Below are 71,214 nucleotides of genomic sequence, written 5' to 3'. Positions count from 1 at the left end.
ACACCATCGCAATCATTGAAGACTTGATTCATCAAGGACTGAATACTGGGGTACCCCTCCTGGTGAGACACTGCTTAACCAATACATACTTCACCTGGAATGGAACTTTCTACAAGCAAACTGAGGGCACCCCAATGGGCTCCCCCCTATCTCCGGTTGTAACCAACATTTTTGTAATGCGAGCGTAAATGGGCAGGTCGGATGTGACGATCCGAGAGGGAGGAGTCAGGGTCACGTGGGAGAGGGAGGAGTCAGGGTCACGTGGGGGAGAAGTTATAGCGGGGAGACAAGAAGACATCGGGGGCAGTCGAGGGAGTGAAGAGGGAAGACCACGTTGGGTGGTCGCCGTGCCTCAGCCTGGTGGCTGAGGGGCTCATGACGGCACCAGCCAGCGGGGTGAGGAGAGGGGGCAGGGGAGAGAGCAGAGTGCGCGGGGAGCACAGGGCGTGCAGGGGTTGCACGGAGCAGCCGAGTAGCTGCAGACTAGCGGAGGCTAGCAGAGGGTGCGATGTTGCACAGGCAGCAGAGTAGCTGCAGACTAGCGGAGGCAGCACAGGGCGTGCGAGGTTGCACGGAGCAGCCGAGTAGCTGCAGACTAGCGGAGGCTAGCAGAGGGTGCGAGGTTGCACAGGGCAGCAGAGTGGTTGACTATTGGGTTTGGGATTGTTATTAATTGTGCGTACCTGTTTGGAAATTGGTAAAAATTCGGGGGGGACCCAAAAATTTGGTTGTATGGGTGTTTATGCACACGAGATTGCGTGTGTATTTATAGGTACTTGCGCTTTTTAAGAGAGAGGGCGCGCGGTGAGGGCGCGCGATGAGGGTGCGCGATGACGCCGTTGTGGGTGGCTCAGATGTTAAGGGTGATGGGGCCGTAAATTGGCGCCAAGTGGCGTCGCTCATTCGGTTGATTGCATGCGGCCAGGGGTTGCTTTGCGAGTTGGTGTGTGTAAGCAATGTGTTTTGGTAAAATATTGGTTAAAATTTCCCCGATATGACTGCTGTGCGCAGCAAGCTGGGGCTGTGCGTCTATCATTTGCGGGGTTGTTACAACGTGACGGGGGATGTGTCTTGTGACCCACAGCAAAGGGCAGCTGGGGCGCACGCACGGGGAAAACTGGCGACGTGCTCGCACGTTGGCCCGCCATTTTGCACGCACGCGGGGTATTGCGACGATGCGCTTTGCGCAAGGGGCCGCCATTTTGAGTGCGCGCGAGATATTGCGAGAACGCGCTTGGCGAAGGGAGCCGCCTATTTGAGCGCGTGGGAAAAACCTCGGTGGGGCAAATATTCAATCTGTATATGCCTGCCATTGTTGATTGGGTGATGCACGAGTTGTGGTCACATCGGCCTATGGCTGATGGCTGACCTGACAGCCCGGAGGCGAAACCTCCGTGGTATGTCTCAAACTAATGGGCCGTGTGCTCATATGGCTCGGGGAGTCATGGTTCAGTTGTGCGGTGGCAGACTGAACCTGGTGTGCCGGGGGCTCACGGGATTTGGAGTAGAGGTTCCGTTACGTGCCAGCGATCGGGGTGACCTGGCTAGCATGGAGCGGGGATTCTCTTTGTGGGTCCTCCAGCTGGAAGGGCCGCGGACTTGTTCCGCTCTGGGTTAGGGCGTTATTGAATCTATAAGAGAACATTGCCCCGTGGGGGGGGGTCGATGGGGTCTGGCATTGCCGGGGGATGAACCTTCCCTGGGCTATAAAGTGTCAGACTATAAGATGCTGGTGTGTGTCCATCGCTGATGGGATAGTAAGGGAGGAGCATGGCCGAGTTGCTGCTCATCCCCGAAATTGCACTAGCCGAGAGTATGGTCAGTGGATGTTGCTGTGGTTTGACGACCACGGTGAGGGTCAGGGCGAGTTAAACGTTACCGCTGGGGAGCGTGGCTCTCTCCACGCGAGGGTGTGTGACTGGGGGTTTTGTTGAGAGTGACCGTGGGTACATGCTGTGTACGTGCGATGTCTGTGCTGGTCCTCAAGGGAGGACTGCTGGTGGGCAAGAGCAGGAATTTTTGTTGTTGTTGTCACGTGTAAATAATATTGTTGTTAAAATGTAAATACTGGGGCATCCATCGCGTCTATTTTGGGTATTTATTGGGGTTTTCTTAAGCGGGCCGGAATTACATCATCTCCACTACCCTGGGGCCGGGTGGCTGTCATGTACGACATGCGGATGTGCGTTGTTGTGCTGTGCCTCAGGGGATTGGACTCTCCTTCTCGTCACAGAACTTCGGCGCCTGCCACACTGGGTGTTACCTGGTGTGCTAACTGGATGAGGACTTAAAGGAGCAATTGAGCGCCCGTTCGTCATTCCTGCTCTTCCACTTGCTCTTTGACGTTGGACTTGAGCCGAGCGGATGGAACTGCAACATGGACACGCTCTAAGACACCACATTCCTGGGTTGTGCGCGTCGGCCGTTCTTGCGTGTCGGTTGCTGTTGATGTGCATTGTTCCATTCTTATTCTTGTTGTTGTTGCGCGGAGGACAGGCCGGTGTTCTGTTCCGGATCCTGATCCCTCCCCTTTCGTTACTTGTGTTGTTATTGTTATAATCTCCGTTGTGTCTGGGGGACTCCTGATTGTGATGCCTTCGCTCGCATTATTTTGTTCTGTTTCAGCCGAGGACGGCTGGACATTTCTCTATGGGGGAGGGTGGTGTAATGCGAGCGTAAATGGGCAGGTCGGATGTGACGATCCGAGAGGGAGGAGTCAGGGTCACGTGGGAGAGGGAGGAGTCAGGGTCACATAGGGGAGAAGTTATAGCGGGGAGACAGGAAGACATCGGGGGCAGTCGAGGGAGTGAAGAGGGGAGACCACGTTGGGTGGTCGCCGTGCCTCAGCCTAGTGGCTGAGGGGCTCATGACGGCGCCAGCCAGCGGGGTGAGGAGAGGGGGCAGGGGAGAGAGCAGAGTGCGCGGGGAGCACAGGGCGTGCAGGGGTTGCACGGAGCAGCCGAGTAGCTGCAGACTAGCGGAGGCTAGCAGAGGGTGCGAGGTTGCACAGGCAGCAGAGTAGCTGCAGACTAGCGGAGGCTAGCACAGGGCGTGCAAGGTTGCACGGAGCAGCCGAGTAGCTGCAGACTAGCGGAGGCTAGCAGAGGGTGCGAGGTTGCACAGGCAGCAGAGTGGCTGCATAGAGAGTGCACGGGGCGCAAGGGGAGACGACGCTGGACCGAGGAGAAGGCCAGCGGGGTGAGCGGAAGACGAACACAAATAAAGGACCGACGGAGATCAACATCGTGTGACGAAGTCCTTTATTACGTTTTCATGGAGAAATTTGAGACTGACGCCATCCAGACTGCCACTCTACACCCGACCTTATGGAAGAGGTACGTAGATGACACTTTTGTCATCTGGCCACATGGCCGGCCTGCTCTAGACCAATTTCTCGACCACATCAATTCCAAACACCCAGCCATCAGATTCACCATGGAAGTCGAATAAGATGGCAAGCTACCCTTTTTGGATGTCCTAATTAAAAGGAGCCCTGATGGTTCAATGAGCCATTCTGTCTACAGGAAAGCCACCCATACGGATGCCTACCTAAAACCGGATTCCCACCACCATCCATCCCAGAAGAACTCCCTCATCAAGACTCTATACCATAGAGCCCAATGCATCTCCGACCAGGAACACATTGCCAGTGAACTCAAAAACGTACGCCAAGCTCTTAAGGCTAATGGTTACTCCGACTACACAATCCGCAAAGCCATCACTCCAACGATCAAGAAGGATCCTGTTGAGGAGCCTTTCAAAACCATCACCTTACCCTACATTGCTGGGGTCACAAAAAAGATCTCCAAAATCCTGATTAAACACAAGATTCAGGTCCGATTCAACACAGTACATAAAATCCGTGATCTGGTCCCGTCTGTAAAAGACGTGGTTCCAGACATTCAGTACCCTGGCATCTACAAACTAAGTTTCCTCTGTGGTAGCAGTTACATTGGAGAAACCAAACGACGTGTCTCGGACCGCATCCGTGAACATAAAGCAGACCTGAAACACGGTAGGACAAACACCTCAGCCGTGGCAGATCACCGTTACAATTCAGCGAGCTCACATGACATTGACTTCTCCAAGACAGAGGTTCTCTGCAAGCCATCTGGCTACCATGAGAGATTCGTTCATGAGGCGATCCACATATACAAACACAGAGACAATTTCAACCGAGAAGATGGATTTTGGCTCAGCAATCATTGGAAGGACGTAATAAACCATTTCGGATCTTAACTGATTGTGTTCACGTTTACGGTGACTTTCAGACCGCGTTCCACTCACTGGCATTGTATTCTCCGCAGGGAATGGATTCTTTGCTCCGCTGCAAGTTTCCTCCCACCACTCACCCATTGACACGACGGTCAATGGTACAGTGTATAGTGGCAGATAGTGAGGCATTTGTATGCTTGGTGCAGTGTGCAGAGTAATGTATGGTGTCGTAATTGTATAGTAATATATAGCAGTGTGATACACATTAGGGTGGGTAGAATAATACAGTGTTATATTAAAATGGATAAGGCAGCAACTGCAGCAGCAGCAACTGCAGCAGCAGCAGCAACTGCAGCAGCAGCAGCAACTGCAGCAGCAACAAACTGCAGCTCCCTTTGATGCTGTTAATCCTGCATAATGCACATGCATATGTAGTACTAATCACATTCCTGCATTTCCCATAAATATGCTAAATTCCTCTTGATATGCAAATTCCTTTGTCAAGGCGCCCAGCTTATATATATGCTCCAAGCTCGTGTGCTGTTTCATTCAGACTCTGTCGCCTCGACGGACCTGGTTTTCACCTGAGGACGGCTGCTTGCGTTGTGGCCGAAACGTCGTGAGAATTATTTTATTGTTTTATTTTTTCTTATTTTATTACTTCCCTTCTACGTGACTTTACCGAAAGAACCAAGAAGATGAATCCCTGCAGTCACGAAAGCTTTAAATCGAAATTTACTGGGTTTGTTTTCTCTTTAATTTGTACCTAATGATAATTGCTTGTGTTGCAATCGAAACGTCGTATGCTATAATTTAATTTATTTATTTTTTCTACGTGACTTTACCGAAATAACCAAAGAGTTTCTTATTTCTTGGTTCTTTCGGTAGTCACGTAGAATTGAAATAATAAAATAATAAAAATAAAACATAAAATAATTCTAACGACGTTTCGGCCACAACGCAAGTAGCCGTCCTCAGGTAGAGAACAGGTCTGTCGAGGAGACAGAGTCTGAATGACAAGCCCCAGGCTTGGAGCGACTAAGCTGGGATGAAGGGGCGAAGAGCGCCTTGACAAAAGAATTTGCATATCAAGAGGAATTTATATTAATGGGAATGCAGATATGTGATTAGTAATACTTGTGAAATGCGTAGGAGGTTTGGCGAGGGGTTTAAAGTCATTATTCCCATGCATTATGCAGGATTAGCAGCATCAAAGGGAGGGGATAGGGGTAGCATTAATAAAGGGAAGGTGTGTTAATAGTATGTAGCTGCAGTAACTAAACCACCACGTAAACTAAAGTATAAACTACATAGTATCATCAGTATACTAAATATACTCTACAATAAGCTGAGTTACTAACAGTAAGTAATACATTACAATTCTATGTCGCAAAAAATATAATATGCTACCATCTAAGCTGTATTCTCTTACATCACACGAGTCTACACCGTACTATATACTGCCATAGACAAACCCAACATTAAATTATATACTGTATTACTATACACCACCCTATACCTTATACATTGTAATATTACACTATTATTCTACCCACCCTAATGTATATCACACTGCTGTATATTCACTATACAATTACGATACAATATATTACTTTGTACATTGTATTAAGCGTTACAATTTTATACTATCTTCTTGGTTCTTTCGGTAAAGTCACGTAGAAGGGAAGTAATAAAATAAAAATAAAACCTAATAAAATAATTCTCACGTTTTGGCCACAACGCAAGCAGCCGTCCTCAGACCTGGTTTTCACCTGAGGACGGCTGCTTGCGTTGTGGCCGAAACGTCGTGAGAGTTAATTTATTGTTTTATTTTTATTATTGTATTACTTCCCTTCTACGTGACTTTACCGAAAGAACCAAGAAGATGAATCCCTGCAGTCACGAAAGCTTTAAGTGTTAGTGTGAGAGCGTGTGAGAGAGTGTTAGAGAGTGTGAGAGTGTGAGAGCGTGTGTTAGAGAGAGTGAGAGTGTTAGAGAGTGCGAGGGAGCGCGAGAGAGAGCGCGAGAGAGTGTTTTTCGGCCTCCCCATGCCGTGTCGGTCAAGGTGGTTTGTCGACCATACTTCACCACGCGGGTCAGCGCGGCTTAGATAAGAGGGCGCCGAGAAGCGATTCTGATACGACTCGCCACTGACGTTAGCCGTGACCGGGAATCAGACTCACGTCACTGAAGTTCCTAAGTGCAGTGCCCTAACCAGTGCGCCACTGCTCCTCCCAAACAATTACATCATTACACGTAAACCAGGGGTCCTCAAACTACGGCCCGCGGGCCACATGCGGCCCGCCGAGGACATTTATCCGGCCCATGGTCACTAATTGGGCTGGAGGGGCTGCCTGCTGTTTTCCCGTGCTGGTCAGTGAAAGACAGCCGAGGAGTAGGAAACCCAATTTAAATGACAGTAAGGGCATTTATATTCTGATTGCTATTCAGTTGTATGAGGTTATATGTTGTATGTTGTGTAAGCCCCGGTTCATACTGTTGCGATCTCTGAGCAGTGCGAGTTCAGCCATATGCTTGTATGGCTGAACTTGCATTAGATTCGGAAGAAAAAAGGCACATGTGCCTTCTTTTTTCCTGCAGTGGAATCGGATCGCATGGGTCTTCTCCCCCATGCGATCAGATTCCTATGCGAGTTCGCAGATCGCACTGCGATCTGTGAACAAAACTGCAGGTGTAATTAACTTTTTAATGGTACCCGCACCAGTGGGAGCCTGGGGTAAAAGCGGAGTTCCCCCAATCAGACTGCATTGATGGGAAGTGCAGTCTGTATGTCTCTGTGTGGGCAAAGTTATTGCTGGTATATTGTTTTTGTAGCGCTGCATATATATTGGTATTTTACTAATAGCAATTTTGACTCCCTAGGAAACAATGTCAAGAAAGAGAAATAATGACTCGGAGTGTAGGATATTCAAAGAACAGTGGACTTATGATTACTTTTTCATGCAGTACAAGGAAAGAGCTGTGTGTCTGATATGCCAGAATATAGTGTCTGTGTTCAAAGAATACAATTTACGTCGACACTATGAAACTCAACATCAAGATAAATATGATTGTTTGGTCGGAGAAGTGAGAAAAGATAAAATATTAAAACTGAAAAATACATTAACAACTCGGCAAAATAATTTTGTGAAGCAGAAGCAGCTAAATATTTCATCACTGCGAGCAAGTTTTCAAGTTGCCAAGCTAATAGCGTGCACTGGCAGACCATTCGTGGAGGGAGAATTTGTTAAAGAATGCCTTCTTTCTGTTGCCAAAGAGATGTGTCCAGAGAAGGCCGATTTATTTAGTACAGTGAGTCTTTCAGGACCTACAATTACACGGAGGATTGAAGAAATGGGAGACAATTTGCATCAGCATTTGCAAAACTCCACAAAAAAACTTTCCTATTTTTCCTTGGCACTCGACGAAAGCAATGATGTTCGTGATTCTGCACAACTTCTAATTTTTATTCGTGGGACGAATGACTATTTCGAAGTCACAGAAGAGCTTGCTGCACTGCAAAGCATCAAAGGAACAACTACAGGAGAGGATATCTATGAAAAGGTTTGCCAAACTGTGAATGGTTTGGAGCTGAACTGGGCTAAACTAGCCAGTGTGACAACTGATGGTGCTCCTAGCATGGTGGGGTCTAAGAAAGGAGTAATTGCTCGCATTAACCAAGAGATGGACAAACATAACCATTCTCATCCAATAGCCATACCCTGCCTCATCCACCAACAAGCGCTGTGTAGTAAATCACTGAAGTAGGACTCTGTTATGAAAATTGTGGTATCTTGTGTTAACTTCATTAGAGCTCATGCACTAAACCACAGACAATTTCAGGAATTTCTGTCTGAGCTAAATGTTGACTATGAAGATGTTCTGTACCACACAGAAGTCCGTTGGCTGAGTCGAGGGAGAGTTTTGAAACGTTTCTATGACTTACTTCCACAGATTACAGCTTTTCTGCTTTCAAAAAACAAAGAAGTACCAGAGCTCAATGATGCAGAATGGAAATGGCACCTTGCCTTTCTGACAGATGTAACAGAGCTACTCAACAGTTTCAATGTGCAACTTCAAGGAAAGGGGAAGCTCATCTGTGATATGCAATCACATGTCAAAGCATTTGAAGTAAAATTAGGCCTCCTCATCAAACAAGTGAAAGAGGAAAACTTCTGCCATCTCCCCACAACTCAAAATCTGTTAGCGGAAAAACCATTGGTTGCATTCCCAAACAAAACATGTGTGGATTCACTGGAAATATTGCAAAAGGAGTTCCAATTTAGATTTAAAGAGCTTCATCTCCATGAACAGGACATACAGCTTTTCCATAACCCATTTTCTATTGACATTGAAAATGTGGATACAATTTGCCAAATGGAACTGGCTGAACTGCAGAATTGTGACTCTCTGAAAGACGCATTCAAGTCAAGCAGCCTTCATAATTTCTATGCATCTCTCCCCTCTGAGACATATCCTCATCTCAGGAACCATGCACTCAAAATGGCAACCATCTTTGGCAGCACTTATGTCTGTGAACAGACTTTTTCCAGAATGAAACATTTGAAATCTCCAACCAGATCTAGACTAACGGATGCACACTTGCATCACTTGTTACGACTAGCAGTGACAAATATGGAACCGGACATTGACCATCTCATTAGCCAAAAGCAGGCCCATAGTTCCTATTGAAATACTGGCAAGTTTGTTGATTTAACTTTACTTGTTCATTTTAAATATTGTATTTGTTCCCGTTTTGTTTCTTCACTTCAAAATAAGATATATGCAGTGTGCATAGGAATTTGTTCATAGTTTTTTTTAACTATAGTCCGGCCCTCCAACGGTCTGAGGGACAGTGAACTGGCCCCCTGTTTAAAAAGTTTGAGGACCCCTGACGTAAACTCTCCTGCGTCTCAAAGTTGGGATGTGTTCACGCATGAGCTCTGATCCGTCTGTCGATCCGATGTGGCTCAGAGATGTTAACTACCTCGCCCGATATGCAGGAGGTCGTGGGTTCGATACCGACCCTGACGATGCCTGTTTATTTGAAGCTTGCGTGTCAGAGCTCTCCTCGTGGTCGCATGGATTTTTCTTCGGCTCCTTCGGTTTTTCCCGCCACATTTAGAATCAACATCACGCGTTTCGAGCATTTGGCCTTTAAGCCCCACTTCGTTGAACGATCATTTGTGATGAGATACATCGCTCAGTGGGCTCCTTAGCAGGTAAAATAATAAAAACATAGTTTTAGTTTAGTTACAGCTCGTGGCCCTTACCTGATGAAATAAAAGTCGAGTTAATATCACGGCATTCCTGATCCGTGTCTGCTGTCGAATTGCGTTGCTGCTATGGGGGGGGGGGGGGGGTGACACGCAAGTCAGTTGCTATGCTGCTGCACGTGACTGTAACCCAGCAGCGATGTGTGGAGACAGCAGCCAGGGTTGGTGGATCACCGCTCAGACGTTGTTGTGAAACTCCCCTCCGGGTGGTCGTCGAGGAGCCGTACCCCCTGGCTCTGCCAGCAGAATGCAGTCCGGAGCATGTGGGCTGATATGTCGGGATACAGTGTTTCTCCCTCGCACGCATGCGTTGCGGTTTCCTCGCACGTGTGGTATAATAGACACCGATTGGCTGAGAACATCTGAATACGTGGAGGACTGCAGAGCAATGGTTGTCAGCGCCAGCTCACCACCTGGCAGCCTTCCGGCTTAGTCTGTGGCTTCCGACTCAGCGATTGTGAGAAGCGATGTTGCATGACCGACGCTGCATATATATATATATAAAAAACGAATCATTAGCTAGTCTTGGTTCTTTCGGTAAAGTCACGTAGAAGGGAAATAATAAAAATACAGCATAAAATAAAATTCTCACGTTTCGGCCACAACGCAAGCAGCCGTCCTCAGGTGAAGAACAGGGCTGTCGGAAAGACAGCGTCCTAATGAACACGGCTAAGCTTGGCAGCGTATTTTTAAGCTGGGTCGGAGGAGAATCTTATGTTTTATTTTTATTATTTCCCTTCTACGTGACTTTACCGAACCAAGAATATGAATCAATGCAGTCACGAAAGCTTTAAATAGAAATTTAATCATTAGCTGTTCTTTTTTTGATTATTATTAGAACGCGTAACGGATTCCATGAGTAAGCATGGTTTTGCTTCCTTGTTCAAAAATACAATTTTGGGGGGATTAGGGGGGGGCGTAAGGGGTGGGGGAGAACAACGTCGTTTATCAGAGGAGGGGCACCCGGCTCGTCACGATAAGAGGGCGAGCGCTTCCTACGGTGGTCGGGTCGCGTTTATTTTGGGGCCCGGAAACATTTCCTGGACAAAAAACCCCCCTAAAATCCTGAATTCAGGTGAAATAGGAACACGTGGGTTGGGGGGGGAGTTGTTGGGGGGGAGGGGAGGGGTAAAGTGGGAATGTTTTTATATTCACGGACAAATAACTGTACGGTAGTCACCACCAACACTCGTATCGACATGAAAATGCCTCTTTAGTTTCCGCAGGAGGGCCTCGCTGAGCCTGTGCCTCCACCACAGTGAAGACAGAAGCAGAGGAAGAACATGTGTTTGGTACTGGAGGAATCCGATAAGCTATAAAGCTCTTTTTCGCAGATGTCCAGTCGGGGCGGGTACGAGCGTTACAACACAAACACGATAGGAGTGTAAAGCATCGGTAAAATTGAACAAATCACTGAAAAATATCCAAATGAAACGTTTTTTTTTATCTTACCGGGTAAAACCGACCGTGGTGTTCACTTACTCCTCAGAAGCAACCTGGCCACAAATGATAGCTCAACAAAGCGGCTCATCATGTGGACATCTAAAGCAGTAAAATAATCAAAATAATGTCAGTGCACGTCCCAGTGAGGTTGGTGTGGACCCGCGGATCCCATCGGCGAGAGGTTTGGATTCGTTGAGTGGGGAAAGCGGAGAAGCCCTCAGAAAAACTCAGGTGACGCTTCAAATTCGGTAGATGGATTCAAGAATCAATTGGTGTGCTGCCATGGTGGTGGTGGAGGGCTGACGGTGGTGATGGGTGGTTAGCGGTAGTGGAGTGGTGGTGGTGGGTGGCGATGGTGGTTATTAGTAAGGATGATGCTGATGGTGGTTGTGGTGAGGGTGCTGGGGGGTGACCATGATGGAGATGGTGGCAATCTTGATTAGAAGTTTTCGTGACTGCAGGGATCCATACTCTTTGGTTCTTTCGGTAAAGTCACGTGGGTAGAAAATAAAATAAATCACGTTTCGGACGCTTGTGTTGCGCCCGAAGCGTCGTGATTTATTTGTATTTTATACCTACGTGACTTTACCGAAAGAACCAAAGAGAGATGATGGCGGTTGCTGTTGTTGTTGGTAGTGGTGGTGACGTCAGAATAACCACGTGGTGACAAGGAGGGAAATCGTGGCTCCACGGAGTCTTGGTCAGACCGGGCCGGGTCACAGACGCGACGCACATCGTTGTTGACCTCCACGTGACCTCTTGACCCATATAATAATGGGAGGTGTGGACCGGTGGAAGTGTGCCATGAACCCAGCGACCTGAATTTGATTCGCGCCTGCGGATATCACCATTAATGACGAGCTACATCTGAACCGATGGTCTCCCAAGCCTCTTTTAGCCGCACGAGTGGATGGATCCAAGGGGGGGGGATATCGCCCTCACCCCCAACACTGCCTCCTTGAGACCCAGGATATTTGTTCTATTGATATTCATCATCGGAGAAAATGCATCTACTGACGGATGCTTGTGTTGCGCCCGAAACGTGATTTATTTTTATTTTATTTTATACCTTCGTGACTTTACCGAAAGAATCAAAGAGTATGGATTCCTGCAGTCACGAAAGCTTCAAATCAAGATCTACGGAGATGTTTTTTTCAATGTAGGTGCCCTGTTTAACCCGCACAGACCAGCGTGGTGAAGTATGGTCAAGCAACACCCCCCCCCCCCCCACTCAACAACTCCCACGGCGTAGGGAGGCCTTCATCCAGCAGTGGACTCATCACGGCTGATGATGCTAATGGTACTAATAATGATGATTCACAGATGTATGAGTTACATTCATTGAAAAAATAACACGCGGAGAGTGATGGTTAAATGATCAGCGAACTGCAATTACGGGGTTGCTGGATAGGTTCGATTCCCGCCCGAACAGCAGCAGCAGCAATGATGATGAAGATGATGGTTATGATTATGATGTTGATGGTAACAATAACTGATCATTCATGTTCATTTAAAACGAACCTCAGTAAATACATCTTCATCGCCACGACAACAACGCGGCTGTGTTGTTGTTGGGGGCGCGACGTAACTCACGGACGCGACGCTGAAAAAACATTGCGGGAATACGTCGCGATTTCATTCTCGCTCAGCGCCACGGATTGTTTGCAAAAGCAAATATCAGCTGGACTCCACTCCCCGCGTGTCTCCACACACACACACAGTATGTATATGCTGTCAAACAAAACACAAAGATCCGCCCCCACCCCACCCCCCGTATAGTTTGGAACAGACTGTTGGGGCAAGTGCTGTTAGCGAGTCGCTCCTGTGAAGGCCGGCACTGTGGCACACGAGGGGGTGGGTGGCCAACACCACGCCCGGCCGCCTTTGTCTCCCCAGTGGCGATGTTTACACACCCTACCAGATACTCATTTGAGGCTGAGTCAATCTAGGGGAAGCCCAGGACCGGTTCAGAAAATCATCCGGTCGCCAGGTTTCCTAGCGCAGCGCACTTACCGCTACACGAGCGCTCCCCACATATGAAGTTAATATATTCGGAAGATTTTAATTCGTCGGCCTGTCGGCTATCCGAACGAATGTTAGTTTCAAGAGGCGATCGCGAGGCCGGTTTAAGACTTTTTTGCGTGGAGGAGTCGTCTCGGGCACGTTCTCTCCTCCTTTGGCTGCCACTCCGTCGTTTGTCTCGACCACCGGCCATCAACATCACCACCATCATCACCATCATCATCACCACCATCATCATCATCACCACCACCGTCATCATCACCCCGTTCACTGCACCTCGGTTGACAGGTCCGCCACCTCGCCTGCTCCGAGGGTGACTGGCACTGCCGAGTTCATCATTGGCGACGCGCAGAGGCCCCACAGCCCTATGCGTAATTTACACTGGGCGGGGGGGGGGGGGTGAGACATACGAGGTGAGGGACAAAAAAAGTGAGTGTGGTGACATCTGAGATGTGGTGGCATCTGAGATGTGGTGACTATCAACTGTCTCCCTTACTCAGAGCTTGATTCGTCGTGGTAGTGATAGTGAATGTGGTGTTGGTGACGGCAGTGCTGGTGATAGTGAATGTGATGGTGAATGTGGCGTTGGTGACGGTGGCGGTGCTGGTGATAGTGAATGTCGTCGGGTTCGGCGTCATCCTCCTAGTCAGCGACCCCGTCGTTGACCCCGTCGTTGACCCCGGCGGTTACCCCGGCGGTGACCCCGGCGGTGACCCCGGCGGTTACCCCGGCGGTAACCCCGTTGCAGTTGCCGCACGTTTTGCCGCAGCTGCAGCGCTCCGCGTTGCACGGCCTGCCCGCCCGCCGGCACCCGCACAGATTATCGCGGCAGCCTCTCTTGCAACGGCACTGCGGAGCGCAGAGGCACCCCCCCCCCCACCACCCACAAACACGCTTAGTATGGCGGCAGCAGCAGTAGCAGCAGCAGCAGTTGTAGCACATGTGTGCGTGTGCACGCGAGCGTGCACGTATGTGTTGCGTGCGTGTACGTGCACGTATGTGGTACGTGCACGTATGTGGTACGTGCACGTATGTGGTACGTGCACGTATGTGGTACGTGCACGTATGTGGTACGTGCACGTATGTGGTACGTGCACGTATGTGGTACGTGCACGTATGTGGTACGTGCACGTATGTGGTACGTGCACGTATGTGGTACGTGCACGTAGTGGTACGTGCACGTATGTGGTACGTGCACGTATGTGGTACGTGCACGTATGTGGTACGGCACGTATGGGTACGTGCACGTATGTGGTACGTGCACGTATGTGGTACGTGCACGTATGTGGTACGTGCACGTATGTGGTACGTGCACGTATGTGGTACGTGCACGTATGTGGTACGTGCACGTATGTGGTACGTGCACGTATGTGGTACGTGCACGTATGTGGTACGTGTCACGTATGTGGTACTGCACGTATGTGGTACGTGCACGTATGTGGTACGTGCACGTATGTGGTACGTGCACGTATGTGGTACGTGCACGATGTGGTACGTGCCCGTATGTGGTACGTGCACGTATGTGGTACGTGCACGTATGTGGTACGTGCACGTATGTGGTACGTGCACGTATGTGGTACGTGCACGTATGTGGTACTGCACGTATGTGGTACGTGCACGTATGGGGTACGTGCACGTATGTGGTACGTGCACGTATGTGGTACGTGCACGTATGTGGTACGTGACGAGTGTCGGCACGTATGTGGTACGTGCACGTATGTGGTACGTGCACGTATGTGGTACGTGCACGTATGTGGTACGTGCACGTATGTGGTACGTGCACGTATGTGGTACGTGCACGTATGTGGTACGTGCACGTATGTGGTACGTGCACGTATGTGGTACGTGCACGTATGTGGTACGTGCACGTATGTGGTACGTGCACGTATGTGGTACGTGCACGTATGTGGTACGTGCACGTATGTGGTACGTGCACGTATGTGGTACGTGCACGTATGTGGTACGTGCACGTATGTGGTACGTGCACGTATGTGGTACGTGCACGTATGTGGTACGTGCACGTATGTGGTACGTGCACGTATGTGGTACGTGCACGTATGTGGTACGTGCACGTATGTGGTACGTGCACGTATGTGGTACGTGCACGTATGTGGTACGTGCACGTATGTGGTACGTGCACGTATGTGGTACGTGCACGTATGTGGTACGTGCACGTATGTGGTACGTGCACGTACGTGCGGTCACCCCGGAGAGCTGGACCCGCTCGCTGGGCTCCTCGAGCGGCACCCCGTGCGTGCGCGTGACCCGCGACGAGTCCCGGCTCTCCGTCTAGGACAGGGTGTGGTGGGACAGGGACACGAGTGGTCGCGCACGGGCGGAGGGACGCCGAGAACAAAAGTCGAAGGCCCCCCCGCCGTGTAGCCTCTAACGCCGTAGGGGCAAGAGCCGTCGGTAGCCAGTAGCAGCAGCGGCGGCGGGGGTGGCGCCGACGAAGGTAGACGCGGACAAAGGTCCCCCATGTAGCCTCTAGCAGACGGGTGGGGCGAGTGCCTCTAGCCGTCATCGCCGTCATCGTCACCGTCATCGTCCTGTTGCTACTCACTAACCCCCTCCAGCTACGATGAGGCCTACCGCCGACCCAACCCCTACCACTACTCCTTTCACAAACACCAACCTAACCCCTACCACTACTCCCCCCCCCCCCCCCCCTGATTACTACACCCCAACCCCCCCCCCCTCCGTTTGCTGCCGCTGCTGTTGCCCCCGCAGCAACTCGCAGCATCCGCCGCCGCCGCCTCACCGTGTCGCACCGGTTGCGGCAATTGGGGCGGCACCAGCAGCGCCCCGCCTCGCATGCAGAGCCAGCAAGGTGGCACCCGCACCGATCATCGCGGCAGCCACTCTTGCAGCGCCCCGCCTCGCATGCAGAGCCAGCAAGGTGGCACCTGCACCGCCTGGTGAAGCAGCCACTCTTGCAGCGGCACTGCAGAGCACAGAGGCACCCACCCCAACCACCCACAAACACGCTTAGTATGGCAACAGTAGTAGAAGTAGCAGCAGTAGTAGCAGTAGTAACAGCAGCAGTAGCAGTAGTAGCAGCAACCCGCAGCAGCAGCACGTGCACGTACACCAGATTCAGCAGGTGGAGCAGCCCGCTTTCTCAGGGTCGGGATCGAACCCACGACCTCCTGCACACCAGGCGAGGTGGTTAACATCTCGTAGCCACCGTGGTGATGATGATGATGAGAGAGACACACAAACTCCAAGAACAGGGTCGGGATCGAACCCACGACCTCCTGTACACCAGGCGAGGTGGTTAACATCTCGTAGCCACCGTGATGATGATGAGAGAGAGAGAGACACACACAAACTCCAATTATACAGCAGCAGGCATCAGGGTTGGGATCGAACCCACGACCTCCTGCACACCAGGCGAGGTGGTTAACATCTCCTAGCCACCGTGATGATGATGATGAGAGAGACATACAAACTCCAATTATACAGCAGCAGGCAGCAGGCATCAGGGTCGGGATCGAACCCACGACCTCCTGTACACCAGGCGAGGTGGTTAACATCTCGTAGCCACCGTGATGATGATGATGAGAGAGACACACAAACTCCAATTATACAGCAGCAGGCGTCAGGGTCGGGATCGAACCCACGACCTCCTGCACACCATGCGAGGTGGTTAACATCTAGCTACCGTGATGATGATGATGATGAGAGAGAGAGACATACAAACTCCAATTATACAGCAGCAGGCATCAGGGTCGGGATCGAACCCACGACCTCCTGTACACCAGGCGAGGTGGTTAACATCTCGTAGCCACCGAGCGCTGCCGAGCCGCCGACGGCGCGGTGAGGGAAGAGACCCACGGCCGCCCGACCGCCACTCACTCACGCAGCATCGTGGCAACGTTCTTGTAACTTGGGCCCCTTATTGAGTCCAAGACGTAGATGCAGGGCCTGCACCCCTCCTTTGCCATCTCCTTTTCCTGGAGCCCAGGGAAGCAAATTACGGCCAGGAACCAGTGGGAGCTGTACAGAGACACACAAACACACAAACACACTCGTCCCCACGCCGGTCCCCGGACCGCCGCCGCAATCTTCAACGATGTCATCGTTTGTCTTGGGCCACCACTCACCACTGGTTCACTGGCACAAAGACGAAATCTTTACTAAAGATGTCCACGTTGCGCGTCCAGCTGTTGACGCGCGAGTGCCTCTGATGGGGAAGCCTGGCACGCAGAAGGTCAATAAGACTTTCACTTAGATATCCGCTCACCCGCCGATACACTCGCTCGCACGAAGACAAAGATCCCCCAGACAGCAGCCTGCACGGCACACGAGGGGGTGGGTGGCCAGCACCACGCCAGGCCGCCTTTGTCTCCCTAGTGTTGTTTTACATATCACACCGGGTACTCATTTGAGGCCGAGTCGACCTAGACAAGGTCCAGGACCGGTTCAGATAATCGTCACCGGTGTTGGCCGTGAGCGAGAATCGAACTCGGGCCACCGGGTTCGTAGCGCGGCGCTCAGCGCTGCACTAAATCTTGACTTGAAGCTTTCGTGACGCAGGAATTCATATTCTCGGTCAAGTCACGTAGATCGGTTCAAAGCAAACAACAAAAAAACTACGACGTTTCGAAGCTCACTTGAGGCCGGACGTCTTTTGTGAGCAGTTCTTGTAAGTCAGCATGGTGTAAAAGGAGCTGAGGATGTGTATCCGCTTCGATGTTGCCTTATCCAGCTTCTCCAACACCAGGTACCTGACGCCCGCCGCACACGCAGAGAGACCATCAACGCGTCACTGCCCGTGGAACCCGGGTGTTCATCGCCCCCCGCGATCTCGGCGCTCCTGAGCTCACTCTGCTGCCCTAACCCCCTAACCCTATAACCCTAACCCCTAACCCTAAACCCCCAACCCTAAAGCCTAACCCCTAACCCTTTTCCCTAAACCTAACCCTTTGCTCTACCCCTAACCCATAACCCCTAACCCAACCCTAACCCCTAACCCTAAACCCAACCCCCAATTCCCAACCCTAAACCCTAACCCTTATCCCTAAACCCTAAACCCAACCATAACCCCAACCCTAACCATTTGCCCTAACCCTAACCTTTTGCTCTACCCCTAACCCTTAACCCTAAAACCCTAACCCCAAACCCTAACCCAAATAACCCTAACCCTAATAACCCTAACCCTAATAACCCTAACCCAACCCTAACCCAACCCTAACCCTAATTACCCTAACCCTAATCACCCTAACCCTAATTACCCTAACCCTAATTACCCTAACCCTAATTACCCTAACCCTAATCACCCTAACCCTATAACCCTAACCCCTATAACCCTAACCCTTAACCCAACCCTAACCCAACCCTCTCTTGTATTGACAAATTGTCAACTTTGCACCTTAACGTTTGTTCTTAAATACATTTCGGGAAATGATTTGGGGGGCGGGTTGACAATCACTGTCAGATTACACAAATTAAACTAAATCGATCGTGGGGAAGTATATTTCAAAAACCTCGTAAACAATCTATATTCAAGGAGCACATGGACCCGCCTAAATTACGCACAGGCTGCCGATAATCACCACGCAGGCCGCAATCTAAACACGTGTTGACGCAGTCACGACAGCTTCAAATCAAGATTGACGCACGATGTTAAACTTCATCTCTCTTGGGGATGTGTTATAGCCTCCTCCTCGCCTCATTACAATGAAAACAATGTGAGGATTTTGCACTTAAAATAGCTTTAATGATACACTTAGAAAAGCGACGGTCTGCCAGTCTAGCTATTGCTAATCAAGATGAGCTATTACTAACTCTAAACACAAGACAGGCCTCGTAACTTTGTTTGACAAAAAATTCCACCGAATGAGCTGGCAACTCACCTTGACGAGCTGGTTTTAATAACAACTTCGTTTAATACTCTTTGGTTATTTCGGTAAAGTCACGTAGCTAGAAATAATATAGAACAAATCGCGACGTTTCGATCGCAACACAGGCAGTCGTCATCACGGCCTTTGAGAAGTGCGTCACTAGCGCCTGAGACACGCGGCGCCTGCGATTTGTGCGAGCTGATTCCAGAGTTTAGGGACCGCGGCGTTTTGACCTACACATTGATGCCGATTTTGATACAGGCATGCATTGTCATCGGATCTGAGTACGTGTACAAAATGTGGAATTGATTGGACAACGGGAAGTGGACGAAATTTTGATTACAAGATTTGACCCAGACAAACGGAGGAATCAAGTTGAACAAGAACCACGTCCACGCGGTGCCCAGCCGAGCCACCACGACCGCCTCGTCGGGCCGCGTGCCCAGCGAGACGGCGCTCTGCGTGGGGCGTCCCCCCACCCACTGCCTACGACGCTCCCCGCCCTCCATCTCCCCCCACGCGACGTCTCGCTCCGCACGCATCAATCATCCTTGAGCCACCTGTCACGGCTCTCGTTGACCACCAGGCCTCTTACTGCTCGGTGCGCCCTCGTTCAGTGCCGCTTCCTTAATTAGTATCTCTCCCCTTTCTAATTTCTCTCAGCACCTGTGTTCATATTTAAATATATATTTAGTAACTCCGATTTTGATACAGGCATGCATTGTCACTGGATCTGAGTCCGTGTGCAAAATTTTGAATTGATTGGACAACAGGAAGTGGACTAAATGTTGATTACAAGATTTGACCACGACACAGGAATCAAGTTAAATGAAACCGCTGAAAAACCTTCTACTGTGTACTGTAGTTGTGCATTTGTCCACACGAGGGGAAAACGTGACTTGTGTGGCCCTATAGCCCTGACCATAATCTGTAATGCTCATATAGCCACCTCAACCCTATGGCCTTGTTTGAATTGAATATCTGGGTTGCATTCCACAATGATTGTTATAATTTCAGTTGCTATAGTTAAGTAATTTGAGAAAAGGGATTTTGAAAAGTAAATAAATGTCCCCCCCCCCATGCTGTCCGATGTTTGCCTATGTTTTTAGTACAATTCTGGGACGTATAAATTGCAAGTGCTCTTTGGGGGCTCATTTCACGATGGAAATGTTTTTTCAATCCCTCCGGACAATTTGTAGCCGACATATTTTGCAATCAGGAAATGTTAAAATTGACTCTGTGGACCTTTAGATTGTTCAGTAGTCAATGCCCAACAATCTTTGATCTACCAATGAAAGAGAATGTCATTTTGAGCACAGGGCCCCCCTTTTTGGAAAACCATTCAACTCAGTGGCTCAAATGCAACTGTTTTTGACTCGGGGGGCTTCATTGAGACAAGGGTGACTCGGTCAACATCAGTTGCAGTATATACAGATCTTCCAGACCATGTGTAAGTATGTTTTTCGTACAATTCTGAGATGCAGAAATTGCAAATGCTTTGGAAATGTTTTTCGTCAAACCCATGGACAATTTGTAGCCTCCATATTTTGCAATCAGGAAATGCAACAACTGGCTCTCCATGTCTATTGGTTGCAGTGTTATTGACAAGTAAATTAATGTCTTTTTAGCAATGTTTTTCAACAATGAGACTTTTTCCAATGGAAAATGCATTGAAAAATGGTCAACTTTGCACCTTCAACCTACCCTAATTAAATTGGGTTCGTGTGTCGATTTTTTTCTCGAGAAAAAATATATTTGTAAAATCACCCAATTTTATTTTATATATAGCACAGTATGATTAAAGTCAATTGGGGAATGAGCTTCTCATTGAAAAATTACACGTTAAAAATGTGGCTATTTTTTTGCAAAAAAACACGTAGTACTTCTAGATTTGAAGCTTCCGTGACTTCAAGGATTCATACTCTTAGGTTCTTTCGGTAAAGTCACATACGTGACTTTACCGAAAGAACCTAAGAACACGTAGTGAGTTTAATTTTACAAGTTTTGTTTCATACATCACGTAGTAAGACTAACGTAAACGGAGGGATTCACAGTGGCAAGAATGTAACGACCTTGCCTGGTATACAGGAGGTCGTAGGTTCAACCCCATCCCTCACACCTGCCGTATATTTGTAGTTTGATTGATCTCCCCATGGTCGTGGCTTTTTCCCTCCACATGCGTTTAGTGTATTTTACTGCTATGTCGATTTTTTACGCGGAAAAAATATACATGTTAAATTCCCCATTTTTTATTTTATATACAGCATTGTAAGATTAAATTCATGGAGGAATTAACTTCTCATTGACCCCTAACCCTAATCGTTAGCCATAACCCTGACTAGGCTAACAGGGTATATGGATTATTTTGAGAGTCCCTATTTCATTTCCGTGAGCCCCACAACCACTTCCTTGGTGTTCACATTCCAGGAGGAGGAATCGGAACTCCGAGATTTGGAATTGAGACTCCTGCTTTGGAATTTTGACTTCTTAGCGTTGCCTCAAATATGCCTTTAAACGCGTCTCAACGAGATTAGTTGAATCGCATATGGCTCGACTCTGTTGAGTAGAGTCGAAGGGCACACACCACTTGTTTGTGTGACTTGTGGAACCGGGGCGGCATTTTGCATTGAAGTCAATGATGGGTGTGATTGTTGCCGATTTGAAGCGCGCTGTTTGGGAATGCAGTGCTTTCACTATTTCAGCACCGATGTTCACCAAATATTCAATGGTGTAAACGTATGGAACAGCTTGGGATGTCAATGCAGTAGTTTGTTACTTGAAAATCCGTGAAGAAATAAAGAATTGCGGTGCAAATCGGCCGGGTAATCTCGTTTTTTTTTACCGGCGCTTGACGTGTTACGTGTGCCCTCTGGTGGACAAGTGCAGTATCACAAGCATTCAATTCGTGGTTACGTCTGCTATGTGGTGGACATGTGCAGTGTAGGTCAACACAGTACGCCAGCAGTTGCCGCTGTCAGACGTCCCCGCAGTTGTGAGTCGCTGGTGCTGCGGCGTCCTGGCGTTTGTCCCAAGCGGGTTGGCTGCGATGAAGCCGTGAAGACGCCGCACAGCGCCACTGCTGCTGTCACCGCGCCAGGCGCTGCAGTGGTACCACGTGACCACACGGTGGCGCTACAGCACCACGTTGGTGAAGTTATTGCAGCGAGTTTCCATGTTGGTTAGGATAGTTAGCGAGTTTCCATGTTGGTGTGTATGTTGACCTTCTTTCACACCGTACATTGCCAACCATGCTCATCGGAGGTGCGGGGGAAGGACAACAAACTAAGCACAAAAAGCAGTTCTAAAGAAAATGTATTTTCAATCTGGATTTTAAAATTGCGTAGCTCCAGTGACTTCCTAATATCGGAAGGAAAAACATTCCAGACGGCTGCAGAAGTGCATCTGAAAGCGTGCAATGCAGAGACCGTCTTTATTCGATGACTAGCCAAAAGCTGCTGCGAGGATGACCAGAGTTTGCGTGATGGTTTATGGTCTTTGATGATATCAGCAACGTATTGTGGTTTATTTGTGGCAAGCGCTTTGTATGTAATGAGTGCAACCTTATGATGTATGAGTTCAGCAACAGGAAGCCAATGCAGTTCGATGAGCACTGGACAGACATGGTCGGATTTTGCAGTACTCATCATGACGCCTGCCAAATAATTTTGTACTCGCTGCAGGTTGGTAATGTTTTTGCCAGATGTGCCGGAGAGTACTGAGTCGGAAAAATGGAGCCCTAACTGTAAACCTTAACCCTAACCCCTTACCATAATCCTAACCCATAACCATAACAACTTAACCGTAACCCTAACCCCTAACCCTAACCCCTCAAACTAACCCCTAACCCTAACACATAACCATAACAACTTAACCCTAACCCCTAAACCTAACCCTAACCCCTCAAACTAACCCCTATCCCTAACCCCTAACCTATAACCCATAACCCTAACTAACCCTAACCACTAACGCTACCCCTAACCCATAACCCTAATCCCTTAACCTTCACCCTAACCCCTAAGCTCTAACCCTAACCGCTAATCCTAACCCTTACCCTAACGCAAACCCTAACCCAAACCCTAACTCCTAACCATAACCCTAAACCATTATCCCTAACACCTAATCCTAACCCCCTAATCCTAAACCCTACCCCTAATCCCTAACCCTAAACCCTAACCCCTAACCCTAAACCCTAAGCCTTAACCCTAACCCCTAAACCTAACCCCTTGTGCCCGTAACCCTAAACCCTAACCCCTTGTGCCCATAACACTAACCCCTAACCCTAAACCTTAACCCTTAACCCTAACCCCTAACCCTTAACCCTAACTCCTAACCCCTTGTGCCCATAACCCTAAACCCTAAACCCTAACCCCTTGTGCCCGTAACCCTAAACCCTAACCCCTAACCCTAACACTAACCCCTAACCCTAACCCCTTATGCCCGTGATCTCATCATTTCGGTCATTACTCAAAGCAACGTAGATCGACTTGTAAACCGAGAGTTTTGTTCTAGAACTCAGCTCCAGCTTCACTACCACGGAACGGTACAGCGCCTGCATCACTGTGGACGCTGCACCGATCCGCCGGCCGATTTCCCACTCCTACTTACCATCACTCGCGAACAAAACCCCGAGGTACTTAAACTTCTCCACTAAGGGCAGCTGTTTCCCCCTCACCTGGAGAGCCCTACCACCGTCTCCCGGGCGTGAACCATGGCCTCAGATTTGGAGGTCCTGATCCTCACACTAGCCGTTTCACACTCGGCATCAAATTGTTAAAGTGCATGCTGGAAATGACAACGGTTATCTGCAAAAAGCAGCGACACCACCTCCATGCCCCGTAACGGATACTCTCCATACCACGGCTGCACCTTCATATAGTGTCCATGAAAATCACAAACAGGAGTGGAGACAAGATGCACCCTTGGTGGAGTGAACGACTTTGATTTAACACCAAGAATTATGGACACATCTCTCACTCCGGGAATAGAAAGACCAGATAGCACACACAAATGGCACTGGTACATCATACTCCCGCAGCATCTCCCACAAAACATTCCCGGGAACACGGTCATATGCCTTCTCCAAGTCTACGAAGCAGAGGTAGACTGGAAAAGCATTCTCCCATGACCCCTCAAATATGTGAGAGGAAACAGAGCTGGTCCATTGTTCCACATCCCTGATGGAATCCGCATCGTTCCTCCTGAATCTGAGACTCGACCACCGGGCAGAGCCTCCTCTCCAGCACTCCGGCGTCGGCTTTACCTGCGACGCAGAGGAATGTGTGATCCCTCTGTGGTGGGAGCACACCCTCTGGTCCCATTTTCTTAAAAATGGGGACCACGACCCCAGCTTGCCAATCCAGAGGTACTGTACCCACCTTCCATGCAACATTGAAGTGGCGTGTTAACCACTACACTGCATCACTGTCCAGCGCTTTTAACAACTTTGAGAGAATCTCGTCCACCCCAGCAACTTTGCTGCTACAAAGGCCCTCGACCGCCATAGCGACTACAGCAGTCGTAATTTATCCGAACCCCCCAGCTGTTGCCAGGGCTGCCTCCTGAGAGGAGGGCATGTCCACCGAGTTGAGCTCCTCAAAGTTTCCCTTTCACTTTTTGATTATCTCCTTAGTTGAGTTCAATGTTACGCCACCTTACTGAGAACAGTATGAGCCATGTCCCGTCGACCCCTCCTAAGCCGTTGGATTGTTTGCCAGAACATCTTTGAGGCTGCCCGGTAGTCCCTCTCCATGGCCTCTTCAAACTCCTCCCACGCCTGGGCATTTGCTTCAGCGACTGCTACTACTGCCACCCTCTTGGCAAGCCGATACTTCTCAATTGAGTTAGGAGACCTTTTTCTGAGCATAGGTCGGAAAGCCTCCTTCAACTTGACAGCTTCTCTCACCACTGGTGTCTACCAGCAGGTCCTGGGGTTGCCGCTATGACGGGCACCAACTGCCTTAAGGCCATAGCTTTTTGCAGCTGCATCGACAATCGAGGTCCTGAAAAAGACCTTTCCGCAGGTGGAAGTTGAAATATTTCGGCACTGGGTTCTCCGACAGACGTTCCCAGAAAATCCGCACTATTCGTTTGGGCCTTTCACATCTATCTGGTCAGTGCCCCAAGCGTCGGATCCAATTTACCACTAGGTGGTGATCAGTTGACAGCTCTGCCCCTCTCTTCACCCGAGTGTCCAGAACATACGGCATGAGGTACAATGATACAACTTCAAAGTCAATCATTGACCTTCGGCCCAAGGTGCTCTGTGCTCGAACATGGTGTTATTGACATTTTGTGACTAGCACAGAATTCCAGTAACATATCACCATTCGGGCTCAGATCAGGGGGGGGGCATTCCTCCCAATTACGCCTCTCCAGGCATCTCCATCGTTTCCCACGTGAGCATTGAAGTCGCCCAGTCAGACTGTGGAGTCGGTGGGCGGCACTCTATCGAGTACTGCACCCACCGTCTCCAAGAAGGCCAAATACTCTGAACTGCTGTTTGGAGCATAAGCACAAACAACAGTCAGAGTTTTCCTTTCTGAGACTGGAAGTCTCATTGAGGCGACCCTCTCGTCTACTGGGATGAACTCCAACTGAACAGCATCCAGCCAGGGCCTTGTGAGTATCCCCACACCCACCCGGGGCCTCTCACCAGGGGTTACTCCCGAAAAGGAGAAAGACCATCCCCGATGGAAAGGTTTGATTCCAGTAACAATGCTGTGTGTGGAGGTGAGATACCTTTCCACCTTCTCCTCCAGCACCAGCTCCTTCCCCCCTAGTGGATGGTGGGCCCTCAGGATGGCACCACATAGCCATTTCAGGCTGGGCCCGACCAGGTTACATGGGTCACCCGGCCAACAGGTGCTTGCCGGCGAACACCACCCCCAGGCCTGGCTCCAGGGGGGTGTCCCGGTATACGTTATCCGGAAGAGGTTTTTTGATTTTGGTATTTCATAACCATTCAGAAGGGGCTTTTGTTTGAACCGTTATGTGTCTGGAACCTAAGCACCCACCCACCCAGACTTGTTCGCCAAGGGAGACCCGAGCAGGAGTTCAATGCTCCAGGCGACATAGCTCTGAGGATCATTGGAACACATAAACCCAACCACCACGACAAGGTTACGATCTTTCGGTGGGGTTGGTTACGTTATTTAGCAGGCGTCCATACTGGTCAGGTTATTTAGCGGGCTTCCATGTTGATTCAGTTATTTAACGGGCATCGTTGGTTCAGTCGTTTAGCGAACGAGGAGGCCTCCTCTTCCCAGGGTTCAAGTCCCATTCCCACCTCCACCACCAGAGGTCGCGGAACGAGGCCACGCACTGACACGGCCACTCGGGGTGAAAGGTGGTCCTCTCGTGCATGTATGTTGAACTTCTTTCGCACCGTATGTAGCCAACCGAGCTAATCGGAGGTGCGGAAAAAATCGGAGGTGCTTCTGAAGAGGCGAGCCGCTAGTCTTGACAGAAGGGCCATTGCCCGAAACGTCGCCTGTACGCGTTGTTCTCTGAATGCCACAGGGTTATGGACGGATGCGCTGAGTTTGTTGTGAATTTCGGTCGTGCGCCGCTACCAACGCAACTTCACCCAACAATTCGCCATTGAGAGGGCACCGCGTGTCCGTGCGCTGCAGTGGCATCAGCAAGAGCAGACTCGAGCTCCTGCGTTCACTCGGACCCATATCTCACGGAGTGGTTCCCTGACAACAACATCTGGCAGATCACTAGCGTTGGTTCAAGCGAGCCTCACTGCTGATGAGACAATGAGTGACGCAGCCCGTCCAAGGTGTTGCTTGTGTTGAATCTATGCCGCCGAGATGCACTCTCAGAAGGCTGATGACGGGATGAATAGAGCCACTCGCATTGTTGACGTGGACAGGTTGGAGGCTGTTGTTCTGCTCGGTTATTGTGTCCCTTGCGATGCAGCAGCTGTAGTTGTGCCGTTGTCCACAAGCGGCCATCACGTGACTTGTGTGGAACCGAGAGTATAATAAACATCCACCTCAACCCGATAGCCCGAACCCGATAGCCATAATACTAACCCATACTTGGAGTTACGGGAGTTCCAATTCCATTTTAGGAGTCCCAATTCCATGGCACTGTGCATTAAGATATGTCATCAAAATGATTGATGTATACTTTGGGGAATGATGCTGCACTACGTGTTCAACTGATGCTGCACTACGTGTTCAACTGATGCTGCACTACGTGTTCAACTGATGCTGCACTACGTGTTCAACTGATGCTGCACTACGTGTTCAACTGATGCTGCACTACGTGTTCAACTGAGGCTGCACTACGTGTTCAACTGATGCTGCACTACGTGTTCAACTGATGCTGCACTGTAGTTAATTCTTACAAAAGCTGGTGGCGATCCAATCATCGTGGAGTGGCAAGTGCCCTGACCATTTGGCTCCAGCCCTCCTGCAGGCCATCATTGTACCGTCCTTCACATCTTTTGATTCTCCGTTTCCACTCCCAGGAAGTGGTGGCAGAGAATCCTATGAGATGCAAGTTTAATATCTTGGGTCCTACGCGTAGCCGCTTGATGTCGAGGTGTAACCACCAAATATGGGTTCGGTTTTTCAATCGTTGCATTTCCACATGAATGGAGAGTCTACACCGTTTGTATGCCCTGGTCACACAGCTTCATAAAGACAGCTCACAACTACCCATGAGCACATAAATAACAAAATCCTTTATACAGCCATGCGTGAACATCTCCCAAACAAAGTAACAGGTTTGCTTTGGTACGTAAAGTGGTGCATGTGTTAAATTAATAGCGTGCATATACATGTCACCATTTAAAAGTCCATAATTAAGTCCATGGCTGCCCGAGGCGTGCCCCCGAATAAACACACAATGAATGATGTCCATCTGTTTTTCAAAAAAAGTTAAAACTCGAAAATGCACCACATACTTTGAGCACAGGATAAGCCAATAGTCAGCTATATTCTTGCGTGTGGTAGTATGTTCAGACGCTACATACCAACTTCGAAGTCATCTGGCCACGAGACAGCTTCAGCAGAAAGTTGGTGTGGTTTTTCCATTCCTCCACTGAAAGAGTGCAAGCTAAGCGCTTCACGCTGTGGTCCACAGTTTGGGTTGCATGGCCATACTCGCACTGCTGTGTGTCTTGTCTTTAATTTCCCATTCGTGAAGCTGTGCTCATCAGCCTGTTGGTGCGAGGCGGTTGATGACCCACCGGTGTCTTCGAGAGCCAGGAGTTGTCCGCTGTTTGGGTCTCGAAGAGGTGTTTAGTCACCTGTGTAAATGCTGCATTGCGCTTTAAATACAATAGTTGGACATTACGCCAAGTATTTTGTTTCTAGTAGATAGTGTCTTCATTAACAATGTTTCTGTGAGCAGTGGCAATAGTTGACACTTACGTTTGCATGTTGCTTTCTGTATGTTGCCTATTTGCAGGTGTAATGACGTGCACGTGTCTGCCTCTCCACATTCAGCCATACATGGCTATTGGTTGCCAAGTGTCTCTGTCACGTTGCCTGGTTTTACTGAGTTTGCAAGTTTTCAAATTACTAAGTTGTTCATCCTTATGGAAATTAAACTTTTCTGGTCATTATTTATAATGGTAACACATTATTCGCTCAATGGAATAAAAATACAATTACATTATACAGTAAATTACGAGGTTGTTGAATAATGCACATGTCAATGTGATGCTTTGACTGAAAGTAAACTATGATACATTCAAAAGCAGCAACATGATCTTGCATAATATAGTTTGTAGGTGAATTAAACTAAACTAACTACCAGGTAAGACCTACTGAGTGACACAGTTCCCTTTCAGAAGTGACCTAGCCACAAACGATAGCGCGTTAAAATACCTTGTCCTGTGTACATGGATAAACACCACATACTCTTAATGCATGCTTCTAAATATGGAGGGAAAACCAGAGGACCTGGAGAAAAATCCACACAACCACGGAGAGAACATGCAAACTCAAAATATACAGGTGTCAGGGTCGGGATCGGGATCGAACCTATGGCCTCCTACATACTAGGAGAGGGAGTTAACATTTTGCCACCGTTTTTCTGTTGGGATGCAGTGTTGTGCAGGCATTGAACGCCTCCTCAAGTGCACACAGGGAACCTTTCCCATTGCCTTGCGGTAGTGATCGTGGTAATAATTGAAGGTGTAGACATATCGTGCATGGTGCAATTTGAGAGCATTTACGATAAGAACTTGCACTTGCAGTACACCTAAATGTATCATCTGGAGACTACTATGTAGTGCCTCGACTGTGTGATGAGGATCCGCTTTGACGATACGAATCAATGGATGATAAATTAGTCATAGACCGTTCTGTATACTCCTGCAATTTGCACGCAATAGTTGTCATAGAATCAGCATTGTTCTTTGTGTTAATTGTACAGAGCAACCAGCAGTACCAAGTGAAGTGAAAGCTACAATACCATTCAGAAATAATGATCACATTACAGAAAAAATGTAACAACTGATGTGTTGCAAATAAAAATACACGTTTAACATTTTCGAAAATACAGCATATTTTGGATTTACAAAGTCTCTGAATATGATTGAATCTCAAGACAATTTAGCCGAAGATAAATAGTAAAATTTGATAATAGTCTATGTGTAACTGTATGAAAGTGTTCAAACTCGTTTTCTTACTCTGTGAGACCACACACACCGTAGGGAAGAATGGGTGATTGGCAGTTTCTGAAATAATATTGGGAATTCCCTGCAAAATATATTGCAGCTCACATCACTACAGTAGCCAATGAATATAACACTTACAGTGTGACGAGTGAGAGTGCCTGTGACACATGTAATGGGAATATGGTTAAGATGAGACCTGAATTTTCAAATCAGAGAACCATCAATCAAGTCAAACACAATAGGAATATAAACAACAGAAATAATAGTGACTGTGGCCTACACTACAGTGTCTCTTGTCATCTCTGGAGTTGTTGGAACTGAAACCTGGGTCACCACCTCTGTAGCTACAAAGTTTGGCTTTTGAGCTCCGTCACCAAATTTTACACAAAGGTGCAATTTATATTTTTCTCCATAAAGATGTGTCTGGTGCTGGTAGTTGTCGCTTCTGAAAAAGAGCTAAATAGCTCAGTCAGCATTACCTGGTAAAATAACAATAGTTTAAGAGATTTTTAAAAGGAGAAAAAACATTCATTAACATAGAATACAAGAAATCATAGTAATTCACGACCCTTATCAATCCGCTATTGGATGAAGGCCTTCCCAGGTGTCAGTTGTGAAAGCTTTTATCATACTTTAGCATGCTGCTAATTGGCAAAAGTTAAATTTTTTTTATATAATTTTAATATATGTAAATATACTCCACTTGCACTTAAGCCAACGACATTTATTGTCGATGCACAAATGCTAAATTGATAAATGTTGCGTAAATGTTGGTTACATATGACCAGAAGTCAGTATGCTTAGTGTCAGTCACAATGGAATTACATTCTTTTTTAAATAATCATTTAAAATGAATGTAAATTTAAAGACATTACTCAAATATGATCCGCACACACACATCTGGAACACGTGCTTGTGGAAAACATTCTTAAGAACAATGTTCACATCAATAGTGAATGTGGTGTTGTTCAAAACCCACTGCTTGACAGATTGGTGGGGTTAGTATTTGTTTTTTAGTGCGAAAATATGGCATTACAGTACTGTATGTTATTTGACTGGTTATCAGCAGAATGCAATGCCTATTTTCATTACTATTAGCAAGTGTTGGTTATAGCTTGTACATACACTTCTTACATACTGATTTTGAAAAAGAGTGCTCTGCAATGTCAATATACCAGGTATTGTAATGACTGGAACGCTTAAGGAGTTTACACGAACGGTGTCATGATGGCATTGTGGTTCCTGAGTCTCTGCGTTGATTCGTAAGGGCCTTGCTGGAAAAGGTGGTGATAGCGAGGCACGGGGCAAGTGGGAAATAGAGGAGGAGCACCCTGCGGTGGCACAGCCAGGTTCATCCGACTCGTGGCCTGTAGGGCTCCTGCAGCGTGTGCCGGGGCTGGGGCACCAGCCGCGTTTCCGGCAGCGCCTGTAGCGGCTGCGGCAGCAGCTGCTAGGTGGACCCCCAGTTGACTGTAGGGAGGAGGGTGGGGTGCTGGCCCCGGATGGGATGCCATTGAAGGCTGGAAGACAGGCAGCCCTGCATGACTTACCCAGGCACTTAGCGTCACGCCACTGGTATGCGAGAAGACTGGCACTGCATGCAAGAGAGAAATAACTGTAAGATTCAATGTATTTGATGGCGTAATTATTTGCTTAAATTTCAAGCCATTTTATGTTCAAATGAGCATTGAGGCGGTGATCATCTCCTGTTTACGGCCCTGAGTTAATGGTGGAAATTACACATCCTTATGGCGAGGTAATATCTACCCATAGGACAACAACTGTTGACTTCCGTACAAAGTGGCACTCATTTTATTAACCCGAGAGGGATGATGGGCCGAGTAAACTCCCAAGCAGGATTTAAACTTGCAATCTTCCGATTATAAACCACTCACCCCACCTCTAAGCCACAGAGCACACAATAGTAAACAATTATACATCAAACTTTAGGGCGCTTTGTAAATCCATAGGAGGATGCAATCCTCCCCACACGATACTCCACCATGAGGGTGAAGAATGGAGGTGGAACCAGTTAAGATCTCACTCACCACCGTTATGGTCAGGAGCCTGACTGAGGTCGTTGGGTCTATAGCACACTGTGCTAACCACTCTGCCACCACAACCACCACACTTAGTGGCAACAGGGGGCAACAGTTTTCCCGCATTTCATTTGGAAATTGCTTAGTTGTAACAAAACTTGAGGATATTGTCAACTTCACCCATTCACACCTCATGTGAAACTGTATTGGCATCCGGGACACATGAAGTTATTCTCTGCAGACCATTCACACATCTAAGTTACTCATCACCCACACTCACCTTTGGACTGAGAGCCCTGATCGTCATCACAAGGGTAGACGTCATCTTCCCCAGACAGGGCCCGGATGGGCGACCTGGCATAAGTGTGTTTCTGTATCAAGCTCTCCACGCTGTCCCTGGCCCCATGGACACAAGATCCACACAGCCATGAGGTCGCGTCTTCTTGGGGCTCTGAGCCAATGCTTATCAACATGCATTTACCATCTATCACTGTTTGCTGCACATCAATGTAGAACACTTAACTTCACTTGCAATTGCCTTGGACATGTATCGATTTACCCACTCATTCAATAATCACCCTCATTCCATGTTGATATATATTTAACTTTATTGTATGATCAGTAATTCTAAGACGAGTTTTGTGCAAAATATATTTACATTTTTTATTTGTAAAACGTATTTTTGAGGCATTTTATAATGTGATGATTGTTTTCGCTGTAATTTCATTTATATTCGCTTCATTATTGCCCTTTAATGTTGCTTTTATCACTTTGGTGACCCAGGTCACTCACTCTCACAAATGAGACTAATCCAGGTCTCTTGAGTTCTCACCTGGTAAAACAAAATCAACTTGAACTTGAATCTACCTGACTGCCTTGTTTTGTTTAGATAGCTCTGCGCCAATATGCCCCTCCTTTAATGATCAATGTTAACACACAAGTTCTGCTCCAGCGAACAAAATGCCGTGTTCCTCTCTTTCTCACATTATAAACATTCTGACAGAAAATGCCACTATTTGAAACACGAGTGCAATCATACCTTTCCAGGTCACTGAGTCTTGAAGAGTCTCTGAACCCTTTTGCGAATGGGTTGCTATCGATCTTTAGTTTGGTAATCTGTACGCACAGTGACACACAAAGCATGGGTCAGGTCCATTACACAGGCTTGCTCTGATTTCATCAATATCTCAAACATTTTCACTTAAGTAATATGCTACTGAGACAGCTGAATGGTATAACATGCAGCAGCTGATTTAAATGTATTATTTCTGTCAAGGGCCAAATCGATAGATATCTTGAATATAAAATGTATGTCGTATTATAATTTATATCAGTTAAAACTCCTCCATTCACAATGGAATGCTTAGCTGTATAATAAATGAGTATTTTTTTATATATTTAATACACTTGAATGTTTTTTATAATGTATATATTCTCTTTCTTTACATCCGGTGAGACCAAACTGAATCAATCATCCGTTTTGTGAGGGAGCTCTGAGGAAGATGCAGGAACGATGCAATTAATATTAAATGAAAGAAACTTGCGATCTTAATCAAATAATTGATATTTAACATAAAACATGATATATTGCCTAAATATTCCAAAAAATATCCTAACAATGGCTATGGCTCTCAATGGAATAAAACTAACAATAACATTATCTTATTTAAATATCTACGGTCAAGCTATAGATTTGTAAAATAAATTCATTGCAATGATATAAAATCCCATACTGCAGTGGAGGAAGCAGCTAAGGTACGTGAGGAGGACAGGAAGAGGACTCCCAGACCACAGTGAGCCTCCTGCTGTCTCCATGGCGCTGGTCACCAGGGTTCCATGGCGCTGGTGACCAGGGTTCCATGGCGCTGGTGACCAGGGTTTCATGGCGCTGGTGACCAGGGTTTCATGGCGCTGGTGACCAGGGTTCCATGGCGCTGGTGACCAGGGTTCCGTGGCGCTGGTGACCAGGGTTCCGTGGCGCTGGTGACCAGGGTTTCATGGCGCTGGTGACCAGGGTTCCATGGCGCTGGTGACCAGGGTTTCATGGCGCTGGTGACCAGGGTTCCATGGCGCTGGTGACCAGGGTTCCATGGCGCTGGTGACCAGGGTTTCATGGCGCTGGTGACCAGGGTTTCATGGCGCTGGTGACCAGGGTTCCATGGCGCTGGTGACCAGGGTTCCATGGCGCTGGTGACCAGGGTTCCATGGCGCTGGTGACCAGGGTTCCATGGCGCTGGTGATCAGGGTTTCATGGCGCTGGTGACCAGGGTTTCATGGCGCTGGTGACCAGGGTTCCATGGCGCTGGTGACCAGGGTTCCATGGCGCTGGTGACCAGGGTTTCATGGCGCTGGTGACCAGGGTTTCATGGCGCTGGTGACCAGGGTTCCATGGCGCTGGTGACCAGGGTTCCATGGCGCTGGTGACCAGGGTTTCATGGCGCTGGTGACCAGGGTTTCATGGCGCTGGTGACCAGGGTTCCATGGCGCTGGTGACCAGGGTTCCATGGCGCTGGTGACCAGGGTTCCATGGCGCTGGTGACCAGGGTTCCATGGCGCTGGTGATCAGGGTTTCATGGCGCTGGTGACCAGGGTTTCATGGCGCTGGTGACCAGGGTTCCATGGCGCTGGTGACCAGGGTTCCATGGCGCTGGTGACCAGGGTTTCATGGCGCTGGTGACCAGGGTTTCATGGCGCTGGTGACCAGGGTTCCATGGCGCTGGTGACCAGGGTTCCATGGCGCTGGTGACCAGGGTTTCATGGCGCTGGTGACCAGGGTTCCATGGCGCTGGTGACCAGAGTTCCATGGCGCTGGTGACCAGGGTTTCATGGCGCTGGTGACCAGGGTTTCATGGCGCTGGTGACCAGGGTTCCATGGCGCTGGTGACCAGGGTTCCATGGCGCTGGTGACCAGGGTTTCATGGCGCTGGTGACCAGGGTTCCATGGCGCTGGTGACCAGGGTTCCATGGCGCTGGTGACCAGGGTTTCATGGCGCTGGTCACCAGGGTTCCATGGCGCTGGTGACCAGGGTTCCATGGCGCTGGTGACCAGGGTTTCATGGCGCTGGTGACCAGGGTTCCATGGCGCTGGTGACCAGGGTTCCATGGCGCTGGTGACCAGGGTTTCATGGCGCTGGTCACCAGGGTTCCATGGCGCTGGTGACCAGGGTTCCATGGCGCTGGTGACCAGGGTTTCATGGCGCTGGTGACCAGGGTTTCATGGCGCTGGTGACCAGGGTTCCATGGCGCTGGTGACCAGGGTTCCATGGCGCTGGTGACCAGGGTTCCATGGCGCTGGTGACCAGGGTTCCATGGCGCTGGTGATCAGGGTTTCATGGCGCTGGTGACCAGGGTTTCATGGCGCTGGTGACCAGGGTTCCATGGCGCTGGTGACCAGGGTTCCATGGCGCTGGTGACCAGGGTTTCATGGCGCTGGTGACCAGGGTTTCATGGCGCTGGTGACCAGGGTTCCATGGCGCTGGTGACCAGGGTTCCATGGCGCTGGTGACCAGGGTTTCATGGCGCTGGTGACCAGGGTTTCATGGCGCTGGTGACCAGGGTTCCATGGCGCTGGTGACCAGGGTTCCATGGCGCTGGTGACCAGGGTTTCATGGCGCTGGTGACCAGGGTTTCATGGCGCTGGTGACCAGGGTTCCATGGCGCTGGTGACCAGGGTTCCATGGCGCTGGTGACCAGGGTTTCATGGCGCTGGTGACCAGGGTTCCATGGCGCTGGTGACCAGGGTTCCATGGCGCTGGTGACCAGGGTTCCATGGCGCTGGTGACCAGGGTTTCATGGCACTGGTGACCAGGGTTTCATGGCGCTGGTGACCAGGGTTCCATGGCGCTGGTGACCAGGGTTCCATGGCGCTGGTGACCAGGGTTTCATGGCGCTGGTGACCAGGGGTTCATGGCGCTGGTGACCAGGGTTCCATGGCGCTGGTGACCAGGGTTTCATGGCGCTGGTGACCAGGGTTCCATGGGCACTGGTGACCAGGGTTCCATGGCGCTGGTCACCAGGGTTCCATGGGCGCTGGTGACCAGGGTTTCATGGCGCTGGTGACCAGGGGTTCATGGCGCTGGTGACCAGGGTTCCATGGCGCTGGTGACCAGGGTTTCATGGCGCTGGTGACCAGAGTTCCATGGCGCTGGTGGCCAGGGTTTCATGGCGCTGGTGACCAGAGTTCCATGGCGCTGGTGACCAGAGTTCCATGGCGCTGGTGACCAGGGTTTCATGGCGCTGGTGACCAGGGTTCCATGGCGCTGGTGACCAGGGTTCCGTGGCGCTGGTGACCAGGGTTCCATGGCGCTGGTGACCAGGGTTCCGTGGCGCTGGTGACCAGGGTTTCATGGCGCTGGTGACCAGGGTTTCATGGCGCTGGTGACCAGGGTTTCATGGCGCTGGTGACCAGGGTTCCATGGCGCTGGTGACCAGGGTTCCATGGCGCTGGTGACCAGGGTTCCATGGCGCTGGTGACCAGGGTTCCATGGCGCTGGTGACCAGGGTTCCATGGCGCTGGTGACCAGGGTTCCATGGCGCTGGTGACCAGGGTTCCATGGCGCTGGTGACCAGGGTTCCATGGCGCTGGTGACCAGGGTTCCATGGCGCTGGTGACCAGGGTTTCATGGCGCTGGTGACCAGGGTTCCATGGCGCTGGTGACCAGGGTTCCATGGCGCTGGTGACCAGGGTTTTATGGCGCTGGTGACCAGGGTTCCATGGCGCTGGTGACCAGGGTTCCATGGCGCTGGTGGCCAGGGTTCCATGGCGCTGGTGACCAGGGTTCCATGGCGCTGGTGACCAGGGTTCCATGGCGCTGGTGACCAGGGTTTCATGGCGCTGGTGACCAGGGTTTCATGGCGCTGGTGACCAGGGTTCCATGGCGCTGGTGACCAGGGTTCCATGGCGCTGGTGACCAGGGTTTCATGGCGCTGGTGACCAGGGTTCCATGGCGCTGGTGACCAGGGTTCCATGGCGCTGGTGACCAGGGTTCCATGGCGCTGGTGACCAGGGTTTCATGGCGCTGGTGACCAGGGTTCCATGGGCACTGGTGACCAGGGTTCCATGGCGCTGGTGACCAGGGTTCCATGGGCACTGGTAACCAGGGTTCCATGGGCGCTGGTGACCAGGGTTCCATGGGCGCTGGTCAATAGGATTTCAAGCTCCCGGAACGCCCGTGGGCCATTTCAATGTTGGCAGAACATTCCTGGTGAGCTCAACATCGCCATTGGCTACTCACTTTATCTACCTCGAGCTGCCTCGCAGCCCACCCTCTGCAGCTGGCAGCGAGGTGTAACAAACCCACTTTGGGGACAATTGTAAAGTCGTTCCGCTTTGCTGCTCCCTCAGTCCCCTCTCTATTTCTATATTAGGCCACAACACAAAGTATGCTTGCACCTGTACCTGAACCTTTTATGTCGCCTCTTGCTCCCATATGTTTGCACTCTTTTTATTTACGTACGTTGATGTCACAGACACATCCCCACTGGGGAGACAAAGGCGGCCGGGCATGGTGCTGGCCACCCAGCACTTTGTGTACTGTGTCGCCCTATATAGGTGCTCGCTAACAGCATTTGCGCCAACAGCCTGTGTCGGCTACACAGGGGATCTTTTTCACACGGGAATATAGCGCTTGTTTGCACATGTACCTCGCCTTCGCCTCGTGCTCTCATTATATTTGCACTTTTTATGTTCGTGTGTTTCATTTACGACCGTTATTTACCTTTTTCGTGAGTTGTGCAATATCCCTGAAGGACTCTGTACTAGTTCTCTGCAATTTTGGCGTTTCTGTATTTGTTTTGTTGCTGCTGTACTCAAGCACCACATATTTCCCTTGTAAAACAGCCAGGGGACTGGATAAACGGGACCATCTGTATAACAGATAACATACACTCAAACTCCATTATATGAGCGAATATTTAGCATATTGCTTCACAGTCACTTGTATAATATATTAGGGCTATAATTGTATATGTAAAGGAGACAACTTAGCTCTCATAGATGTCACACATTTTAGAAGACTGTGCCATGTTATAACTGATCTCTGTTTGACTTCAATCACGTCTATTTCTCAGATATAACAGAGTCACAGAAACTGTCTCGCTCCTGTTCCAATGGAAATGGACCAGGTGCGGTTCCGGACGAACTTAGCACAAATTTTAACAAAACTTTGGATGATTCCACCTTCATAACGAGTTGTGCAGTCAGAGTGATTCACGCCTTGTGTGAGTGCGTGACTTGAAGCGATGTACTGTATGCTCATAACATCAGGTAGCGTCACTCACCAGCTGGTTCTGGTACGCTGTCACAGCTGTGAAGACACTCTCCAGGAAGACGAATGTGCGGAACTCTTCAGACTTGAGGTTCAGCATGGACGCCGTGTGCTCCTTCTTCTTGATGATGTGGACACGTGGCTGATACTTGTGCATCGAGTTCAAGATGATCTGCAACAAACAAACGAGTGCACTCATTAGTAGGCGTTAATTGGAGCGTAGTGTGTGTATGTTGAACTTCCTTTGCACCTTACGTAAACAACCGTGCTAACCGGAGGTGTGGGGAAGGAAAACAAACTAAACACACGAAACAAGGGGACGTGAGTCTGTGTGACATGCGGGTCTGTATAGGGGGTGTGAGTGAGTGTTGACACAGGGAGTGTGGTGTGAAGGGGGTGTGAGTGAGTGTTGACACAGGGAGTGTGGTGTGAAGGGGGTGTGAGTGAGTGTTGACACAGGGAGTGTGGTGTGAAGGGGGTGTGAGTGAGTGTGACATGAGGAGTGTGGTGTGGAGGGAGTGTGAGTGAGTGTGACATGAGGAGTGTAGTGTGGAGGGGGTGTGAGTGAGTGTGACATGAGGAGTGTGATGTGGAGGGGGTGTGAGTGAGTGTTGACACAGGGAGTGTGGTGTGAAGGGGGTGTGAGTGAGTGTGACACAGGGAGTGTGGTGTGGACGGGGTGTGAGTGAGTGTGACACAGGGAGTGTGGTGTGCAGGGAGTGTGAGTGAGTGTGACACAGGGAGGGTGGTGTGGAGGGGGTGTGAGTGAGTGTGACACAGGGAGTGTGGTGTGGAGGGGGTGTGAGTGAGTGTGACACAGGGAGTGTGGTGTGGAGGGAGTGTGAGTGAGTGTGACACAGGGAGGGTGGTGTGGAGGGGATGTGAGTGAGTGTGACACAGGGAGTGTGGTGTGGAGGGGGTGTGAGTGAGTGTGACATGAGGAGTGTGGTGTGGAGGGGGTGTAAGTGAGTGTGACACAGGGAGTGTGGTGTGGAGGGGGTGTGAGTGAGTGTGACATGAGGAGTGTGGTGTGGAGGGAGTGTGAGTGAGTGTGACACAGGGAGTGTGGTGTGAAGGGGATGTGAGTGAGTGTGACACAGGGAGTGTGATGTGGAGGGGGTGTGAGTGAGTGTGACACAGGGAGTGTGGTGTGAAGGGGGGTGAGTGAGTGTGACACAGGGAGTGTGGTGTGGAGGGGGTGTGACTGAGTGTGACATGAGGAGTGTGGTGTGGAGGGAGTGTGAGTGAGTGTGACACAGGGAGTGTGGTGTGAAGGGGATGTGAGTGAGTGTGACACAGGGAGTGTGAGTGAGTGTGACAAAGGGAGTGTGGTGTGGAGGGGGTGTGAGTGAGTGTGACATGAGGAGTGTGGTGTGAAGGGGGTGTGAGTGAGTGTGACATGGGGAGTGTGGTGTGGAGGGGGTGTGAGTGAATGTGACACAGGGAGTGTGGTGTGGAGGGGGTGTGAGTGAGTGTGACATGGGGAGGGTGGTGTGGAGGGGGTGTGAGTGAGTGTGACACAAGGAGTGTGGTGTGGAGGGGGTGTGAGTGAGTGTGACACAGGGAGTGTGGGTGGAGGGGCTGTGAGTGAGTGTGACATGAGGAGTGTGGTGTGGAGGGGGTGTGAGTGAGTGTGACATGAGGAGTGTGGTGTGGAGGGGGTGTGAGTGAGTGTGACACAGGGAGTGTGGTGTGGAGGGGGTGTGAGTGAGTGTGACATGAGGAGTGTGGTGTGAAGGGGGTGTGAGTGAGTGTGACATGAGGAGTGTGGTGTGGAGGGGGTGTGAGTGAGTGTGACACAGGGAGTGTGGTGTGAAGGGGGTGTGAGTGAGTGTGACATGAGGAGTGTGGTGTGAAGGGGGTGTGAGTGAGTGTGACACAAGGAGTGTGGTGTGGAGGGGGTGTGAGTGAGTGTGACATGAGGAGTGTGGTGTGGAGGGGGTGTGAGTGAGTGTGACATGAGGAGTGTGGCGTGGAGGGAGTGTGAGTGAGTGTGACACAGGGAGTGTGGTGTGAAGGGGGTGTGAGTGAGTGTTGATACAGGGAGTGTGATGTGGAGGGGGTGTGGGTGAGTGTGACACATGGAGTGTGGTGTGGAGGGGGTGTGAGTGAGTGTGACATGAGGAGTGTGGTGTGGAGAGGGTGTGAGTGAGTGTTGACACAGGGAGTGTGGTGTGGAGGGAGTGTGAGTGAGTGTGACACAGGGAGTGTGGTGTGAAGGGGATGTGAGTGAGTGTGACACAGGGAGTGTGATGTGGAGGGGGTGTGAGTGAGTGTGACACAGGGAGTGTGGTGTGAAGGGGGGTGAGTGAGTGTGACACAGGGAGTGTGGTGTGGAGGGGGTGTGACTGAGTGTGACATGAGGAGTGTGGTGTGGAGGGAGTGTGAGTGAGTGTGACACAGGGAGTGTGGTGTGAAGGGGATGTGAGTGAGTGTGACACAGGGAGTGTGACACAGTGAGTGTGACAAAGGGAGTGTGGTGTGGAGGGGGTGTGAGTGAGTGTGACATGAGGAGTGTGGTGTGAAGGGGGTGTGAGTGAGTGTGACATGGGGAGTGTGGTGTGGAGGGGGTGTGAGTGAGTGTGACACAGGGAGTGTGGTGTGGAGGGGGTGTGAGTGAGTGTGACATGAGGAGGGTGGTGTGGAGGGGGTGTGAGTGAGTGTGACACAAGGAGTGTGGTGTGGAGTGGGTGTGAGTGAGTGTGACACAGGGAGTGTGGTGTGGAGGGGCTGTGAGTGAGTGTGACATGAGGAGTGTGGTGTGGAGGGGGTGTGAGTGAGTGTGACATGAGGAGTGTGGTGTGGAGGGGGTGTGAGTGAGTGTGACACAGGGAGTGTGGTGTGAAGGGGGTGTGAGTGAGTGTGACATGAGGAGTGTGGTGTGAAGGGGGTGTGAGTGAGTGTGACACAGGGAGTGTGGTGTGGAGGGGGTGTGAGTGAGTGTGACATGAGGAGTGTGGTGTGGAGGGGGTGTGAGTGAGTGTGACATGAGGAGTGTGGCGTGGAGGGAGTGTGAGTGAGTGTGACACAGGGAGTGTGGTGTGAAGGGGGTGTGAGTGAGTGTTGACACAGGGAGTGTGATGTGGAGGGGGTGTGGGTGAGTGTGACACATGGAGTGTGGTGTGGAGGGGGTGTGAGTGAGTGTGACATGAGGAGTGTGGTGTGGAGAGGGTGTGAGTGAGTGTTGACACAGGGAGTGTGGTGTGGAGGGGGTGTGAGTGAGTGTGACATGAGGAGTGTGGTGTGAAGGGGGTGTGAGTGAGTGTGACACAGGGAGTGTGGTGTGGAGGGGGTGTGAGTGAGTGTGACATGAGGAGTGTGGTGTGAAGGGGGTGTGAGTGAGTGTGACACAGGGAGTGTGGTGTGGAGGGGGTGTGAGTGAGTGTGACGTGAGAAGTGTGGTGTGAAGGGGGTGTGAGTGAGTGTTGACACAGGGAGTGTGATGTGGAGGGAGTGTGAGTGAGTGTTACACAGGGAGTGTGGTGTGGAGAGGGTGTGAGTGAGTGTTGACACAGGGAGTGTGGTGTGGAGGGGGTGTGAGTGAGTGTGACATGAGGAGTGTGTGGAGGTGGTGTGAGTGAGTGTGACACAGGGAGTGTGGTGTGGAGGGGGTGTGAGTGAGTGTGACACAGGGAGTGTGATGTGGAGGGGGTGTGAGTGAGTGTGACAAAGGGAGTGTGGTGTGGAGGGGGTGTGAGTGAGTGTGACACAGGGAGTGTGGTGTGGAGGGGGTGTGAGTGAGTATGACATGAGGAGTGTGGTGTGGAGGGGGTGTGAGTGAGTGTGACAAAGGGAGTGTGGTGTGGAGGGGGTGTGAGTGAGTGTGACAAAGGGAGTGTGGTGTGGAGGGGGTGTGAGTGAGTGTGACACAGGGAGTGTGGTGTGGAGGGGGTGTGAGTGAGTATGACATGAGGAGTGTGGTGTGGAGGGGGTGTGAGTGAGTGTGACACAGGGAGTGTGGTGTGGAGGGGGTGTGAGTGAGTGTGACACAGGGAGTGTGGTGTGGAAGGGGTGTGAGTGAGTGTGACATGAGGAGTGTGGTGTGGAGGGGGTGTGAGTGAGTGTGACATGAGGAGTGTGGTGTGAAGGGGGTGTGAGTGAGTGTGACACAGGGAGTGTGGTGTGGAGGGGGTGTGAGTGAGTGTGACATGAGGAGTGTGGTGTGAAGGGGGTGTGAGTGAGTGTGACACAGGGAGTGTAGTGTGAAGCGGGTGTGAGTGAGTGTTGACACAGGGAGTGTGGTGTGGAGAGGGTGTGAGTGAGTGTGACATGAGGAGTGTGGTGTGGAAAGGGTGTGAGTGAGTGTGACATGAGGAGTGTGGTGTGGAAGAGGTTTGAGTGAGTGTGACACAGGGAGTGTGGTGTGGAGAGGGTGTGAGTGAGTGTGACATGAGGAGTGTGGTGTGGAGGGGGTGTGAGTGAGTGTGACATGAGGAGTGTGGTGTGGAGGGGGTGTGAGTGAGTGTGACACAGGAAGTGTGGTGTGGAGGGGGTGTGAGTGAGTGTGACGTGAGGAGTGTGGTGTGGAGGGGGTGTGAGTGAGTGTGACACAGGGAGTGTGGCGTGGAGGGGGTGTGAGTGAGTGTGACACAGGGAGGGTGGTGTGGAGGGGGTGTGAGTGAGTGTGACATGAGGAGTGTGGTGTGGAGGGGGTGTGAGTGAGTGTGACATGAGGAGTGTGGTGTAGAGGGGGTGTGAGTGAGTGTTGACACAGGGAGTGTGGTGTGAAGGGGATGTGAGTGAGTGTGACACAGGGAGTGTGATGTGGAGGAGGTGTAAGTGAGTGTGACAAAGGGAGTGTGGTGTGTAGGGGGTGTGAGTGAGTGTGACACAGGGAGTGTGGTGTGGAGGGGGTGTGAGTGAGTATGACATGAGGAGTGTGGTGTGGAGGGGGTGTGAGTGAGTGTGACAAAGGGAGTGTGGTGTGGAGGGGGTGTGAGTGAGTGTGACACAGGGAGTGTGGTGTGGAGGGGGTGTGAGTGAGTGTGACACAGGGAGTGTGGTGTGGAGGGGGTGTGAGTGAGTGTGACATGAGGAGTGTGGTGTGGAGGGGGTGTGAGTGAGTGTGACATGAGGAGTGTGGTGTGGAGGGGGTGTGAGTGAGTGTGACATGAGGAGTGTGGTGTGGAGGTGGTGTGAGTGAGTGTGACATGAGGAGTGTGGAGTGGAGGGGGTGTGAGTGAGTGTGACACAGGGAGTGTGGTGTGGAGGGGGTGTGAGTGAGTGTGACATGAGGAGTGTGGTGTGAAGGGGGTGTGAGTGAGTGTGACATGAGGAGTGTGGTGTGGAGGGGGTGTGAGTGAGTGTGACACAGGGAGTGTGGTGTGGAGGGGGTGTGAGTAAGTGTGACAAAGGGAGTGTGGTGTGGAGGGGGTGTGAGTGAGTGTGACACAGTGAGTGTGGTGTGGAGGGGGTGTGAGTGAGTGTGACATGAGGAGTGTGGTGTGGAGGGGGTGTGAGTGAGTGTTGACACAGGGAGTGTGGTGTGAAGGGGATGTGAGTGAGTGTGACACAGGGAGTGTGGTGTGGAGGGGGTGTGAGTGAGTGTGACACAGGGAGTGTGGTGTGAAGGGGGTGTGAGTGAGTGTGACATGAGGAGTGTGGTGTGGAGGGGGTGTGAGTGAGTGTTGACACAGGGAGTGTGGTGTGAAGGGGATGTGAGTGAGTGTGACACAGGGAGTGTGGTGTGGAGGGGGTGTGAGTGAGTGTGACACAGGGAGTGTGGTGTGAAGGGGGTGTGAGTGAGTGTTGACACAGGGAGGGTGCTGTGGAGGAGGTGTGAGTGAGTGTGACATGAGGAGGGTGGTTTGGAGGGGGTGTGAGTGAGTGTGACACAGGGAGTGTGGTGTGGAGGGGGTGAGTGAGTGTGACATGAGGAGTGTGGTGTGAAGGGGGTGTGAGTGAGTGTGACACAGGGAGTGTAGTGTGGAGGGGGTGTGAGTGAGTGTGACATGAGGAGTGTGCTGTGGAGGGGGTGTGAGTGAGTGTGACACAGGGAGTGTGGTTTGGAGGGGGTGTGAGTGAGTGTGACACAGGGAGTGTGGTGTGGAGGGGGTGTGAGTGAGTGTGACACAGGGAGTGTGGTGTGAAGGGGATGTGAGTGAGTGTGACATGAGGAGTGTGGTGTGGAGGGGGTGTGAGTGAGTGTTGACACAGGGAGTGTGGTGTGGAGGGGGTGTGAGTGAGTGTGACATAGGGAGTGTGGTGTGGAGGGGGTGTGAGTGAGTGTGACATGAGGAGTGTGGTGTGAAGGGGGTGTGAGTGAGTGTGACACAGGGAGTGTGGTGTGGAGGGGGTGTGAGTGAGTGTGACATGAGGAGTGTGGTGTGGAGGGGGTGTGAGTGAGTGTGACACAGGGAGTGTGGTGTGGAGGGGGTGTGAGTGAGTGTGACATGAGGAGTGTGGTGTGAAGGGGGTGTGAGTGAGTGTGACATGAGGAGTGTGGTGTGGAGGGAGTGTGAGTGAGTGTGACACAGGGAGTGTGGTGTGGAGGGGGTGTGAGTGAGTGTGACATGAGGAGTGTGGTGTGAAGGGGATGTGAGTGAGTGTGACATGAGGAGTGTGGTGTGGAGGGGGTATGAGTGAGTGTTGACACAGGGAGTGTGCTGTGAAGGGGGTGTGAGTGAGTGTTGACACAGGGAGTGTGGTTTGGAGGGGGTGTGAGTGAATGTGACACAGGGAGTGTGGTGTGAAGGGGGGTGAGTGAGTGTGACATGAGGAGTGTGGTGTGGAGGGGGTGTGAGTGAGTGTGACATGAGGAGTGTGCTGTGAATTGGGTGTGAGTGAGTGTGACACAGGGAGTGTGGTGTGAAGGGGGTGTGAGTGAGTGTGACATGAGGAGTGTGCTGTGAATTGGGTGTGAGTGAGTGAGACACAGGGAGTGTGGTGTGAAGGGGGTGTGAGTGAGTGTGACATGAGGAGTGTGATGTGGAGGGGGTGTGAGTGAGTGTGACATGAGGAGTGTGGTGTGAAGGGGGTGTGAGTGAGTGTGACACAGGGAGTGTGGTGTGGAGGGGGTGTGAGTGAGTGTGACATGAGGAGTGTGGTGTGGAGGGAGTGTGAGTGAGTGTGACACAGGGAGTGTGGTGTGAAGGGGGGGTGAGTGAGTGTGACATGAGGAGTGTGGTTTGGATGGGGTGTGAATGAGTGTTGACACAGGGAGTGTGCTGTGAAGGGGGTGTGAGTGAGTGTGACATGAGGAGTGTGGTTTGGAAGGGGTGTGAGTGAGTGTTGACACAGGGAGTGTGGTGTAAAGGGGGTGTGAGTGAGTGTGACACAGGGAGTGTGGTGTGAAGGGGGTGTGAGTGAGTGTGACATGAGGAGTGTGGTTTGGAAGGGGTGTGAGTGAGTGTGACACAGGGAGTGTGGTGTGGAGGGGGTGTGAGTGAGTGTTGACACAGGGAGTGTGGTGTGAAGGGGGTGTGAGTGAGTGTGACATGAGGAGTGTGGTTTGGAGGGGGTGTGAGTGAGTGTTGACACAGGGAGTGTGGTGTGAAGGGGGTGTGAGTGAGTGTGACATGAGGAGTGTGGTGGGAGGGGGTGTGAGTGAGTGTGACACAGGGAGTGTGGTGTGAAGGGGGTGTGAATGAGTGTGACATGAGGAGTGTGGTGTGGAGGGGGTGTGAGTGAGTGTTGACACAGGGAGTGTGGTGTGAAGGGGATGTGAGTGAGTGTGACACAGGGAGTGTGGTGTGGAGGGGGTGTGAGTGAGTGTGACACAGGGAGTGTGGTGTGAAGGGGGTGTGAGTGAGTGTGACATGAGGAGTGTGGTGTGGAGGGGGTGTGAGTGAGTGTTGACACAGGGAGTGTGGTGTGAAGGGGATGTGAGTGAGTGTGACACAGGGAGTGTGGTGTGGAGGGGGGTGTGAGTGGGTGTGACACAGGGAGTGTGGTGTGAAGGGGGTGTGAGTGAGTGTTGACACAGGGAGTGTGCTGTGATGGGGGTGTGAGTGAGTGTTGACACAGGGAGTGTGGTGTGGAGGAGGTGTGAGTGAGTGTGACATGAGGAGGGTGGTTTGGAGGAGGTGTGAGTGAGTGTGACACAGGGAGTGTGGTGTGAAGGGGGTGAGTGAGTGTGACATGAGGAGTGTGGTGTGAAGGGGGTGTGAGTGAGTGTGACACAGGGAGTGTGTGTGGAGGGGGTGTGAGTGAGTGTGACATGAGGAGTGTGCTGTGGAGGGGGTGTGAGTGAGTGTGACACAGGGAGTGTGGTTTGGAGGGGGTGTGAGTGAGTGTGACACAGGGAGTGTGGTGTGGAGGGGGTGTGAGTGAGTGTGACACAGGGAGTGTGGTGTGAAGGGGATGTGAGTGAGTGTGACATGAGGAGTGTGGTGTGGAGGGGGTGTGAGTGAGTGTTGACACAGGGAGTGTGGTGTAGAGGGGGTGTGAGTGAGTGTGACATGAGGAGTGTGGTGTGGAGGGGGTGTGAGTGAGTGTGACACAGGGAGTGTGGTGTAGAGGGGATGTGAGTGAGTGTGACATGAGGAGTGTGGTGTGGAGGGGGTGTGAGTGAGTGTGACACAGGGAGTGTGGTGTGGAAGGGGTGTGAGTGAGTGTGACATGAGGAGTGTGGTGTGAAGGGGGTGTGAGTGAGTGTGACACAGGGAGGGTGGTGTGGAGGGGGTGTGAGTGAGTGTGACATGAGGAGTGTGGTGTGGAGGGGGTGTGAGTGAGTGTGACATGAGGAGTGTGGTGTGGAGGGGGTGTGAGTGAGTGTTGACACAGGGAGTGTGGTGTGAAGGGGATGTGAGTGAGTGTGACACAGGGAGTGTGATGTGGAGGGGGTGTAAGTGAGTGTGACAAAGGGAGTGTGGTGTGTAGGGGGTGTGAGTGAGTGTGACACAGGGAGTGTGGTGTGGAGGGGGTGTGAGTGAGTATGACATGAGGAGTGTGGTGTGGAGGGGGTGTGAGTGAGTGTGACAAAGGGAGTGTGGTGTGGAGGGGGTATGAGTGAGTGTGACACAGGGAGTGTGGTGTGGAGGGGGTGTGAGTGAGTGTGACACAGGGAGTGTGGTGTGGAGGGGGTGTGAGTGAGTGTGACATGAGGAGTGTGGTGTGGAGGGGGTGTGAGTGAGTGTGACATGAGGAGTGTGGTGTGGAGGGGGTGTGAGTGAGTGTGACATGAGGAGTGTGGGGTGGAGGTGGTGTGAGTGAGTGTGACATGAGGAGTGTGGAGTGGAGGGGGTGTGAGTGAGTGTGACACAGGGAGTGTGGTGTGGAGGGGTGTGAGTGAGTATGACATGAGGAGTGTGGTGTGGAGGGGGTGTGAGTGAGTGTGACATGAGGAGTGTGGTGTGAAGGGGGTGTGAGTAAGTGTGACATGAGGAGTGTGGTGTGGAGGGGGTGTGAGTGAGTGTGACACAGGGAGTGTGGTGTGGAGGGGGTGTGAGTAAGTGTGACAAAGGGAGTGTGGTGTGGAGGGGGTGTGAGTGAGTGTGACACAGGGAGTGTGGTGTGGAGGGGGGTGTGAGTGAGTGTGACATGAGGAGTGTGGTGTGGAGGGGGTGTGAGGTGAGTGTTGACACAGGGAGTGTGGTGTGAAGGGGATGTGAGTGAGTGTGACACAGGGAGTGTGGTGTGGAGGGGGTGTGAGTGAGTGTGACACAGGGAGTGTGGTGTGAAGGGGGTGTGAGTGAGTGTGACATGAGGAGTGTGGTGTGGAGGGGGTGTGAGTGAGTGTTGACACAGGGAGTGTGGTGTGAAGGGGATGTGAGTGAGTGTGACACAGGGAGTGTGGTGTGGAGGGGGTGTGAGTGAGTGTGACACAGGGAGTGTGGTGTGAAGGGGGTGTGAGTGAGTGTTGACACAGGGAGTGTGCTGTGATGGGGGTGTGAGTGAGTGTTGACACAGGGAGTGTGGTGTGGAGGAGGTGTGAGTGAGTGTGACATGAGGAGGGTGGTTTGGAGGGGGTGTGAGTGAGTGTGACACAGGGAGTGTGGTGTGAAGGGGGTGAGTGAGTGTGACATGAGGAGTGTGGTGTGAAGGGGGTGTGAGTGAGTGTGACATGAGGAGTGTGCTGTGGAGGGGGTGTTGAGTGAGTGTGACACAGGGAGTGTGGTGTGGAGGGGGTGTGAGTGAGTGTGACACGGGGAGTGTGGTGTGGAGGGGGTGTGAGTGAGTGTGACACAGGGAGTGTGGTGTGATGGGGATGTGAGTGAGTGTGACATGAGGAGTGTGGTGTGGAGGGGGTGTGAGTGAGTGTTGACACAGGGAGTGTGGTGTGGAGGGGGTGTGAGTGAGTGTGACATAGGGAGTGTGGTGTGGAGGGGGTGTGAGTGAGTGTGACATGAGGAGTGTGGTGTGAAGGGGGTGTGAGTGAGTGTGACACAGGGAGTGTGGTGTGGAGGGGGTGTGAGTGAGTGTGACATGAGGAGTGTGGTGTGGAGGGGGTGTGAGTGAGTGTGACATGAGGAGTGTGGTGTGAAGGGGGTGTGAGTGAGTGTGACATGAGGAGTGTGGTGTGGAGGGAGTGTGAGTGAGTGTGACACAGGGAGTGTGGTGTGGAGGGGGTATGAGTGAGTGTTGACACAGGGAGTGTGCTGTGAAGGGGGTGTGAGTGAGTGTTGACACAGGGAGTGTGGTTTGGAGGGGGTGTGAGTGAATGTGACACAGGGAGTGTGGTGTGAAGGGGGGTGAGTGAGTGTGACATGAGGAGTGTGGTGTGGAGGGGGTGTGAGTGAGTGTGACATGAGGAGTGTGCTGTGAATTGGGTGTGAGTGAGTGTGACACAGGGAGTGTGGTGTGAAGGGGGTGTGAGTGAGTGTGACATGAGGAGTGTGCTGTGAATTGGGTGTGAGTGAGTGTGACACAGGGAGTGTGGTGTGAAGGGGGTGTGAGTGAGTGTGACATGAGGAGTGTGATGTGGAGGGGGTGTGAGTGAGTGTGACATGAGGAGTGTGGTGTGAAGGGGGTGTGAGTGAGTGTGACACAGGGAGTGTGGTGTGGAGGGGGTGTGAGTGAGTGTGACATGAGGAGTGTGGTGTGGAGGGAGTGTGAGTGAGTGTGACACAGGGAGTGTGGTGTGAAGGGGGGTGTGAGTGAGTGTGACATGAGGAGTGTGGTTTGGAGGGGGTGTGAATGAGTGTTGACACAGGGAGTGTGCTGTGAAGGGGGTGTGAGTGAGTGTGACATGAGGAGTGTGGTTTGGAAGGGGTGTGAGTGAGTGTTGACACAGGGAGTGTGGTGTGAAGGGGGTGTGAGTGAGTGTGACACAGGGAGTGTGGTGTGAAGGGGGTGTGAGTGAGTGTGACATGAGGAGTGTGGTTTGGAAGGGGTGTGAGTGAGTGTGACACAGGGAGTGTGGTGTGGAGGGGGTGTGAGTGAGTGTGACATGAGGAGTGTGCTGTGGAGGGGGTGTGAGTGAGTGTGACACAGGGAGTGTGGTTTGGAGGGGGTGTGAGTGAGTGTGACACAGGGAGTGTGGTGTGGAGGGGGTGTGAGTGAGTGTGACACAGGGAGTGTGGTGTGATGGGGATGTGAGTGAGTGTGACATGAGGAGTGTGGTGTGGAGGGGGTGTGAGTGAGTGTTGACACAGGGAGTGTGGTGTGGAGGGGGTGTGAGTGAGTGTGACATAGGGAGTGTGGTGTGGAGGGGGTGTGAGTGAGTGTGACATGAGGAGTTGGTGGTGTGAAGGGGGTGTGAGTGAGTGTGACACAGGGAGTGTGGTGTGGAGGGGGTGTGAGTGAGTGTGACATGAGGAGTGTGGTGTGGAGGGGGTGTGAGTGAGTGTGACATGAGGAGTGTGGTGTGAAGGGGGTGTGAGTGAGTGTGACATGAGGAGTGTGGTGTGGAGGGAGTGTGAGTGAGTGTGACACAGGGAGTGTGGTGTGGAGGGGGTATGAGTGAGTGTTGACACAGGGAGTGTGCTGTGAAGGGGGTGTGAGTGAGTGTTGACACAGGGAGTGTGGTTTGGAGGGGGTGTGAGTGAATGTGACACAGGGAGTGTGGTGTGAAGGGGGGTGAGTGAGTGTGACATGAGGAGTGTGGTGTGGAGGGGGTGTGAGTGAGTGTGACATGAGGAGTGTGCTGTGAATTGGGTGTGAGTGAGTGTGACACAGGGAGTGTGGTGTGAAGGGGGTGTGAGTGAGTGTGACATGAGGAGTGTGCTGTGAATTGGGTGTGAGTGAGTGTGACACAGGGAGTGTGGTGTGAAGGGGGTGTGAGTGAGTGTGACATGAGGAGTGTGATGTGGAGGGGGTGTGAGTGAGTGTGACATGAGGAGTGTGGTGTGAAGGGGGTGTGAGTGAGTGTGACACAGGGAGTGTGGTGTGGAGGGGGTGTGAGTGAGTGTGACATGAGGAGTGTGGTGTGGAGGGGGTGTGAGTGAGTGTGACACAGGGAGTGTGGTGTGAAGGGGGTGTGAGTGAGTGTGACATGAGGAGTGTGGTTTGGAGGGGGTGTGAATGAGTGTTGACACAGGGAGTGTGCTGTGAAGGGGGTGTGAGTGAGTGTGACATGAGGAGTGTGGTTTGGAAGGGGTGTGAGTGAGTGTTGACACAGGGAGTGTGGTGTGAAGGGGGTGTGAGTGAGTGTGACACAGGGAGTGTGGTGTGAAGGGGGTGTGAGTGAGTGTGACATGAGGAGTGTGGTTTGGATGGGGTGTGAGTGAGTGTGACACAGGGAGTGTGGTGTGGAGGGGGTGTGAGTGAGTGTGACATGAGGAGTGTGGTGTGAAGGGGGTGTGAGTGAGTGTGACATGAGGAGTGTGGTGTGGAGGGAGTGTGAGTGAGTGTGACACAGGGAGTGTGGTGTGGAGGGGGTATGAGTGAGTGTTGACACAGGGAGTGTGCTGTGAAGGGGGTGTGAGTGAGTGTTGACACAGGGAGTGTGGTTTGGAGGGGGTGTGAGTGAATGTGACACAGGGAGTGTGGTGTGAAGGGGGGTGAGTGAGTGTGACATGAGGAGTGTGGTGTGGAGGGGGTGTGAGTGAGTGTGACATGAGGAGTGTGCTGTGAATTGGGTGTGAGTGAGTGTGACACAGGGAGTGTGGTGTGAAGGGGGTGTGAGTGAGTGTGACATGAGGAGTGTGCTGTGAATTGGGTGTGAGTGAGTGTGACACAGGGAGTGTGGTGTGAAGGGGGTGTGAGTGAGTGTGACATGAGGAGTGTGATGTGGAGGGGGTGTGAGTGAGTGTGACATGAGGAGTGTGGTGTGAAGGGGGTGTGAGTGAGTGTGACACAGGGATTGTGGTGTGGAGGGGGTGTGAGTGAGTGTGACATGAGGAGTGTGGTGTGGAGGGAGTGTGAGTGAGTGTGACACAGGGAGTGTGGTGTGAAGGGGGTGTGAGTGAGTGTGACATGAGGAGTGTGGTTTGGAGGGGGTGTGAATGAGTGTTGACACAGGGAGTGTGCTGTGAAGGGGGTGTGAGTGAGTGTGACATGAGGAGTGTGGTTTGGAAGGGGTGTGAGTGAGTGTTGACACAGGGAGTGTGGTGTGAAGGGGGTGTGAGTGAGTGTGACACAGGGAGTGTGGTGTGAAGGGGGTGTGAGTGAGTGTGACATGAGGAGTGTGGTTTGGATGGGGTGTGAGTGAGTGTGACACAGGGAGTGTGGTGTGGAGGGGGTGTGAGTGAGTGTTGACACAGGGAGTGTGGTGTGAAGGGGGTGTGAGTGAGTGTGACATGAGGAGTGTGGTTTGGAGGGGGTGTGAGTGAGTGTTGACACAGGGAGTGTGGTGTGAAGGGGGTGTGAGTGAGTGTGACATGAGGAGTGTGGTGTGGAGGGGGTGTGAGTGAGTGTGACACAGGGAGTGTGGTGTGAAGGGGGTGTGAATGAGTGTGACATGAGGAGTGTGGTGTGGAGGGGGTGTGAGTGAGTGTTGACACAGGGAGTGTGGTGTGAAGGGGATGTGAGTGAGTGTGACACAGGGAGTGTGGTGTGGAGGGGGTGTGAGTGAGTGTGACACAGGGAGTGTGGTGTGAAGGGGGTGTGAGTGAGTGTGACATGAGGAGTGTGGTGTGGAGGGGGTGTGAGTGAGTGTTGACACAGGGAGTGTGGTGTGAAGGGGATGTGAGTGAGTGTGACACAGGGAGTGTGGTGTGGAGGGGGTGTGAGTGAGTGTGACACAGGGAGTGTGGTGTGAAGGGGGTGTGAGTGAGTGTTGACACAGGGAGTGTGCTGTGATGGGGGTGTGAGTGAGTGTTGACACAGGGAGTGTGGTGTGGAGGAGGTGTGAGTGAGTGTGACATGAGGAGGGTGGTTTGGAGGGGGTGTGAGTGAGTGTGACACAGGGAGTGTGGTGTGAAGGGGGTGAGTGAGTGTGACATGAGGAGTGTGGTGTGAAGGGGGTGTGAGTGAGTGTGACACAGGGAGTGTGTGTGGAGGGGGTGTGAGTGAGTGTGACATGAGGAGTGTGCTGTGGAGGGGGTGTGAGTGAGTGTGACACAGGGAGTGTGGTTTGGAGGGGGTGTGAGTGAGTGTGACACAGGGAGTGTGGTGTGGAGGGGGTGTGAGTGAGTGTGACACAGGGAGTGTGGTGTGAAGGGGATGTGAGTGAGTGTGACATGAGGAGTGTGGTGTGGAGGGGGTGTGAGTGAGTGTTGACACAGGGAGTGTGGTGTAGAGAGGGTGTGAGTGAGTGTGACATGAGGAGTGTGGTGTGGAGGGGGTGTGAGTGAGTGTGACACAGGGAGTGTGGTGTAGAGGGGATGTGAGTGAGTGTGACATGAGGAGTGTGGTGTGGAGGGGGTGTGAGTGAGTGTGACACAGGGAGTGTGGTGTGGAGGGGGTGTGAGTGAGTGTGACATGAGGAGTGTGGTGTGAAGGGGGTGTGAGTGAGTGTGACACAGGGAGTGTGGTGTAGAGGGGGTGTGAGTGAGTGTGACATGAGGAGTGTGGTGTGGAGGGGGTGTGAGTGAGTGTGACACAGGGAGTGTGGTGTGGAGGGGGAGTGAGTGAGTGTGACATGAGGAGTGTGGTGTGAAGGGGGTGTGAGTGAGTGTGACATGAGGAGTGTGGTGTGGAGGGGGTGTGAGTGAGTGTGACACAGGGAGTGTGGTGTGGAGGGGGTGTGAGTGAGTGTGACATGAGAAGTGTGGTTTGAAGGGGATGTGAGTGAGTGTGACATGAGGAGTGTGGTGTGGAGGGGGTATGAGTGAGTGTTGACACAGGGAGTGTGGTGTGAAGGGGGGTGAGTGAGTGTGACATGAGGAGTGTGGTGTGGAGGGGATGTGAGTGAGTGTGACACAGGGAGTGTGCTGTGAAGGGGGTGTGAGTGAGTGTTGACACAGGGAGTGTGGTTTGGAGGGGGTGTGAGTGAGTGTGACATGAGGAGTGTGGTGTGAAGGGGGTGTGAGTGAGTGTGACACAGGGAGTGTGGTGTAGAGGGGGTGTGAGTGAGTGTGACATGAGGAGTGTGGTGTGGAGGGGATGTGAGTGAGTGTGACACAGGGAGTGTGGTGTGGAGGGGGAGTGAGTGAGTGTGACATGAGGAGTGTGGTGTGAAGGGGGTGTGAGTGAGTGTGACATGAGGAGTGTGGTGTGGAGGGAGTGTGAGTGAGTGTGACACAGGGAGTGTGGTGTGGAGGGGGTGTGAGTGAGTGTGACATGAGAAGTGTGGTTTGAAGGGGATGTGAGTGAGTGTGACATGAGGAGTGTGGTGTGGAGGGGGTATGAGTGAGTGTTGACACAGGGAGTGTGGTGTGAAGGGGGGTGAGTGAGTGTGACATGAGGAGTGTGGTGTGGAGGGGATGTGAGTGAGTGTGACACAGGGAGTGTGCTGTGAAGGGGGTGTGAGTGAGTGTTGACACAGGGAGTGTGGTTTGGAGGGGGTGTGAGTGAATGTGACACAGGGAGTGTGGTGTGAAGGGGTGTGAGTGAGTGTGACACAGGGAGTGTGGTGTGGAGGGGGTGTGAGTGAGTGTGACATGAGGAGTGTGGTGTGAATGGGGTGTGAGTGAGTGTGACATGAGGAGTGTGGTGTGGAGGTTGTGTGAGTGAGTGTGACACAGGGAGTGTGGTGTGGAGGGGGTGTGAGTGAGTGTGACATGAGGAGTGTGGTGTGAAGGGGATGTGAGTGAGTGTGACACAGGGAGTGTGGTGTGGATGGGGTGTGAGTGAGTGTGACACAGGGAGTGTGGTGTGGAGGGGGTGTGAGTGAGTGTGACACAGGGAGTGTGGTGTGAAGGGGGTGTGAGTGAGTGTGACACAGGGAGTGTGGTGTGGAGGGGGTGTGAGTGAGTGTGACACAGGGAGTGTGGTGTGAAGGGGGTGTGAGTGAGTGTTGACACAGGGAGTGTGGTGTAGAGGGGGTGTGAGTGAGTGTGACACAGGGAGTGTGGTGTGAAGGGGGTGTGAGTGAGTGTGACATGAGGAGTGTGGTGTGGAGGGGGTGTGAGTGAGTGTGACATGAGGAGTGTGGTGTGAATGGGGTGTGAGTGAGTGTGACATGAGGAGTGTGGTGTGGAGGGGATGTGAGTGAGTGTGACACAGGGAGTGTGGTGTGAAGGGGGTGTGAGTGAGTGTGACACAGGGAGTGTGGTGTGAAGGGGGTGTGAGTGAGTGTTGACACAGGGAGTGTGGTGTGGAGGGAGTGTGAGTGAGTGTTGACACAGGGAGTGTGGTGTGGAGGGGGTGTGAGTGAGTGTGACATGAGGAGTGTGGTGTGGAGGTTGTGTGAGTGAGTGTGACACAGGGAGTGTGGTGTGGATGGGGTGTGAGTGAGTGTGACACAGGGAGTGTGGTGTGGAGGGGGTGTGAGTGAGTGTGACACAGGGAGTGTGGTGTGGAGGAGGTGTGAGTGAGTGTGACATGAGGAGTGTGGTGTGGAGGTTGTGTGAGTGAGTGTGACACAGGGAGTGTGGTGTGGATGGGGTGTGAGTGAGTGTGACACAGGGAGTGTGGTGTGGAGGGGGTGTGAGTGAGTGTGATACAGGGAGTGTGGTGTGGAGGGGGTGTGAGTGAGTGTGACACAGGGAGTGTGGTGTGGAGGGGGTGTGAGTGAGTGTGACACAGGGAGTGTGGTGTGGAGGGGGTGTGAGTGAGTGTGACACAGGGAGTGTGGTGTGGAGGGGGTGTGAGTGAGTGTGACATGAGGAGGGCGCTGTGCTGGTTGAGAAGTGCACGTGTCCGTGCTGATCCAGCTCGTTGTTCGTGAGCTTGAGCTTCTCAAAGGAGACACTCTGCTTGAGGAGCTGCTCCCCAGTGAAGGGCGAGTCGGGGTGCACGTAGAGCCTGCAACACACGGGGGCTCAGTTCGTAATGTCCTCGCTCTGTGCGCATTAGTGAAAACAGCAACGTTGTGCACATATTTGCATCGAGATGCTTTTCAAGTATAATTATTCTTGCTAAACATTGTACAAAATGCTCATATTGAACCAAGTGGCTTTCTTTAAGTTAACATCGATCATTTTCAAACTTTTCAGCAGCTCAAGGCAGCATTCAGTCTTTTGAAAAGCAGCATTTAGTGAAAAAATGTGACCAGATGACCCAGTTACTTCTGATTGTTTGGAGTGTTTTCTAGTAAAATATTCTTCAAACATATGTTTGTAGTCATATATTTTGCAGAATATAGCCATCGATCACTATGCATTTTCAGCATTTTTTTTGATTTACGATTAAACGACCATGACGGTAATATTCGTATAACACTTTAAAGATACTGGCGTAGATGTGTGGAACATACCTACGCACGGCAAGGATATGCATTATAACATAGTTTAAATCGAGGGTTATCAGCTGGTACTGCAGCAGTGAGGTCAAGGGACTTCACACGTTAAAGATTCAACACCATTTAATTGGTAGTTTGTCTTGTTGCTAACTGGCCAGGCGGAGCTGCTCACAGTCACAAGGCTCCAAGTTTACGTCCTGGTTGGTTTGTGGGGAAGTCAACAATGGTTGTCCTATGGATACCATAGGAAGGTGGAATTCCTTCCACTGGCTTAGGACTGTCGACAGGAGATGAGCACCGCCTCGATACTCATTTGAGCCAGAAAAGACTTCGACTTTGACCTAAAACTGATTCATTGATTGGAATTCCTTCTCGTAAATGTAACTGTGCAGTGTTGAGTTGTTAACGTTTCATGTCTCACGCGATTCCCCAGCTGCTGACTTCAGCAGGCACGTGCACTCGAGGGAGAGGCACTGAGCTATCTGTATGCACCTAGAAGGCAGAGGCGGGTCTGCTTTTCCTGCGACGAGCCAGCAAGAGCGGTGGTAGGCATAGCGGTAGCGCTTGTGGTCCACCGGTATGATGTCCATGAGCACGATGTAGCGCGCGTCCGGCTCCACCCCGCTCAGTGACACGCGGATCGTCGGGAACATGCGCCTGCCACGGCACCACAGAACAAGCGCGTGGGCCCTAGAGACAATCTGTCACTACAGGGACTGGCGGATGCAATAGTGAACAATCGGTGATTTATCTTGAGTCCTTGGCTAGGAAGCAGTTTGGGGTTATGCATAGAATAGTGTGACAATTCCAGTTAAATATCTTAAAAGACGATGGTTAGTAAGCCCTACTGGGTAAAGTTATGATTAAGGTTAGAGGCCCCATGAGGTTGTGTCTAGAAGGTGATCGCGAAGGAAGGCAACAACGTGGCAAGGCCTTCACCCAGCAGTGGATAGATCATGGCTGACGATATTTCTCTATGTTCATATATAATTAAGTTTGTATACACTTAACATACAGAATATAAACTACTTATCTGCCTGTTTTTGCTAAATGGCAAACATTCGTGTTTCACCTGCCAGACTTGGTGATGATCATCTCGGTGCCCAGCTCATGGAACTTGTCCCACAGCTCCTTGGTCTCCAAGGCGCACGCGATGCGCTCCAGCTCCTGGTCACTGCAGGGGGCGGCGGAGTTTCTGCGCTGGTACAAGTCCTTAGGAGCCAGAATTGTGTCCTCTTTGTGAGCTCCTACCTCTCCAGCCTCTGCAGACCCGTAAGCTGAAGGTGTGGTGAGAGTGTGTGTCCATGTGCATCACAAATCACACAGCATGACAACATACACACAGTTAAGAAAAGTGAGCTTGGGCATTACACGTCATGGCTAAAAGGGATGATATACGGACCATGGTCAAGAATAATAACAGCAATGAGACGCATCTGATCACGTCCACCAGGGAAATGGATTGACGAAATCAGTCCTCGTCAAAAGAGTTCCATCGCTCGTCGGATCCCTCCAGCTTAAAGATTCGGATTCTGGATGAATTGTTAAAGCTCGTGCGAACTGAAAGTGGCTTGGGGAGGCCCTAATCCAGCATTGGATTGACGATGGCTGATGTTTAAGGGGATGAGTCAATGGACATTGTACAAGGGAGATTGGGACCTCGTGACCTAGCCATTATCTGGGACACGAGTTTCAGATTGCAATGTGTAATAGTCATCACCACCAGAAAGAGAACAGAATCAAATCCTCGCTCTTGCGTTAATGCTGATCTGAAGATGTTGCTGAAACCTGGGCCAATGTGCATGACTGCCAGGTGATGGCACTGAGCGCTTAGTGACTATGGTATAACCTGCACGATTACAGACGGGCACACGCGTGTACCGACTCTAGCCCATCCCACACTTCCATGCAGAATCAGAAAACAAAGACCCCCGTATAGCCTTAACAGCCTTTTGGGAAAAGTGCTGTTAGCGATCACCTATGAAGACCGGCAACGGCACACGAGGGGGTAGGTGGCCAACACCACGCCCAACCGCCTTTGTCTCCCCCGTGGCAACGTTTACACACCACACAAAGTACTCTTTTGAGGCTGAGTCACAAACACATCCTCACGTATGCGCAGTCATGGCGGTGTCAGAGTGTTTCGGGAGTCTCGCAATTGAGTGAATGGTTGGCAGGTGCAGTAGTTTTGAGAGGGATGTATCCGGGTTCTGGTTGACTTGAAAACACAAGGGTGGTGGACGCCCTCTCAGTGGGACTATGAAAACGCAACGTTCCAACACAGTCCCATTGATTCGGTCAGAGTTACAGAAACAAATTAAAAGGGTGGTTTTGAATGATAGATCAAGATGGAATCATGGCCATAGCCGTTGAAGCCACCACCACAACTCACTCGCCATGCTTCTCCCCTCTGCCGGATCCCGCCACCGTTGCACATGCAGCGACCTCCAAGATCTGCTCTGACAGTCTCGCATCATCTGCTCTTAGGTCTTCCTTCCCCTTGGTCGCACGACACAACCCACCCAGCGGAGCCGTGTTTTCATGATCGTAAAGGCAAAAGTTAAAGTAATGTGTTCGTTGAGAGAAAAGTGAGCCACGAACTAGTCCATAATTATGGTGGTGTATGATGTCATCATCTCATAACACAACCGATCTTTAACTTTGGTGGAACGAAAGGTCAACTGCGCTGGTATGAGAGTGCAGGGGAAGTCGGGGCGTATCGTTATTAACTCGGAATGATCAAGGAGGACGTATAGTATTCACAAACGATACTTTTTAAAGTGGATTATTTTTTAAAAATACATTTTCGCTTTCATTCACTGGAAACGCTCCGCGTGTTATATGTAACAGCATGGTCGTCGTCAGCCATGACCAAACTACTGCTGCATTACGACCCCCCGAAGCTTTTCTAGACCACGAAGGAACTTCAGTCTTCTGGCTGTCAGGATAGCGAGGAGACGACAAGTCGTAGCAAGTCGAGTGGGCTCGTCAAGCCATCTGCACGGCGGCCCTTTGAGCGCGAGGCTTGCCGCGTACGCAGTGGCTTCGCGTAGAGACGTCAGTGCCCTCTCTACTTTGTACCAACAATTAACCAAAACGCCAACGCAGGGCCCTCCTTATGAACGCCTTCAATGTGCTAAGTTAGAGATTCATAGATAAGTAGTACAGTGCAGAAGACCCTTGAATATCGCGGATTTTTCGTTCGTGGGTTCGACCTGTCGCGGGATACGTCGTAAACCAGTGTATCTTCCACGGGGGTTCGTTTTGGCCTTTTGCGGGTAAACTTTAGCTGGAAGTTCCGTGCCATTGGCTGATACCTTTGGCGAGGGACGCGAGGCAGCCAGTGGCACCTCAAACTGTGCTGTGCAAGCCTTTCGCGGACAAAGGAAAATAACCCCCGTGTAGCCTTAACAGACTGTTGGGGCAAGTGCTATTGGCGAGCACCTATGAAGGCCGGCACGTCACACGGACGGGTGGATGGACAGCACCACGCCCGCCCGCCATTGTCTCCCCTGTGGCGATGTTTACATATCGCACCAGGTACTAATTTGAGGCTGAATCTACCTAGGGAGGCCCAGGGCCGATTCAGATAGTCACTGGTGTCGGGCATGAGTAGAAATCGAACTCGGGTCGCCGATTTCGTAGCGCAGGGCGTTAGGGGCCATCCATTTAGTACGTACGCATGGAGGGGGGAGGGGTGGGTTAACCCAAATGCGTTCGCTTGCGTATGGGGGGGGGGGTCTACTGACAATGCACGTACGCATAGGAAACGGGGGGGGGGTGAAGCTTTGATAATAATTTGTCTACATTGGCCTTCAAATGAGCCACAGTTCAGATTATTTAGCTGTCAGACAATTACGACCCGGAGAAGTGGGACTGTGGGAGAGGTGTCACTTGTGTGCCACCGTGCCCCTGACTGCAGCTATCACGCAGCTCGGCAAAAAAAGTGGCCAAGGTACGCAACTTAATTATTTAATGCAGCCGGCGGTGGACTATTTGTTTGCTTAAACACGTGAATATGATGAATCCTTGATCGTTTCTGCGTGGATTAAATATCGGCCGTTCTATAGGATTGGATGGCCCCCTAACCGTTGCAATGCCGCTGCCCACTCCCGGCAAACACACACACAGCCGCTTAGGATCATCATCGTCGTTATTTATTATGTGGGGATATTTCTGTGATAGGGGTTTTACACGTTTATTTAAATTCTGTTTTTAGTTTATTTGGCATACAATACGTATTTCAATTGTGGTGTCTATTTTTTGTTGCCGTGGACCTAACCCCATTATTTAGCTAAGGCTTAAGTATTGAATATCATGGTTTTGACTTTCGCAGCATTTTTATTTATTTACCCCTTGCAATATTCAAGGATCTCCTGTGTAGTCGTGTACTGCACAACCTGTACTGTTATTATAACATTATTAAAATAATAGAATAAAGATGATTCTATTCAATTTGTAAAAATAAAAATGGTATTCATTAAATGAATATTCCAATTCAAAACTATTCAAATACATGAGATAAACATTTCTTAAAATAAAGATAAAGCTTTATCGAATTTCAGAAAACGTAATATTCGATTTTCTTTAAAAAGTGATGAAAACTTAAATTCTAGATTAGAAGTTTTCGTGACTGCAAGGATCCATGCTCTTTGGTTCTTTCGGTAAAGTCATGTAGGTGAAAATAAAAAGTGAAAACAACTAAATTAAATCACCTGCTTTAATTTAGTTGTTTTCACTTTTTATATTTTATTTTATTTTATTTTATTAAAACGTAAATTGTGAAATAAATCAAATTATATTTTTTTTGCTTATTAATAATAAACATTGTAATTGATTACTTGACTTATATTTACCATGTGCAGAAATAAGTACATTAAAATTCAATAAAAAAAACTATACTGTACAATGTAAACATCTAAACCACTATGATGTACAAGTCCAATACGATACAAAAACGATACCGCATCTGAACTCTACCCTCTGGCCAAATGACAGGGCGAGCGGTGGCGCAGTGGTTTTGTCACTGCACAATTAACCGGGCTACATGCGTTCAATTCCCAGCCACGGATGACATCAGCGATGAGCGATCATCTGAATCGTTTCTGTGGCCAGTTGCAAAAAACAGCAGCTCAGGTAATATATCTCTTCTTGGTTCTTTCGGTAAAGTCATCACGTAGAAGGGAAGTAATAAAATAATAAAAATAAAACATAATAAAATAATTCTCACGACGTTTTGGCCACAACGCAAGCAGCCGTCCTCAGGTGAAGAATGAAAGTATACGCTCCAAGCTTGGTGGTGTTTCATTCTTGGAGCGTATATTTTCATTCTTCACCTGAGGACGGCTGCTTGCGTTGTGGCCGAAACGTCGTGAGAATTATTTTATTATGTTTTATTTTTATTATTTTATTACTTCCCTTCTTCGTGACTTTACCGAAAGAACCAAGAGAATGAATCCTTGCAGTCACGAAAGCTTTAAATCGAAATGTAATATATCTCTTCATTACATATCGAAGTGAATTAAATAGGAGCGAAGGGAATGCTGTATTCAAGTTGTTTCACGCAGCTGATCCCTGCCAATACGCCCCGTGGCCCGCGTGGTGTTTGCTTAAATCCCCTTCGCTGACACGGGGCGCGAAGGGTTTCGTCAAGCAGTGGATCGGCGAATGGTTGTCCTGTATATTATATATTATTCGTAGAACAGTTAATGACACTGTACAAAAACTATACACCCCATTAATGTCGTATAAAATAAAACGATGCCATATGTAAAAGATACGCTAACATTAAGCTGTGATCCAATGTTAGACTCAGACTCGCGACGAACTCGGCGTTGCATTACGCGGACGCGGGGAGCTGCACTCTGCGTAACGATGAATGCACGAATCGATCATCATAATTCTTTAAATTCCAGTATTTCACATGGAAATGTTCATGAGATGGAATATCTTGTCTGCAAAGGTGTCCAGGGTGTCGATTCACACATACACAACGAATGCGTAATGACATGTATACAATCATTTTAAGTATAGAGTTTCAAGTTTCACGTTTAGTTTGTTTAACCATGTAGGCTGAGCCTTATTTGCAAGAATGACCTGGGTACTTATAAAGTATGCATTCGTACAATACGCATTTATTCTATGAATATATCGCACCCAGTCAAACACGTGGATACATGCATTAGAAGTTGGACGGTGCACACCGCCCGTTCTTACAGAATTTACCTGAGCTGATGTGTAAATGTAACGTATAGAGAATGTGCATTCATACAAGCGATACTACAGTATCAACAAAGCTCTACGTCAACAACAGTTTGAAGAGTTTAAAGCTAGGACATTACAACAGCAGTATCGTTGGGAAATGACGTTAGCAGACAAAAGCAAACATCGTGGTCTCAACAGTAGCCGCAGCTATCGTGGTCGCACTGCCGAGTGCCGTTCCGCGTTCCCGCGAACGCCGATCAACCCGCTGCTGGATAAAGGCCTCCCACCAAGGCGGTCCCATTTCCTCCTGGCGAGCCGATGAAACAATTGGCCCCGACCCTGCACTTGAACTCATCGCTCTACCTCCACGCGACCTCCTTCGGATGCGTACCGCTGCTCGGCTGCCGCTCCGCTACCATCGTCCATCATCCCTTCAAACGACGCGTCCTACCCAAGCCCGCTTTTCTTAATAGTTTGGATGATATGATTGGCCTGTGTATATTCTCAAATCCATGTTCGTATTTCTATCTCTGTGTTCATTACAAGCGGGCCATCTATCTATACTTCTTTACACACTCGTCTTCAGTGTTCTATGTTTCGGTAATGACCGTGTTCATGAACCATGCATAATACATAGCAAGTAATACACACCCATTAAATACTTTCTTTTCGACACGCTTTTGATACATCCAACCCAATACGATGTGGACTTGAATGGCAGCTACTCGACTGATTCTCAGCAGAGAGCGCGCGACAGTCGCCTCCAGCTCCGAGGCTCTAGGCGACCGGCATCGCCGGTACAACAACTTGAAGCAATGCCACATTCTAGCCAGAATAAACAATACACTATTAAATCATTAATATATACAAATGATGCATATATCATACAATGGTAAGAAAATACTTTATAAAAACGCCATACATGTGCAATACATACAAATGATACAAATATAAACACAAATACTACCACTTACAAACAAGACATATACAACAGAACAATAATATATCCAGACGAGACGTATAGAACTTACATCAGGACAATGATGTCGACGGCGGCGGCGTCGTATTCAGCAGTCGCCACGCGACACAACCTCCACGCAGTCTCCACGTTGCCGATTTTGTAGCATCTTGAATTAGCGCAACAGAGCAACTGTTTGGTGGTTTGATTGTTGTTAAGACTCATGAGTCCAGCATAACCATCCTGTTGGCCAGCTGCTCCGTACGCTGCGTGAACAACTACGACTCTGCGCCTGAAGGTGTAATACCCTGCGTGTATATCGCCAATCGTGTCCTGCCAAATCGGATCGTTGTGCTTGAATGGCTATTGCATTTCCTCTTCATCTCTGGAAGCTCCCTGAAACTAAACACTATACAATCGCCATTATTGGCCACGGCGAACCCACTGCTGGATGAAGGCCTTCCAAACCTCTGGCACATCTTACGATCCTGCGATGCCACTCTCTATCCAACATGAACTGACCTCATTCCTCTGTCTCCTCGGTGTGCGTCCTCTCGGATGCGTTCTATTCCTTTGCGTCCGCTCCGTTATCATTGCTGACCATTGCCATCCAATCTAGGGACGTGTCCTGCCCAAGCCGACTTTCCTTCAACGATTACGTGGTTAAAAGTATTTGCATAATGTAGCGACGTAGACAGTGATTTATGAACCCCGTGTCCTGAGTTAGATTCCCAGCTACGGCTAACACAGGAGGCGAGCACTGGCGAGCATGGTGAAGTATGGTCAGACTGCTACGGTTCGACCGACACGGTGTGGGGAGGTTCTTCATTCAGCAGAGGTTTGAGTTATTTACGCAAACTATATATACAGATACTATTAAAACGATACCAATGTACAAATACACATGAATAATATTTAATGTTCCTTTATATGTCAACTATAATCGAAATAAATATCTCCGAATGCATATAATATACCAACTGTACACTGCACAAATATAAGACAACACGAAATCACGTAACTGAAAGCATTGCTGAACGTCAATATGTTACGTCAATATGTTTCAGAACAGATCATGTGCCAAGTCGAAGTGATGTTCTACTCAAACGAGCATTGAGGCGGTGTTCATCTCCTGGTAACAGCCTTGACATAGTGGTTGAAATTCCACATTCATATGGTGGGGGCGAGTCTGTCCATAAAACAATCAGAAACCATACACGCAAGACAGTGAGTAACTCACGTACTACCCTGGGCATCTCATCGACTACGTGATGAGTACACGGGTCCAAGTCCAGTCAGTTTGCTGTTTTATTGCAGTCCTCGATCAAGTGAGCGCACAGGCTGAACGCGTCTCCCTTACCATTGTCACGTTTTGGTGTTCGCGCCAAGCTCACGCAGACGCGACGTTTCAGACAGTCCTCAGGAGTGTTGCCAATACGATATTATCAGCCATTTATTCAAGATGGAAATCCCGGCCACTTTTCTTCTGGTCCAATGCCATTTCCCAGGCATCTTAATGTTTGTGATTATAGAATGTTTAAAGGGTCCCATAGATGTGTAACGCTTGCGTAAATCACAATTTTTGCCGAGTCCTCTATTGGCATGTGGACTTATTTTTTATCTCCGCATGAGAAGCGCCATGCTATCTGGGAGACCGTCCGTGATGCGATTCGAAACCTGCAGAGTCGCAGGCTTCGTAATGTTGACTGTAATATCCGAAGTTATTGACATCGGATATTACACCCAACACACACTGCTCGGTATGAGCTATCTGCGGAGCGTAACGTGACTGTCCGTAAATGCCGTAACTACTAAACAATTCTATTTTACCAGGTTAGGACCACTGAGCTCTATAGCTATTTTTTTCGAAGCGACCTGGCTAACACAAATGATAGCTTAACGAAGTGGCTTATTTGGAAATGTATAGCGGCCAAATGCTCTGAGCGCATGTATCTAAACGTGGAGGGGGAAACCGGAGGACCCGGAGGAAATTTACGCGACCACGAGGAGAGACATGCAAACTCCAAATATACAGCAGGCATCAGGGCTGGGATCGAACCCGCGACATCCTGTATACCAGGCGAGGTAGTGAACATTTCGCCATCTCGGCGCCCGCTATAGTGACCCCAACACCTTCCCAACTCAAATACAATTGTATCGTTGTCTACACTTGCGTTTTGAAATAAATCAATGATTCATATTCTAAATGAATTTAAATGCGCAGGTAATATAGACCGCACGTGTATACTGAATACATTAAAGCATAAAATCAGAACTCTGTAAACTCTAAAAGACTACGTTTACTTAAAATATCGCCCGATAGCATTTACCAAACTATTGGGGAAAGTGCTGTTAGCGATCACCGATGAAGGCCGGAACATCACACGAAGGGTTAGGTGGCCAGCACCACGCCCCGATCGCCTTTGTCTCCCCAGTGCGAGCGATGTTTACACACTACACCAAGTACTCATTTGAGGCTGAGTCGACCTAGGGGAGGCCCAAGACTGGTTAAGATAATGGTCACTGGTGTTGGCCGTGAGCGGGAACCGCTACACTACTGCTCCCTACTCAAATTATCAACCACACTGTAGCAACACGCAGAATGTTTTCATTTATTCGTGATTTTTTTACACAAATTTTGTATTTGCTTAATTGTATCAATTTAATGGATTGCTTTTGTAATTTTGGAGGCCCAAGTCACTCTTGCAAAAGAGACAATCCTGGTTACTTGACTTTTCACAAGGTTGAACACTTGAACCTCAGCATCAACAAAGGGGCATTTGCGAGACACCGGTCAGCGGTAGGGACAGACGCTGCGGGAGCGACGCCGACGATGGCATCGCCCCGCGCCCCGCAGTGGGGGGGGGGGGGGGGGGGGTGGGGGGGGCACCGTCTCGAGACGCAGGTCGCGGGGGCCTCGTCTCCCGAGCGCCGCTCGCGCCGCACGCCCCGCGGCTCGTCTCGCCACGAGTTCCCCCCAAGAGAGGGGACGCAACGTCGTTGTCACGCTGTGACCATTGGTTTCTCATCCAATTTCCAAATCCCATTTCACGATGTTATTGTATTATTTTATTGCATAATTATTGTCGTGCTGTTATTGTACTTCCAGCCTCACCTGCAGCTCACGCCACAAATGATGCACTATGATCATGCACGATGATCATGCACTATGATCATGCACTATGATCATGCACTATGATCATGCACTATGATCATGCACTATGATCATGCACTATGATCATGCACGATGATCATGCACTATGATCATGCACTATGATCATGCACTATGATCATGCACTATGATCATGCACGATGATCATGCACTATGATCATGCACTATGATCATGCACTATGATCATGCACTATGATCATGCACTATGATCATGCACTATGATCATGCACTATGATCATGCACTATGATCATGCACGATGATCATGCACTATGATCATGCACTATGATCATGCACTATGATCATGCACTATGATCATGCACTATGATCATGCACTATGATCATGCACTATGATCATGCACTATGATCATGCACTATGATCATGCACTATGATCATGCACTATGATCATGCACTATGATCATGCACTATGATCATGCACTATGATCATGCACTATGATCATGCACTATGATCATGCACTATGATCATGCACTATGATCATGCACGATGATCATGCACTATGATCATGCACTATGATCATGCACTATGATCATGCACTATGATCATGCACTATGATCATGCACTATGATCATGCTATCGCGCTATTTTGCAGACCGCACAATGCCTTACCAGTGGACCCTATCGAGTGTACACATTATTGGCGACGTTTCGGACAATGGTCCTTGCTCATCGCGCTTAGAGAGGCCAAAGTGAATAATAGTTGGAGACTGCACTTTTCCCATTCGCCCGGATGAAAATTAAATGATAAATGTTTTTTGATGGACAGTTTTTAAATAGACATATGAATAGTTACATAACAGTAGCTATTGAGTAACAGACGCACCTTTCAATAATCTAAATTTATTCCTGTCACTGTTCACGTCAACCCCTATGTTACACACACACACTGCTCTATGTTACACACACACACTCCAGCATGTCACACACACACACACACACTCCAGCATGTTACACACACACACTCCTGTGTCACACACACTCCTGCATGTCACACACACACACTCCTGTATGACACACACACACACTCCTGTGTTACACACACTCCAGTATATTACACACACACACTCCAGTATGTTACACACACACACTCCAGTATGTCACAGACACACACTCCAGTATGTTACACACACACACCTGTGTCACACACACAGACTCACCTGTGTTACGCGCACACACCTTGAGGTTACACAAGTTCTGCCATCTGCAACAACGAACGTGTGAGAGGCCCCTGCGTGACATGCACAGATTTGATCGCTCTGGCGACGCGGACGCGAGCTCCAGAACTCGCGTCCGCGATGCCACCACCACGCGTGGTCGTGGCCCCGAGACTCTGCAGCGCAGACAGAGACGCGTCCCCAGTGCCAAACACAACGCAAGATGAACGCTGACGATCCGCCTCCGTCTCTTACAATATTCGAATCGCATATCGTCACGATGCAACGACATGCGGAGGAGACGCAAAAGAACCTGTATGGACTGAGATCACCACGGCGCGCGTGAAATGCGGGAGCGATTTCCCTGCAGCCGGGCGGGGCCTCGCTGAGACTTCTGCTGGGAGCCTCTCTCCTCCCTGTGCCCGCGCGGCGCACTCACGGGGCGCCTCGTGCTGCTCTTTGCTGCCGCTGCCGCCGCTGATGCTGCGCGACATGAGTGCGGCGATGGAGAAGGCGGTGGCGCGGGACGAAAGCTGCGCCTTGCTGCAGCCATCGGCGGCGCGCGGGGGGGTCACGTCCATAGCGCCGCGCTTGGGTCGCCGCGACTCATGGGACGCCACCGTCCTCCCGGCAGTGGCAATAAGAGGAGCTCGCAGACTGGGAGCGGCGGCACCTATCAGCGGTGTCGATCACCACCTTGATGCCCTGCTACTGGTGAGGAGGACGATGACACTTCTGCTACTTATGACATTGTGATGATACCGTTGCTGCTATTAATAGTGATGTTTTCCTTCTGTTTCTGCCGCTTCTGATGACGACGATGATACTTGTGCTACTTGTGATGATGATACTTCTGCTACTGCTGCTAATGCCCGTGACAGGGAAGAGATGCCCGCTGTTTGAATGAAGGGGAGAACGTTCGAGGGGGCGGGGAGCAGGGTACGGTGGGTGCAGGGGAGGCGGGGTGAGGCTCCGGGTCAGGACACGAACAACGGCAGCGCAGGGTGTGGTGAGAACAGCCCCTGGTGAGCACACAACCTGGTGAGCACACAACCTGGTGAGCACACAACCTGGTGAGTACATCACCTGGTGAGCACATCACCTGGTGAGCACATCACCTGGTGTACACACCACCTGGTGAGCACACAACCTAGTGAGTACATCACTTGGTGAGTACATCACCCGGTGTACACATCACCTGGTGTACACATCACCTGGTGTACACACCACCTGGTGAGCACACAACCTAGTGAGTACATCACCTGGTGTACACATCACCTGGTGTACACACCACCTGGTGAGCACACAACCTAGTGAGTACATCACTTGGTGAGTACATCACCTGGTGTACACATCACCTGGCGTACACATAACCTGGTGTACACACCACCTGGTGAGCACACAACCTAGTGAGTACATCACCTGGTGTACACATCACCTGGTGTACACACCACCTGGTGAGCACACAACCTAGTGAGTACATCACCTGGTGAGTACATTACCTGGTGTACACAGCACCTGGTGAATACATCACCTGGTATACACATCACCTGGTGAACACATCACCTGGTGTACACATCACCTGGTTAGTACAGAACCTGGTGAGCACATCACCTGGTGAGTACATCACCTGGTGAGCACATCACCTGGTGTACACATCACCTGGTGAACACATCACCTGGTGTACACATCACCTGGTGAGCACATCACCTGGAGAGCACTGCAGCTGGTGTACACATCACCTGGTTAGTACAGCACCTGGTGAGCACAGCACCTGGTGAGAACGCTTTACACAGCAGGAGTCGCTTCGCTTTACCTGGTGAAGTCGCGAATGCTCACATGTTCTTGGAACTGGTGTCGTACAGATTCGGCAGTACATACAAGGTACTATCGAGGATACCGCGTGTTCCTTACACACACGAGGACCGTGCGCGTTAACGTACGCAATGGTGTTCACATGCCGGTGCTCGCTCATGCAACACTGACGCTCACGCTGCACACGAGAGGGGTGTTGCATCGCTAAGACTCGACTCGGTCTGTGGGGTCACGGCCGTGACGTTTACGTCCTTGGCCATGAAGCGAACCCCACAGTGTGGCTGGAGCCGAGTTCGCGCCTCTCGTCCAGGCTTTCAACCACGAACTTGGGCGGAATCAGTGCGCCCCTCTCGTAGCATCAAGCAGCGCCGCTGCGGGGCGCGAGTCTCCCTGTCGCTGCAGGATGCGAGTCTCCCTGTTGCTGCAGGATGCGAGTCTCCCTGTTGCTGCAGGATGCGAGTCTCCCTGTTGCTGCAGGATGCGAGTCTCCCTGTTGCTGCGGGACGCGAGTCTCCCTGTTGCTGCGGGAACGCGAGTCTCCCTGTTGCTGCGGGACGCGCACTGGGATGGAGCTCTCCGCTGCGCTGCGGTCTCTCAGGTGGCCGAGATGGGCCGCTGCCACTGGCACGGCTGACGGTGTTGGTGATGCAGCGAGTGGCCATTCGTTTTTGCAGATATGGGCACCATAACGAGCAGGGGAGCTCCACACCAGTATGGGCTCCGTGTGTGCGTCAACCACGATAAGCCATGATCATTCCACTGCTGGATGAAGTCCTCCCCAAGGCAGGGGGTTGACCATACTTTACCAAGCTAGCCAGTGCGGGTCGGCGAAGGGAACACAAATGTCGCCTTACCTCTCGCTGAGTGCCCGACTTAGATGGCTGCCCCTTATCCAGCACCGCTATGCCGATTTCCAAAGCATTGCCGCCTCGGCAAGCCATTGGCTCTGTTGACGATGTCTGTTCTGTACAGCACACATATGGCCCGAGTGTGTGCGTGTCTTGCTTTTGCAAGCTTTGTTTGTGAGAGTTTGCAATCGGAGGTTGTTAAGGCTGCAAAAGCCAAATGGCATCAGATATTTTAGGACCGTCGCCCCAAAGTTTACATCTCGGACTTTCGAAGGGTCCCTAATAACCTACACTTATTATTGTGGGACCCAACATTGGTGCCTGAGTGTTTGACCTTTCTCATTTTTAAACATAGCCAAGCTCAAGTCGGCATCGGGAGATTTTCAAATATCATCATATTTCCCATTGTATAATTTATCGGCTGTGCTTTTCAGAAGTGCATCAGAGCCGATAGAAAGCGGACGAAGCCCACTCGCTGCAGTCACTACCTACCGGGAGTTCTGCGTGGAGAGCCGCCCGGCCTCTACCACGGCGGGGACTGGGAGCCGAGACCCCCTCGCCTCAGTGTCCCAGCAGAGCAACGCTCGCAGGCTGCGTGGTGAACACGCGCGAGTGGAACTATGGCGGAGATTCCATCCTCAACCTGCTTAGATCCAGATAATGGCGATATCGAACGCATTGAGGGTGATTTCGCATGAGGCTTTATACCCAGCTGGACACATAACACAATACACAACTGTACAGTACACATAACACAAGACACACGTCTACCCATAACACAATAAAAACAACAGCCGCTGTTCGCCACGAAGTTGCATTGACGTCAGTTCGAGTGCTTGTACAAGGCTAGGTGCACCTCGAGGCCACAGTGAAGTATCGAAGGTTCGCTGACACGAGTTCACGGGAGAAACTCGGGTGATATTGGTTACCTGACTGACATGACTGGCAGATGCACCACCTGTGCTCCCTACTGTGCCAACTTGCTGCATTTTACCCGCCAGGCACTCCGCTCTTTGTGAGCGTCGCTCCAATATCCTCCGTTGTTGTTGGAGGGCGACTGCCTCCAACTGCCCAGTAGCGTCCTTCATAAACCTCCACATAGGTCGATCTTGACACCGCTGCACCACATCACTCCATCTCTTCTCTAGCCCGTGACACGCCCGTTTAGCCCCCACTCTATGCGGGAAACAAACGCTGCTTTAAAATACGGTGGATGGGCATGTGGGCTCCAAAACCCAGCCAACACAGCCTCGCCTGCCGGAGGAGCTCACCAATAGGATGGTGTCCAGATATTTAAATAATCTGTGAGCTCATCACACAATCCAGTCTGGTTAAACCCAGGATGGATCGTGGGCAGGCCGACCTTAATGTTTCAAACCGGTGCAGATGTTCCATCAGAAGGGTCCAGGTTTCTCACGCATTGAGAAGGGTGGGCATAACTTTGGACAAGAAGACCTGGAACTTCGTATGGAGCGACAGGCCAGGTAGCTTCCACACAGCATTACCCAGCTGATGAAAATACCGTATAATGCCGCTCGCCTGCCAAACCGAAACTTGCTATAAGCACACTTCCAAGGTATGGGAACTTCTCCACTCTCTCTCCACAACTGTCCCATCACTCATGGAAAGTTGACGTGGTCCAGTGTTTGATAGCATAACATATCCAAATAGGTGCTTTGTTTTTGTGGGGCTGA

General features: G+C 50.7%; 2 protein-coding genes across 3 annotated transcripts; both read right to left on the bottom strand.

Annotated features, from left to right (window-relative positions):
- Positions 1 to 15,183: 15,183 nt before the first annotated feature.
- On the bottom strand, positions 15,184 to 19,248 carry LOC133350993 (uncharacterized). Its single transcript, XM_061565879.1, has 6 exons — positions 18,815 to 19,248; positions 17,573 to 17,686; positions 17,063 to 17,155; positions 16,819 to 16,955; positions 15,718 to 15,900; positions 15,184 to 15,245 (listed from the first exon to the last, which is right to left on the bottom strand). Exons 2-5 carry the CDS (start codon positions 17,614 to 17,616, stop codon positions 15,803 to 15,805), a joined length of 372 nt encoding a protein of 123 aa, XP_061421863.1. The 5' UTR covers positions 17,617 to 17,686; positions 18,815 to 19,248; the 3' UTR covers positions 15,184 to 15,245; positions 15,718 to 15,802.
- Positions 19,249 to 28,570: 9,322 nt separating this feature from the next.
- On the bottom strand, positions 28,571 to 67,744 carry TBX20 (T-box transcription factor 20). Of its 2 annotated transcripts, none has more exons than XM_061565877.1 (8): positions 67,297 to 67,744; positions 56,424 to 56,628; positions 55,844 to 56,008; positions 54,807 to 54,915; positions 37,760 to 37,918; positions 32,520 to 32,596; positions 31,761 to 31,876; positions 28,571 to 31,035 (listed from the first exon to the last, which is right to left on the bottom strand). In XM_061565877.1, exons 1-8 carry the CDS (start codon positions 67,436 to 67,438, stop codon positions 30,650 to 30,652), a joined length of 1,359 nt encoding a protein of 452 aa, XP_061421861.1. In that variant the 5' UTR covers positions 67,439 to 67,744; the 3' UTR covers positions 28,571 to 30,649. The 2 variants fall into 2 exon arrangements, with proteins under 2 accessions (XP_061421861.1, XP_061421862.1); XM_061565878.1 differs by having other exon boundaries at positions 31,761 to 31,870.
- Positions 67,745 to 71,214: the final 3,470 nt, after the last annotated feature.

The sequence above is a fragment of the Lethenteron reissneri genome, chromosome 35 (genome assembly GCF_015708825.2).
Source record: "Lethenteron reissneri isolate LAM-NWPU_2019-01 chromosome 35, ASM1570882v1, whole genome shotgun sequence".
NCBI lineage: Eukaryota > Metazoa > Chordata > Hyperoartia > Petromyzontiformes > Petromyzontidae > Lethenteron > Lethenteron reissneri.
Note: the sequence above shows the minus strand (reverse complement) of the source record. Positions and strands in the feature narration are given on the sequence as shown.

What these genes read in the sequence shown, in the direction of transcription:
- LOC133350993 (XM_061565879.1), bottom strand. Translation starts at nt 17,616, where the DNA reads ATGCTGACTTACAAGAACTGCTCACAAAAGACGTCCGGCCTCAA. An exon ending in CAAAAGACGTCCGGCCTCAA is followed by an intron (nt 17,156 to 17,572) that starts GTGAGCTTCGAA and finishes TCTGCGTGCCAG; the next exon opens with GCTTCCCCATCAGAGGCACT. An exon ending in GAACGTTGCCACGATGCTGC is followed by an intron (nt 15,901 to 16,818) that starts GTGAGTGAGTGG and finishes TGTGCTCTGCAG; the next exon opens with TGCCGCTGCAAGAGTGGCTG.
- TBX20 (XM_061565877.1), bottom strand. Translation starts at nt 67,438, where the DNA reads ATGGACGTGACCCCCCCGCGCGCCGCCGATGGCTGCAGCAAGGCGCAG. An exon ending in ATCATCACCAAGTCTGGCAG is followed by an intron (nt 56,009 to 56,423) that starts GTGAAACACGAA and finishes GTGCCGTGGCAG; the next exon opens with GCGCATGTTCCCGACGATCC. An exon ending in AGACTCAGTGACCTGGAAAG is followed by an intron (nt 31,877 to 32,519) that starts GTATGATTGCAC and finishes CCATGGGGCCAG; the next exon opens with GGACAGCGTGGAGAGCTTGA.